Source organism: Lontra canadensis, unplaced genomic scaffold (genome assembly GCF_010015895.1).
Source record: "Lontra canadensis isolate GAN:19392208 unplaced genomic scaffold, GSC_riverotter_1.0 scaffold26, whole genome shotgun sequence".
Taxonomy (NCBI): Eukaryota; Metazoa; Chordata; class Mammalia; order Carnivora; family Mustelidae; genus Lontra; species Lontra canadensis.
Genome location: NW_022631020.1, coordinates 4104059 through 4176147, shown reverse-complemented (window position 1 = coordinate 4176147; position 72089 = coordinate 4104059). Strand labels below are relative to the sequence as shown.

Below are 72089 nucleotides of genomic sequence, written 5' to 3'. Positions count from 1 at the left end.
CTGATAAACTAAAAGTCCATTGGGGTAAACTGGGATTTTGAAGTATAGTAGCTTCTCATTGGCTGAGCAGTGACTGTCCCTCATGGGCTGAGCTTTTGGGAGGTGGGGGATGGGGGGATAGAGAAAACTTCCTTCCTCCTTCCTCCCACTGGGATAGGAAAGTAGAATGGATTAGCAAGGAACCCCTCTTCTTCTTGGATCTGCAACTGAAAACTAGTGCTGACATGAGAGCTCACCTGCCACTACATCTCCCCCCAGCTCCAACCTAAATGAGGTTTCCTTTTATTAATTTTCACAAAAGATATGTTTCTACAAGGAAGAACCAAAGTGGGAATTAAAGATCAGCCCTTCTAAACAACAACAGAACATAAGTGAAATCAGACTTGCAAAACTGGTTTGTCTCTTAATGTCTTGCAAAACTGGTTGGTCTCTTGACTCGTGCAGTTCAAGGAAAAAGTGAGTTTCAAGTGGTCCATGGTGTATGAAAAGAACAAGGGGCTCTGCCTGGAGTGAGGATGGAGAGAAGATGAAGGAGATTGGCTGGATGGAAAGAGAGGCAGAGAGAAACCGAGAGAGACAAAGAGACATGACAGACCCTGCTCCTTTATAACCCCACAGACAGATAGAGATGCTGCATGTCCAGGTTGTGGGATACAGGGATGATTACACTGCTGGAAGCATCAAGCCTGGTAGAACACACATACCCATAAATTCATGACCATTTGAATAAAAAGCGATGGTAATATACAGGATAGGACCTCAGCATCTGCAGGCAGATGGAACTTGGGGGAATAGATGACATTTCCATGGCCACATGTGATGGTGGCTCGATTGGAGCTGCCAGGAAGACAGGAGAGCCTGTGTGTCCAGCACCCCTTGGAGTCTGAAGCACTAACCATCAAGGACCCAGAGTATATTTTCTATACCAGGAAGTGGTTTGATTTCTAAAAATCCAAGTCCAGGAAAGTGTGAAGGAATGGTCTGAGTGGATAGGGTCTGGAAGGGAAACCAGCGGAGAAGGAATAGCACTAAGTGTAAGGCGGTGGTGGGGGAGCTTTAGAAGAGACGCCAATTTTCAGAGATGGTCAAGGAGGAATCAGCAGGATTTATTAACTACAGACATGGACAGTGAGACAAAGTCAGTGATGGCATCGGAGTTAGTGGCTTTGAATAGGGTGAATGGGGACAATCTTTTTTCAAGACCACGAACACAAGAGGCCGACTACTCCAGGACTGTGGAGGAGGGGAGTTCTCCAGTATTTCTGTGAGAGCTGAGAAGTTGATTCCATCTTCTGGAATCCAGATGGGGGGACCAGGATGCAATAGACACTCTGAGCCTAGAACCCAGGAAAAAAGGTAAGTGCTGGGAGAATGAAATGTGGGTATCATAATCACCACGAAGATGGGAGTTGAGGCAACAGAAATGAATGAGACCCCACCAGGGGAGCATGTGAGTGAGAGGCCCAAGGAAGGAATTCTGGGAACATCATCACTTGGGGCAGTGGTTCTCAACTAGAGATGATTTTGCTCACCAGGGGACAGTTGACAACACCTGAAGGCATTTTTGGTTCTCATAACTGCGGGAGGAATACAGGCCAGGGATGCTATTAAGTCTACAAAACACATGACAGCCCCTCACAACCAAGACTGATCCAGCCCAAAATGTCAATTTAGGGAATAGGAAGAAGAACGAGAAGAAGAAGAAGCCAGCAAGGAGAAGAGAGTGGAGAAATGGGGAGTGAGATGGGAGAGTGTTGTCTCCAAAGATCAAGGAAGAACAAGTTTTAACAAATGGGGCATAAGGAGGGCCACATGCTGTGGGGGAAAGAGGAAGAAGATTGGCCTTTGGCTTCCCATTTAGGAGGTTGACTGAAGATGGTGAAAACAGACTCAGAAAGTAATGGGGCAAAAGTCAGGGGATCGTGAGGTGAACACATGGGACACTGAGTGGGGAGGACACTCTCGAGTCTGTTGGTAAATAGAGGAGGGAGACCAAGACAGGAGGCAAGACAGGAAGCAAAGAAGCAGAGATTCCTGTTTTCTCTATTTTTTTTTCCTGTGAAGTAAAAATAAATACATTTTATTTATGTACTGGGCACTGCCCTAATGTTTTACATGCATTACCCCATTTAAAATTCACAGTAAAAGGGGGATATTGAGCCCCAGCTGAAGAAATGTGCTGAAGATCACAGAAGCAGGAAGTGGTAAACTGGACTTTGAACTGGAAGTGCTGGGGGCTTTCCTGAGCTTGGTGGTGTTTCAGGGTTGCAGCTGCTGACTTTCAGCTGCCTGTTTGGATGGCTCAAAGGCAGTGTTCAAATTCGAGAAACAGGTCAGGACAGCCTTACAACCAACGCTGGTGCTCACTTTGTTCACGCCCAGCAGGAGGCCAACAAAATGGTCCTAGGACACTGAAGTTCTCTATCCCAGGTTTGGACAGCTAGGTGTAGGCTTCCTCAAGACCTCGCCAGCTGTACAATGCTGTGTGACTGATCCCTTGCTTGGTCCCTCCAAGCAGGTGACAGTCCAGAAGGAAGTCTGCCTGGGCATGGTTGTCCTGGCACTTACCCTGGCTGATCCTCTTCCAAAATCTCCTGAATCATGGACTGGTGGAAGGAAATTCGTAGCGCCGATGGATCTGGGTGGCAAGGATTTTGTGAGCTTGAACACAGCTGCTTCAGGGTTACTCAAGAATGTTCAAAGGTGAGCACCAGTTTTCACATTTGCTCTGGTCTGGGAGACACAACTCTAGCACTTGTGACCGTTATATCATTTTGCCTTTTTCTACAATAGCAACCAAAGAATGGGCTGAGAATGAGTGAGATCCCAGCTGGGTCAGGAATGCAACATTGGATAAAAATCAAGAGCGCCTTCCCTGGGGCATATAGAAGGGAAGTAAGCAGGAACAGATGAAAGCATTGCTTACGGTTTTGAGGACCTGCTTATTTGGTTTGGGTACCCCCAACCTTTGGGGGTTGAGTACCCCCATACCTAAAACTTAGACATTTTCTTCAGCAATATCCTCTAGTATAGGGGTAGAATTAGGCAAGGAGAAAGGTTAGGTTCATTCAATGTTGGGCTAAGGAAAGATACTTGAAACACAGTAGGCGTTCAATAGTAGGGACTGAATGAATAAATAAATGAATGGACGGATGAATGAATGAAACATCGGAGCGCAGGCAGCGGAATGAAGAGAGCTGGGAACGCGTTTACACCACTGGAGACGACGGGGGTCCAGACTGACTAGGAAGAGCTCTGAAGCCACGTGGAACATGAAGAGACAGACCGCTGAGGCTGATGTGACTGGGGTCTGAGGTGGGAACAGGATTGGATGGTCCCCGAAGCTCATGTCCAGGGAGATGCCCTCCAAGGAGATGCTCCAATTAATGTTTATCATCATGTCACTAAAAACGATCTGCTTCCAACACACCAGCTGGAAAACCAACAACAACATAAACGGGCAGTTCAGAGAAAAAGGAACATAAGTGGCCCATAAACAGACACAGAGAGACTTGAACTAGCTAAAGGTTACAGAAGGGCAATGAAACAACAGAATGTATCTTCCGAATTGGCACAGATTAAAGGGTTTGTTAACATCTACAACGGGTGGTTTCATCCGTGCCTTTCCATGCCTCTGGACCCCAAACAGCAGTTCTCAGCATCCGTCCTTCCGAAATGCGGGCCCCTGTGTGGGGAGGCGTGTACGGGGGTGTTCAGCACAGCCCCATTTTCCATAGCTGTAACGGGTGTCACTCTAGACTTGGCTGCACCTTCCCGTTGGCAGTGGCAGAGTTTCTGCCCTCACGCCCCCCTGAGCCTTTTCAAAACTCCCACTTCTCTCCTCAGTTCTTCCCCCATTACTCTCAAGAAGATATTGAGGCCTTGGTGACGCCCTTCATGCTCCCTCCCTAACATCTCTGTATCCAAACTCTTCTCAACTCCTGCTTTCGCTGGTCCAGGAGGTTGAGATGGACACCACCGAACCCATTCCCCGCTCAAAGCTAATCCTTCCTCGTGGTACCCACTGACCCCAGTAATTACCCGCACCCCCAAGTCATCAATCTCTCCTCCTCTGCTGCCCAGCCTACAGTTTAGAGTAGTACAGAAGCCCCTTTAGTGCTAAAACCAAAATGGAGCAGCTTCCGAAAACCCTTCTGGAAGAAAAACTAGATTCCCTCCTCTACTCTATTATTATGACACTCACGCCTCCGGTCCCAACATGAGAGGGTTTTCCCCTCACCAAGCTGTTCTTCAGGTCTCTGTGGACACCCACTGGGTGTCCAAGAATGCAGCTCCATTGACGCTATCCAACTGGTGTTACCATCACTCCCGACTTCACTTCCCAAATTCACTCCCGACTAGGGGTCGGGCTCACCAGACTGCCTGACTTCAGACACCACTGGTAAGTCCCTCTGCTTCTGACCAGTTGGCTCGAAATTGCACATTCCCATGACACCTTGGCGGGGCTTGATAATGGGCTGGCATAGCTCACAGAGCTCAGGGCAACACGTGACTGACATTGACCAGTTTATCGTAAAGCGTACAACTCAGGCACTGCCCGATGGAAGAGATGGACAGGGCAAGATATGGGATAAGGAATGCAGAGCATCCCCAGCCCCTCGGTGCCTCCACGTTCTCGCCAGCCTGGAAGCTCAGCAAATCTCCCGTTTCAAGAGTCTTCTATAGGGCTTCATCTCCAGGCCCTGGGCAGCTTGTCTGGGTTGGTGCGCAGGGCTGGAGGATCCCATTCCCTAATTACTTGATTTTTCTGGTGACCAGCCCACCCTGAGGCTATCTTGGGGTCCCAACCCTAAGTCACTTCAATTAGTATGAACTCCCTTGTGATCTGAGCTGCTCATCAAGAATAACAAAGACACTCCTATCACTCAGGAAATTCCTAGGGGTTTATGAGCTGGGCCCAGAGCCTGGGACAAAGACCAAATATATTTTTAAAGCGCACCTTCCATGACCCCTGCATTGTCCGCAGGGCTGGCCATTTCTTGACTTTTCTCAATTCCTTGAAAAACTGGTTGAAATGTCATGTCTCCAATCTTTGATCCCTAATCACTACTCTATTTTTATTATCCAAATACTCTCCTTCCCCTCAGCACCCCATAAAATGACTAGAAAATTTGCCGGCACACGTTGCCAAAACAGAAACTGTTAAAAAGTCTTTGCTTTACTGAACTTCAGCTGGCCTGCTGCTTGTCCTTGAATGACCTTTTTAAAAAAGTCATTCCTTCCAAATATTCTCCTTGGTTCCTCTGCCTACACCTTAGACCTTGGTGTTTCTCCCCTTGGTCTGTGAATTAGCGTTGCTCACCTGGCCGTTCCGTGCACCCTTCTTGGGAAGATTTCATCCACTCTCAGGGTTTTAAGAGACATTTAACTCCTGAATATGTATCTGTAGATCTTAAACCCTGCCCACCAGCTTGAGCTCTAGATTCGTAGTTGGATAGTTAGGTATCTCTGCTTGGGTGTCCTGATGAAGTTTTAGCATGTAAGTGAGGTTTGGTAGGGTGAGGTCTGGAGCCAACCACCAAGAAGGAATTCTTGAGACATCTTTGGTGCAGAATGGTGGTTTATTAAAGCACAGGGACAGGACCCATGGGCAGAAAGAGCTGCTGTTCCGGGGTTGTGAGGGGCGGCTGATCATATACTATGGGGTTGGGGGAGGTCAAGAAAAGGGAGAGTTTGAAAGAACTTTCATGCATTGAAGAAGACATGCTGGATACTGGAGGCTTCGCTATTCATCTAGTTAAGGTTGTTTTTCCTTTTTTGTTTGTTTTGTTTTGTTTTGTTTTTGCTTTTCCTTTTAATAAGGCGTTAACAGTAAGATAGTTGGGAGCTTCCTGGGGGAATGTCACACTCCTGCTATCGCACGTTCTTATCAATGAGCTTTAGGTTTAGAAGAAATTTAACTTTATGTACATTTCCCTGTGCCTCAGCCTCCCTCAATTTTATGGAGGGCAAGATGATGTTAGGGCTTCAGAGACTGATTTATGGGTCTTTGGAAGTTAGGCTATTGATAAGAAAGCCTCTTCCTTGTAAATCACTAGGACATTTGTAAATGGAGGCAGACTCAGGTCTTGCGGGATTGTGGTCTCTATAAGTTAACTCTTTGTTTTTCCTTTAGGGCAGCCAGGAATGCCTGAGGGATGTCACACATGTCACAAGGGAGTGTGGTGCGTAGGGTGCCAGCTTCTGCTTTGTCCTCACCCAGCCTACTGTTTCCCTCATCAAGCCCATGGGTCTCTACAGGTCAACATCTCCCCCAAACGTAACTTACCATTCCCTTAACAATTCAACATCCAAAACCTTCGAATACTACCCACATCAAGAAAGTGCCCCTCCCTACATAATCAATCACATTTTTTTTATCTAAAGAGTTCTCCCGTCTGTCCCAACGCCACCTGTTCCCCGCGCTGTGCTTTCAGCCTTATCATCACCAGCCTGATTGATGGCAACAGCTTCATAACTCAGATCCCTGCAGGAGCTCAATCTTGCCAGATTCTCAAATTCATCTTCCAGAATGTTGCCAGAATAAGCTATCAAAAACGTAATTCCGCAGTCAATAAAAACAGCAAAAGATCTCATAACATGTAAAAACATTCATGATATATTGCTTAGTGGGGGAAAAAAAAAAAAAAGCAGACTCCAAAACAGTATGTCTCTATTATGATCCCATGTTGGTTTTAGTTTTTTGTCTTTCCAGATGTGTACATATGCTCCAAGAAACGAAGACTATACACCAAAATGTTAGATAACTAGGGGTTATCTCCCAGTGATAGATCAAGGGTGATTTTCTTTTTTTATTGATTTAGCTTTCCAAGCTTTCTGCAATGAACACGGATGATTTTTGAAATTGGGAAAAAGTTTAGTCCCACATATATAACAATGTCAATTTCTGCCTTAAAATCTCGAGTTATCCCTCTGTCAGCAGGATGAGGTCCAAGCACTGTTTCACGACACACAAGGGTTTCAAGGACCTGGCCCTGCCCCTTCCTTCCCCTCAAGCTTCACTTCCCCTCTCACATTAGAGAGCAGCGGGGCTCAGACATGGGGGGGCCCCAGCCAGAGTTTCAGATTCTGTAAGTCTGAGGTGGGGTCCAGGAGCTAGCATTTTTAACAAATGATAGAGATGTTGTTCTGGGGGACACATTAAAAAATTATAACTGTGGCGAAATAGACACAACATAAAATTTACCATTGTAACTACTTTTAAGCATACAGTTCAATGGCATGGGGTGCGTTCACAATGTGGGGTAGCAATGACTATTAGGCATTTTCAGAACATTTTCACCTTCCAAACAGAAGCTTTTAGGTATTAAACAATTCTACCCCCATCTCCCCTTCCCCTCCCTCCTTGTAAACTCTATTTTACTCCCTGTGTCTATGAATCTGTCTATTTGTAGGTACCTTGTATAAGTGGAATTCTACCACACCATCATTTGTGAATACCTCAACTTACTTATCCACTCATCTAGAGATGTACATTTCGGTTGTTTCCACCTTCTGGCTCCTGTGAATAACCCTGTGAATGTTGGTGTGCAAGGACCTGTTTGAGCCCCTACTTCCCGCTCTATCAGGCACATACCTAGAAGCGGAATTGCTGGGTCACATGGTAATTCCATGTCTGACTTTTGGAGGACTTGCTGTCCTGTTTTCCACAGCGGCTGACCCATTTTACATTCCCACCAGCAAGGATTCTCCACATCCTTGCCAACATTTATTTATTTATTTATTTATTTATTTATTTATTTATGTTTACTATTTACTTATTATTTTCTGCTTTTTTTTCAAATACCATCCTAAATGATATTCAGTGGTATCGCATCACAGTTTTGATGTCCCTGCTGGACTAGCGACATGTTGTGAGGATGTCCGTGCTAGAGGACGACGGAGGATCTCTGTTCCAGGAACACACAGTATCGTTCGTAGCTTGATGTTTCCACAGGGCCGGCCCTTCTGCCTGGGATCCTCCCCAGTTTCCTCTATGGATTGTGGTTCATCCTCTACAACACAGCACAACTCAAATTTCGTCTGCCGAAGGTTTTCTCAGAACCTCTAGGTTGGCATAGCAGACCTCACAAAAGGCTCCCAGAGCACGGGAGCCATGGAAGGTGAGCACAGGGGAGGGGGCAGTGGGTAAGGCACTGGCTTAAAAGCAAGTGGTTTGGTTGAAAGTCTGCAGGGAGCTGATAAGACCCAAGACCCCTTCCCCATGGCAAAGAGCCCAACAGCAGCTATGGAGGCCTCACCACTTGGATTTCCCTTCAAAATGGAGCTCACCATTCAGCGGCCAAGAGAGCAGTTAGCAGACATCCTCTGTCTGCAGAGTCATCAGGATCCACCTCAGTTCTTTCAGGGCAGCCACAAGCCCATGACTGAGCACAATGGGGCATGTGGCATTTCTGCCCGGTTGGAGACTTCTTTGCCAAACCATCTTTGCTCTGGAGCTCCCCAGTTGGCTGTCATTTGTTTGGGCAGATCCGCCTCACGGGCTGAGGCTCTCCCTGCCCACCCTTCCCCTCCCCTTCCTTTTCGCAGTTGTCTGACCTGCACTGCAGCCTGGGGATCCCTCCGGTCCAGATAAGATCCTCCCTTGCACATTTTTCACAAGAATTTCCCCTCCTCCCTATAAACTGCTTGCACCCCTACCTCTGTCTCAGTCCCCAGTCCCCAGAGGATCCAACTGACACAGATGGTCCCAACAATTGGTGCCACAAAGCAAGTGGTAAGTAAGGTTTGGGAACAGATCACTGTCTGCCTGACTGGTCATGAGAATGCCATCCTGAGTGGAGCATGAGGCACAAATCATCCCTCGCGCAAGGTGGCGACCCAAGTGCCAAAATTTGCAGTAATTAATTCGGACATTTGAAATGCTCAGGGAGCATGTCATATGAGGACAATGGAATTTTCTGCTTGTTATGGAGTCACATGGCTGCCCCATGGTGGGTGAAGAAAAGCTGAGGGCAGTTAACGATTACATGACATTTGAGGGTGGGGACCCTATTTCTTAAAATAGGAGAACAGAAAAAAACCCAAGACCAAACTCAGAATGTAATAGTTAAAAACCTTCAAAGAGTCAAAAATCTTTATGGGTATCCACCCAGATATTCCTATCCCAAGTGTCAGGGGCCCAGGTTTTCCCAAACATCCTGAACTCCTCCTCTGGTAGAGATAGTACATCAAAAACAAAATCGCAGGGCACCTGGATGGCTCAGGTGGTTGAGCATCCAACTCTTGATTTTGGCTCAGGGTCATGGGACAGAGCCCCACCTCAGGCTCTGCGCTTAGTTTGGAATCTGTCCCTCTCCCTCCACCCACTTGCACTCTCTCTGTCTCTCTCAAATAAATAAATAAATAAATAAATAAATAAATAAATAAATAAAATCTTTAAAAAAAAAATCACAACTTGGATCTGCCCATGAAGATGAGTACCACCCTGAAGGGTGGCAAGGACACAGGGCGGGTCCCCGTCAAGTCTCCATTTAATTCACCAGCCTGGCTGGATTCTGGAGAAAGGCACAGGCAGCTGCCCCCTCAATCAAGTAGTGGCTCCCATGGCAGTGGCCATGCCCCTGTGGCATCTCTTTTGCCAGAGCAGATTACAAGGTCCCTGGAACATGGTATCCAGCCATGGATCTGGTGAATGTGTTCTGAACTCGATCAAAAACAAACATCAGAAACCAGGTGCATTTATGGTTTCGCCCCAGGGCTATGTTTCTGGTTCTGCTCTCTGAAGAGACTCAGGTCTTCTGACCATCCCGCAGAATGTCACATTGATCTATTAAACTGATAGTCTCATGCCACTCAGGCAGAATTGGCAGAAGGGGTTAGCACACAGTTGGCTTTGGTAATTCACATGCAGTCTAGAAGGTGGAAGATAAACCCCATGAAGATCCAGGACTTGCCATTTCAGTAAGTTCTTGGGAGTCCAGTGGGGAAAATCAAATTGCCACATGTCGCATCCCCTTCTACAAAGAAGGAAGCACCGTGGCTGGCAGGACTCTGTGGATGCTGGAGGCAACACATTCCACACTTAGAGATAAGGCTCCAGCCCATAAACTGAGTGACACAGAGGCTGTCTGGGGCAGGGAAAGGACCCTGAAGCAGGGCCAAGCTGGTGGTGGTGGGGGGGGAGTTTCCCTGCCACTCAGGCCATATGCTCTGGTGGGCCCTATGGTAGTGGAGATGTCAGTCATAGACAGAGATGCAGCATAGATTTTATGGTGAGCCCCAGTGGGAGAATCACGATGCATGCACCTTGTTTTCTGGGGGGGGGGGGGGGGAAACTTTCCAATGACAGTGGAGAACTTTATGATTTTAGAAAACAGCTCCTGGCAGGTTACTGGGCCTTGGTAGAAACAAAATACTTGACTAGAGGACTTCAAGAGACCATGTTTCCAGAACTGTCCATCACATGCTGAGTTCTTTTGGACTCACTATTATGGACTGACTTGAGTCCCCACCCCGCCTCTTCAAATTCATGTGTTGTAATCTTAAGCTCTAATACTTCAGAATGTGACTGCATTTGGAAATAAGGTTTTTAAAGAGAAAATTAAATTAAAATGAGGTCAAGTGGAGGTTGGGACTAATCCAATCCAATCCTAAACACACTGGGGTGAGCAGTGTCCTTATAAGAATGAATTTAGACAGAGACATCAGCATGCACAGAGAGAAGACTGCATGAAGACAGGGAGAAGGAAGCTTTCCATAAGCCAAACAGAGAGGCTCCAGAAGAAACCGACCCTGCCAACGACTTGATCACAGACATCCAGCCTCCAGAAGTACAAGAAAATAAATTTCTGTTGTTTAAGCTACCTGGTCTGTGGTATTTTGTTACGGCAGCCTTGAGAAACTCATGCACCCAACTAGCCATAAAGTCAGGTGGGCCCAGTAGCAGTGCATGGTGAGACAAAAATGGCCCATTGGGATTGAGCCTGGGTAGAATCAGAGGGCACCAGGAAGCTGCAGGAGTATGTAGGCTAGACTCACATGTCATCAGCTTGGTCCTACCTCTCTCAGCTTCTACCTGTGGCCATGGAGGGCCACAACCTCCTGAAAAGAGAGAAAAAAACCCAATGTTATAGACCACTTGGCTTGTAATGTGTGTACAAGCCACAAACAGATGGTGGCTGCATTGAAGCCACATAGGGCTGGCTTTAAAAAATGTGCAAAGGAGCAATCTGTCAAAGGGCAGAGCTTTGAGCAGTGTCCCTGCTCCTGCGCTTTATTCGGAGGTGACTGGAAGTGAGAAATACATGAACGCATGGGCAGCGGTGAATGGCGTGGTTAGCCTGTCTGGTGACTTGGAAGGAAAAGACTAGAGAGGCAGAGATAAGGCAGGCTTGGAGGCATGTGAATGGCCACATAGGGGTGGCTGGGAGTGTGAAGATCCATGTGTCACATATTAATACCCCCTAGAAAGCAAACACCGTGGAAGGGACACTTAACAATCAGGTAGACAAAATGAGTAGGTTACTTAACTGTGGCTAGACTTCACCATCAACTACCCCAGAACGGCCGCAATGGGCACCTGAATGGACTCACCATACATGTGGAGATGGAACCTGCCCTTGGGCCCCCAACATGGACTCTAACTTACCAAGGCTAGTCTAGCTGCAGCCGCTGTTACACACGCAACCCACTGGCAGCAGATAAAGGCTGAGCCCCCAGTAGGACACTATTCCTTGAAGAACCAACCAGTTCCTTGGTGGCAAGTTAACTTCATTGAGTCCTTTCCAGCCTGAAAGGGCCAGTGGTCTATTCTCATGATCCTTTTTCCATACGGATTTGCCCTTTCTGCCTGCAGAGCCTTAGCCAGCACCATCACCCTACCCAATCTTGCTCCTTCTTTTATCGTTACAGGTGTTAACTTTGACCATCTGTTTCTGCATATTCCCTTCAGATTGGCTTCTTTCACTTAGTAACAGGCAGGTAAGCTTCCTCTGGGTCCTTTCGCAGCTTGACAGCTCATATAGTTTGGATACATCAGTTTATTTAACCATTCACCTGCTGAAGGACATGTTGGTGGCTTCCCAGTTTGGACAATGACAAATAAAGTGAATAGAAACATCTGCAGGTTTTTGTGTGAACCTAAGTTTCAAGTCCTCTGTGTAAATGCCAAGGGGTGTGATTGCTGGATCACACCCTAAGGGTGTTTAGTTTTGTCTTCCAAAGTGGTTGTGCCATTTTGCATTCCCACCAGCAATGTATGAGAGTTCCTGTGGCTCCAAATCCTTACCAGCATTCAGTGTTGTCAGTGTTCTAGATTTTGGCCATTCTAATAGGTATCTAATTTTTGTTTTAATCTGTACTTCTCTGATGATATATGACGTAGAACATTCATTTTTTACACTTTTTGCATAGAGTTTTTTTAACTGGCTTATTATCATGTGTTCCTAATGTTTGTCAAGGTCATCTCTTGAGACTAGATAAATGATAAAAGTGAAGCTATACTGAGTATATTGAAGTTGGAAATAAAAGTGTACACAAAAATATGTGCAAAAACAAATGACACAGAAAAAACGTTTTTTATTTTGTCATCTACCCTCAATGACCAAAGTTCACCAAAGACCACTTGCTTTCAGTTGGTCCCATTTTCTGCCTATAACTTCCTTGTCTCTCCACGCTCTCACCTCCACACCCTTGTGCCCATTCCCCTGCTCCATTTCCTCTAGCTACTGGCCACCCCCAGGAGGCACATTCTTTCCTACACAACTAGGAGCAGTGAGCATCACTTTGGTCACTCTCTCAGCCTTCTGCTCCGTCTGCCCCTCCTGACTCCAACTCTGCCCACCTCTGGATCAATCTATTTTGATACTTCTCAGAATTCTGGAATTACAAGGTTCAATTTCAGTTTGTGCTTCATTCTTGTTTGGCAAATCCTCTTACTAACTTTGGATCTCCTTATTCTTTTCTCAATCTCTACCTCCTCAAGGCCCTTCTCCACTCTTATCACCCTCCTTTAGCCACCTCCAAGTTACTGACCTTTTTACCCACTCCACAGAGGAAACAAGCCACCACTCATGCATGGAAGCCAGAAAGGCTGGGCACAATCTTGGACTCCTTTCCCTTTCTCAGTGCAATATCCAGTCAGTTGCTTTTTCAAGTCGTCTTAAAGTCTTTAGGAGACAGAGGAATTAAAAATATTTAATCAAGTAATATAACATTTTTTCTACAGCAAAATAAAAACATACCTCACTAAAAATAAAGCCACATTCTACATTAAATACATTAAAATATTGATATTTTATAAAGTCATTTTAAATGGTAAATACATAACATTTCTCTCATATGCAGTTACTTATATATAGTTCAACAACTGACTTTGAAAATATAAAAACTACTTCCTTCTTTTAAAAAACATTTAACTTAATTTTACAAAATTACTAAAGGTTAAAAAGTGCTAAATACGCTTCCATTGTTCCCATTTTAAAACAATTATAGCACATCAGATAGTTAAAAAAAGATGAATGAGGGCATATGCCTCATCCTATATTGCCTAAGAATGAAAACTTGAGACTTTCTGGGCAGTGGGAAAGGCTGGGAAGCTGAGTTCCGTCCAGCCAAGGCTGTCATCCGCACAGAGCTGTTCCCCGTCCTGGTTCTCAGAACCGTGAGATCCCACCTTCCTGGCCTCCCTCCTACAGAGAAGCCTTTCTAGGCCTCCTGGTTCCAAACTTTCAGGAGAAAAGGTTTCTGAGAGAATCTTGATATTTAAATCCTATGGCAATACTAAAACTATTCTGAAGATTGAGGCATTTTATGTTTGAATTTTATACAAACAGTCAAGAATCGGATTCTATATGAAGAAGACACTTCATCTGGTCACTTGATTTCTTATCACTTGTCGAGGTAGGATAATGTTCTTCTTTCTCTGAAAACTGTCCTTTCTATATAAACGGCGTTTGTACTGGAAAGGGTTCTAATGCCTTTTCTGCATTCTTCCAGTTGTGAAAATTCTCTCTGTACCAGTCAACTGATAGGAAAAACCAAAAGACAAAAATAAAAAATAAAACACCGAACACCAGTTAGCCAACATTTACTGGGCTCTTGCTATGTAAGAAAAAATCCTGCCCAACAGCTGTTCAGCTCATTTTACCTAGATTTTTAATTTAAGTAACAATCAGTCTTGCCAAAGGGGTGCCTCATGAAGAAAACAACTTGATTCTGAACTAATCAATGTCATTAATCACAAGATGTCTCAATACCTGAAAACTTAGATTTAACAATCAGTTATTGTTTTCTTTTTAACTTCAAAAGTCCTTCAATACTGCATCTGCTGGTGTTAAGAATTGAAGACATTCTGATTTTAAGAAAAACAGGGAGAGAGATAAGTCATTTGCCCTGGTTTTAAAGTTACAGAAAGAAATGTACTGTTTGTTCATGTAAATGCAGCAATACTGCATGACAAGTATGAGGAGATGTTGTTTTCTTCCTTCTGGTAATATGTAAAATTAGCTTATGTGGCTATACTATCGGTAAAGTTTTTTTGGGTTAAAAAGTGATCAATTATCTCTGAATTAGCTTTTAAAAATCCAACATAAGAACTCTGTGTCAAGCTCTAAACGAAGACTTTTCCTCTACATGTGAGTTTATCTTTTTTCATGAATACATTTTTAAACCGAACTTTAACATATATATACAGATTTTATATACACTCATCTTAATGGCTATTTCTGCACATACTAAATTTTGTTGGTTTCAACATAAAAAGACTTAAGACACTCAAAGACAGCAACTCGATTGCTCCTCAAATTGAAGATGCCACGGACCTTAAAATGGACTGTTATTTTACATATTCCAAAGAAAGAAAGGAAAGTGCAATAAGAAGAAAACACCGGCAACATTAAAATTCACACCTTTAAAGGATATGGAAAAAAGTGAAAAGTCTGCACCTGAGAACCAATGAACTAGGTATCTGACAAATGCTGATAAGACACAGGAAGGCTGAGTAGAAGTCAGTATGTGAAATACAACATGTGTAGGAGATGTTACTGTTGCTGCCGGAAATACATGAAATGTAATAGTTTGAAAAGTGAAAATGATTCATCACCACAGTCTACTGAATTTATAGTGTTCTAAAAGTAAATTACATTTCCTTTAAATTTTTCTGAATCTCACCCTCTCCCCAGAAAGTATCAATGCAGAACATACTTGTTTTCTTTATTCCCTCTTTCCAAGGCACTTTGGGTCTCCATCCTAAGCCATGTATTTTTTCTGACTTCATTGGATATCTCATGTCATTGGTAGGTCTCAAAAAAGAAAAAAAAAAAAAGATTTAAAATGACATTGTGGATACATATTTACAAATTTAAATACTAAGAGAACTAATGTGTGTTCATGAACCTTTACCATAATTCAAATTTTTTCTTAAAAAATTCTCCCTGATGACATACTGAGAGAAAATTTGTAAAATAAAGTACACGTTGAAAAAAATAATCTGGAATCCCAGATGCCTAACCCTCTCTATGGCTCATCCTTTTTTGCTTTCAGCCATGATCTGGGTATGAACGCAATGCCTCATACCTAAATGTTTGATGAATGAATAAATAAGTCCACATAAATATATTAGGGCTCTTATGTCCCATACCCTAGGTCAGGTACTTTATATATGTTATAATAAACCTTTAAATACTTCTGTTAACAAGACATTATTATCCATATTTCACACTCCAGAAGACCTCAGACTTGGAAAAGGTCAGTAACTTTCTTTAAGTCACACAGCTAGTAAGCAATAATGTTACACTTTATTCTTTTGATATGCAATTAGGAAAAAAATATTTTAGTGGAAAAATCAAAAGCGATAACACTAGTTTCTGGTTAAGTCCATATATTTTAGAATTATGTAAGTATCTAAGATTTCACAACCTTTCCCCAAGGCTTTAACTTGTTACTCACCTATCATTCACATAATCTACCCAGTTTTCCATTTCAGACTCTGAACTGGTCTCTTTGATCTGTCAAAATGGAAAAGGCTTTTGAGTCAAAATTATAAAGTGAGACCAGAGAATAACAAAGGTATTCAATAGCTGATTAAAGAGACCAGAAAAACAACCCCTTCGGAGTGCCTCAGTGATGCACTGGGTTAAGCGTCTAACTCCTGTTTCGGCTCAGGTCATGATCTCAGGGTCATGAGATTGAGCCCCACGGAGTCTGCGTGAAGATTCTCTCTTCCTTTCCCTCTACCCCTCCCCCCCATCTCTAGCTCTCTGTCTAAAATAAATAAATACATCTTTAAAAAAAAAATAACCCCTTCAAAGTGGGGGAGGGAGCTAAAATGAAGAACATTTTAGGAATACTTTCCATGCTTGATAACCCACATTCCATCTGAAGCTCATGAAGAATACACATTGCATAAACTAGGGGAGAATATTAATTTTTTGGGCTCTTGGTTATTATTCAGTGTGATACCGTAACTTATAATAAGTATATATTTGGTCTTTATCCAAGTTCCTAAAACCCTTGGAATTTCCTAAGTGACATGAGATAAAAGTGCCTTCTGCTATTCACAACAAGCTCCTTTCAAACACACCAAGGTTATGTTAATGAGTGAATTTTGGAAAGCCCCTAAAGGATGGGGGCTGGTGGCCAAGGGAACCAAGCCTGTGCTTAGAGGGCTGGAGCCTGAATTAATAGCCAGTGGTCAACGATTTAACCAATCATGCCTACTTAAGGAAGTCTCCATGAAAAACCAAAACAATGGGGTTTGGAGAACTTCTGAGCTGAAGAAAACATGGAGGTGCTGGGTCAGTGGTGGGCCGGGTCAGTGCATGGTCAGTCCATGCTCCGGCATCTCCTCCGTCTGGCTGTTCCTGAGTTCTATCCTTTGCAATGAGCCAATAATCTAGAAAATAAACTGTTGAGTCACTCCGGCTAAGCACCTCTGCTGATCAGTGGTCAGAAGCCCAGATGACAACCAGGTTTTGTGGTTGGCCCGTGAAGCAGGGGAGAGTCCTGGAGGTGTGAGCCTTTAGTCTATGGGATCTGGAGCCATCTCCAGGCAGATAATGTCAGAATTGAGTTAAATAATAGGCCACCCAGCTTGTCTCTGAGAATTTCTTGGTGTGGAAAACCCACATGTTTGGAGTACAGAGTATTCTGAGAGCCGAGCAAAGGAAAGTATTTCCACACACCAAGTCTCCCTTACTACTGAATCCTGAGACTGAGAATTGATGTTCACTAATACGTACATACACTCCTAACTATAATTACTTCCATATCATCAATCCTTAAGATTAGCACACACCGTTTTGTATTTCTGACATTGAGGTATTTATTATAATAAGTTTCTACATCCAATCTGTTAGGACTTTTACTTTCCCGAAAAGCTGTTATAAATGAGTGATATAACTTCCAATAATGATATATCTGCATGTTACTTTTCATTTTTTTACTCATTCACTTTCTAATTGAGTAAATTATAAACTGGTGATTTTGACTAAATGAGTGATGACTGCCACTGATTTAGTGACCATTTTGAAAACACTACCCTCTTAAAATATATGCATACCAGTTGTATTAGTTCTTTGGCAAGCTGGAGCACTGACATTTCAAAATTGGTTCCGATGTTATAAATTTCACCTGGTTTCCCTTTCTTGAGGACAGTGAGAAATGCTTCTACTACATCAGTTGCATAAAGGAAATTTCTTGTTTGAAGCCCTGATCCATGAATGCAGCTAAAAAGATTAAATGAAAGGGAATCATAAAGTGTAAAAAGCTCTCCCAAACCAGGGTAACACAACACCTGGATACAATTCCAGAGAAGCCAATTTCATTGGGGAGCCTAGAAAGCTTTTACTGAAAACACTTATTCTCATGACTTTTCTAAATTTTATCCATAATTTTTAAATGACCACCGAACCTCATGCAGCACTCAGTAAGGAAGTAACACACATATAAATGATCCCTCAGAAATAACTTATTCATCAATTTTCTACCTTAAGTTCATTTTGAAGAAATATGTATAGCTCAGTGAATTAAATAAATCCTTTGGAAAAGCAAAATTATATAAAGATGTTGGATCTTAATGAGATAATTCCAAGTTCTAGGCTACATTATTTAAGAACTGAAATTATTAAAGAAATTTCAAGTTATCTAAGTAAATCATAAAGATGAGTAACAGATTATAATTATTTAAAGAACCATCACATTGAGTGTAGAAGGAATACATACATCTGTTGAAACATTCAATTCTATGGTCTTCAACTCTTAAGACTTTATGATTTTCAAGACAGGCTGTCACCAAATATTTTCCACATACCAGAAAAACATATGGGTACAAAGGTAAAAAATAACATACCATTTCCTGTTGTGTTGTAGTAAAGATATAAATTTTGGAATAACCTAAAAGAATATTTAAATATCATTTCAGATATTGGAAATTCACTCATTAATATGAATCTAACTCATCATAAGATTAAAAGATTATGCTTATTAAGAAATATGCATATAGATAAATTCTAACTTTTTATCAGTTTCAAGAAAAAAGCTATTGTAATTTTGATAAGTGAAAGAATTCTACGATAGCCTCCTATTTCACAAAAACAAGACATCTGCTGGACAAATATAAAGACAAAATGATACAAATAGTGTAAAAAATCAGAAAAGGTCTTCCTGAACAGTTTGGTCTCATCACAAAAGTTCACCTTTGATTTCCTGAGGACAGGAATCATAGCCTACTTATTGCTTTGTGTACAGCACCTACCCAATCAGTGCTTGTGAAATGAATAAAAAGTAAATTCCAGTTCCACTGAATTTAAAGAAAGGTTATGTTAAATAGGGTGAGATATACTATTCACCTTATATAGCACCTCTGAAAGGTACTCCCCAAATCAAGCAAAGGAGACATTAAGACCAACAGATCATGACATGGCCCCTTTCCTTGGCCAAAGAGATCAATGCAACCAGCTGGAAAGTGAAAAATCCCATCTCCCAATTTTTAGGCACAGAAGGCAATGGTTCGTTCAAATTAGGTTTAATGATACAGAACCAGCTGAACAGTTGGTTCAGCCTTTTAAGTACATTTCTTTATTCACGACTCGTACTATTTTCTGGAAGACATTCAGGCCAGCAACTATAAAGAGGAGCTGGGGAAAACAGTGAGCCGGCTGACGGGAAGACAAATTTCTGTACCAGCTTCCCGCAGGACTCTCTAACTAGCTCTCAAATTCCTGGATGCAAGCCAGGAAGGAGTCTTCAGCAGCATGGCAGGGGCAAAGGGAATGCTCTGTAGAGCTTCAGAATCGTGAAGAGCACCAGGCATTTTCACATTGTGATCTCACTGAATCCTTCAAAATCCCTTCTGAGTATTTTCACTATCCCCCAGTTTAAAGATGATGCTCCAAGGGCCCAAGGTCACACCAGCCCGTGTCAGGTTGAGACCTCAACTGGGGTCTTGAGACTCTACACCTGATGAGATTTGCATGTGGCCCATACAGTGCTTCTAATTATGTATAATTACAGCAGAAATTATTTCAGACAAAGAACTGAAGAGGGATTATCTTCAATAACGAGAAGCTACAATCACTGAAACACAGTGTGGACTCACAAGTAAAATGTACCTTTTCGGGATACTGATGTGGTCCGTAAACATTACTGCTTCGCGTGATGACAGCTGGAAACTTAAAGAGTAGTCAACGTTAACGCAGTAAGAGGCCCAATTGTAATGATTCTCTAAAGAAGTCCTGAAAAATGGGCACTTGCAGCTAAGTGACTCCACACACATCAAGGACAGAAGTGAAGGGCTTTTTTTTTTTTTTTTTTTTTTTCTGATGTAAGGTTCCTGAAAATATGGGAGAGGATAGGACTCAGAGAAAGGCAGAGGCTCCTAAAAGAAAGAGGAATATTTTCTTTCCTGGGACAAGAGCAGGATGAATATAGATGGGGGCAGGTTGGTTAGGTTTGAGAGCAGAAAATCAAGGGAATTTCTACCAGATGATTTCAGAGACTGCGTCTCAGACCTTGGGTTTGGTTAGATGTGAAACTTCACGTTGTTTTTCTCTGATGCACCAACGCTTACAAAGAAAAAGAGCTACCATGAAAGGGCAAAGGGTCAACGCTATGGAACACAAAAGGCAAGAAAATGTCAACTCCCATCATGAGGAGCCAAGAGAGGTGAATCAGGCAGAGGGGAGCACGTGCAGGTCACGGAATCTGCCCTACTCTGTCTTCTTCCCCCTGGAGGATTCTGGGAATCAGGATATTCCAATAGGGCTTTTCCCTACAGCTGTAATACTTCATGTACCACTGAAGTGGGAAAACATATATAAAAATGATTCCTTTAAGTGGTGAACTAAACAAGAAGTAGGTCCTACTTTGTCCACATGATATAGGAAATAAATATTTTAAACTCCTTAATATATAAACTCCTGAATCTATGTCTTCAACTTTAAAAATGGAATGTAGCTAATGCTAACTTGGAGTTTTATCACCTAAGTCAAAAGAAAAATAATTCAAGAGTTTCTGAAATCAGCTCTTACTTTATATCGTTCCCAGTACGACTGTACAAAACACTCAGCAGCTGCTTTAGATGATGCATAAGGATTTGTAGGTTGTTTGGGTGAAGATTCATCAAATTCCTAATTTCAAAAAAATGCATTAAAAATACATATTATGCATAGTTTCTAAGTAGAAAAAATAAGAAAACATATAATAAACTTGAAATGTTAATTACTACATGTTAAAAGACATTATTGAACCCCAACTACATCCCTGGCATTTTTCTAAGCATTTTTTATATAGTAGCATTCACAGCAACCCTCTAAGAAAGGCAGAGAGAACAGCAGGTGCAAAGGTCCTGGGGCAGAATTGTGTTCAAAGGAACTGCAAGGAGGCTGATGTGAGAGAGAGAAATGGGAGATGAAGCCAGATAGCTGGAGGGCTGCCAGACCATGCAGAACCTTGAAGGCCAGTGTAACAATACGAACAGGTTTTGAGCAGAGTAATGTCATGATCTGACTTTTATTTTAAAAATCATTCTGGCTACTGTGTCAGATCTGATGTAGGGTGACAAAGGTACAAGAAGAAAAAAGTTCACCTCACAAAAATTGCAATGAGAACTGAGAATAATAGCTTCTCACAGGTGGGACTGGATACTGAGGAGAAGTGCTCAGGGTCTGCTTTTTCTCATTAGAAGTTGTTTCAAACTCCTTGATTTTTTTTTTCACCATGTATGTGTTTTGGTAAAAATATAAAACAGAATGAGGTCACTTGTTGAAAACAGTGATGATGAAAAATACAGATGAGAATGGAGACATCTTTTGCATAAAAAGTACAATATGTACAAACGATTGAAAAAGAACAGATGCCAGTTCCTACACTAATTTCACATTTACTCCTTAATGTTCCACTGCTTCCTGAGGGGAGGAGGAAGGTGAGCAGGTAGTATGCTGCAGTCTAGTTACCTACACCTGGCCCATGGGAAGGACATTTGTCATATATGTCTTGGGACAGAAAGGTGGGATGTTCTGCTCTCTTGCAAAATATTGTCAGTCAAATTACATATAAATTTGTACCAAGACTAGGTAGTTGTTGTCATTCGGGGTGACATTCTTTGGTCTGAACAGAAGACACAAAGGAATAACATTTTGGAGAGTCCCACAGTGTGTGTAATGAGGGGATGAAAGAAACCCAGAAGAGATTTTAAGAAGACAGATTTGCATCGTGGTCCATGGTAAGTAGGAGAAACATACCATTTCTTGAGCTTACCTTATCAAGACTGCCTCCGTACACTTCATCTGTGCTCACGTAAATGAACTTCTCCACTCTGGCTTCGTGAGCAGCACTCACCAAAACATGAGTGCCATAGACATTAACATACGTAAACTCAAAGGCACGTACAAATGAAAGATCTAAAAAAAAAGAGAGAGAGAGAGAAATCTATAATAATTCCACCCAAGGGACAAAACAAACACCCAACAGTAGACTCAGGTTTAAGGAAAGTTCTATTCACTTCTCTTCATTCACCACAACTGCAAAAGTTTAAAAAAAATAACAAAAACACATTGCTATTTATAATTGCTTTAAGCCTAAATTGTGAAGCATATGTAAATTCTTAGAACCTAGAAAACTATCAGTGCTAAATTTGCGGGAAACACTTTTTTTTTTATTCTAAAAAGAAAAAAAAAGGATACATCTAAATTTAAAATGTTCTTAAATTTAAAACTTGAAACTTCCAGTTTCATAGATGGCAAGGCTTTTCAGATCAATCTGTTATTGTTGAAAACACAACAAATGTTCGATAAATTATTTTTAAAATAAATTTACTTGAAGAATAGGTTCTCTATAATCTGGGAATGAGGGGAACTTTACTAAAAATGGCTCACAATCCAGAAGCAAAAGGGAAAAAAAAAAAAAAACAAAACCTGATCAGTTCAACTATGTTACAAGCTCTTGCACAGAAAAAACAACCAACCAGAAAAATCTATAAACAAAGTAAAAAGACAAATGACAGATGAACCATGAGAGACTATGGACTCTGAAAAACAATTTGAGGGTTTTGGAGGGGTGGGGGGGTGGAGAGATGGGTGAGCCTGGTGGTGGGTATTAAGGAGGGCACGTATTGCATAGAGCACTGGGTGTGGTACATGAACAATGAATTCTGGAACACTGAAAAGAAATTTGAAAAAAAAATTTTTTTTAAGACAAATGACAAACTGGGACAAATATTTGAACTTATCAGAAACAAAGGGCTAATATGTTCAATCTAAAAAGAAGTTCTATAAAATAAAAGGAAACAACCCTTTTGGATAGGAGATATAAACAAGTAGTTTAGACAAGAAATACAAAGGTCCTTAAGCTGAAGATGCTCAGCCTCAATTACAAGAAGAAAAATTCAAAATGAAATCTCAGAGATGCCACTTCTTACCTATCAGATTGACAAAAATTAAAAAATTTGACACCACCTTCTGTTGGTGAGGCTCTGGGGGAAAAGATACTTTATATATTACAAGTAAGAATGCAAAGTGTTTTCAACCCCTAAGGAAGGAAATTTCTCAATAGCCAGGTGAATTACATATGCCTTTACCCCTTTACCCTGGTTATCAGGCTGAATTGTGCTCCCCCCAAATTCATGATGGAACCCTAACCCCAAGTACTTCAGAATGTGCCTATATTTGGAGACAGGGCCTTTAAGAGGTAGTTAAATAAAAATAAGGCCATCCAGGTCCCTCGTCCACCATGACTGGTATGTTTCAGAGAAGACATTTTGACACAAAGAGAAACACTAGGGATGCTCGGGGGGGAAAACTGTGCGAGTACACAGAGAGGGAGTGGCCACTTGCAAGCCAAGGAGAGAAGCTTGAGGAGAAACTGGCCTGCTGGCGCTTGGACTTCCAGCCTCCAGAAAGGTAAGAACTAAATTTCCGTTGTTTAAGCCCCTAGTCTCTGGTATTTTGTTATGGCAGCCCTAACAAACTAATCCACCCTGAATTTGTCCTTCTAGGAATCCCTCCCAACATCAGTTGGCAAGTATACACAAGGACACAGGCATGAAGCCATCCACTGCGGTACTATTTAAATAGCAAAATGCAGGAAACGAACACAAATGGGGTACAGCTACATAATGGAGCATATGAAAATAAAAAGGAATGAGGAATATGTTATATTCTGCAACAGAATAATCTCCTAAATATACTATGGAGGAGACCAAGGGAAATTATAATTTTAAAATCAAGTAACAAGGCAGTAATATACCACGAATGAGGATTCAACAATATTCTATCTTCTGTTTAGGTGATGGCTATATGGGTATTCACATTATCATTACTCATTTAGCTTTACTTCTAAATTCTTCTGAATGTATGGTATATTGCACAATATAAAATGGTAGACAGAAGATATCGCAGATGCACAGACGACTACGGATAATATAATGTTCAACAGTGTATCCCCCATCCAGCTTAGAAAACACACACACACACACGCACATTAAAAATATAGGTGAAGGCCCATCTCCTCAGAAGTTATTACTATATTGCATTTAGTTAAACTCAATGTTTTAAGATAGCATTCAAGGTTATATTTCAACGTACATTAATAAAAGTGACTAGAAAAGCATGCAGTTTTCCTGGAAGAGCATGGTATATACTCCTTCAAAGACATATTAAGTCCCTACTTGCTTGATTTCAATACTGGACTTTGATTTAGGGTAATTAGCCACCAGGAAAAAAATTTGCCCATCGTAACTGTAACATAAAACAATGCTTACCTACATGTGTTTGTGCAGCAAAATGTAGTACTATATCTATTTTTTCTGTTTCAAAAAGCAGTTTCACAAAGTGAGAATTACATATGTCACCCTATACAAAAAAGAAAACAGGAAAAAGCCAAGTTTCACTCAGCACTGCCATTGGTAATAACCATTTTACTACATGAACCAAAACAATGATAAGAAAAAAATTAATCTCCCCCCACCACCCTGCTTTAATAGAGATTATCTTGAAAATCCAACCAAGGGGTCAAATAAGTATAGTAATGAGGTATTTCTCCAGCATCTGAGGATATAAGATAATCAATTCAAAATACTTATTTGCAAATATGTGTCCAAAACCATATTTTATTGAGCACCAATGACAACTAAGAAGCAAGCTAGCTTTTTCCCATAACATTTTTGCCAACCTCATGTTAACAGGAGATTTTTGTAAACATATTTTTAAAGTTTGAGGTAACCATTATTGCAATACATTTAAAGTAAGTGTAACCATTTACAACCACATTTTTAAAAATGTGTTTCACCACAACTGAGTGAACTAAGTGAACTCGTAAAAGGACTTTCGATGTTACATGTACATTTAACTCTTCTAGAAATATATATTCTCAACAATTCTTTGGTGACTGAAAGAAACGCTTTCATATAGAAGAGTGTGCTCAGTATATTCTTTATAATTTGTGGTGAAAAGGAGAGTTTTATAGATTATCTTTAAAAAAAAAACCCATAAATCATTAATAGTTTCATTTGACATTAAAATTTCCCTTTGCAAATTAATGACTTGGCTCTCTGGTTTATACTTTGGACTCTTCTAAGAGTACCTAGTAAATCAGCCCTCCAGAGCCAATCAATCCACATTGATTGAAGAACATTAGCCCACGGGCTGTTAGGATAGGCTCTTTGGCTGTTGACTGGCCTAAGTAACAGTCCCCTTTACACTAATCTCTTTAAAACCCAGCAAGACCTCGTTAAGAAGGCTATGGAGGACCTAAAAATCATAAACCATGTAAGGTCAGTCACCTATCCAGAGAGCTGCCAAGGCACCAACTATCACACGCAGCTTTATAGTGGTATTAATCTAAAAGTAGTAGTCTCTGTAGCACATGGTACTTCTGGAAATTAGAAGGTCTTCAATAAGCATGCTTTCCAAGCCCACACTACACAAGCTTGCCAAGTAGAAACAAGGTCTGAATGGCTACAGAGGCACAGCATAAAACTTATATAATTATAAGAAAAGTTTCATACCTGTATAAATTTGTAGTTTTGTTTGTTAGAAATGGTTTCAAGATTCTTCAAGCTTGCACAGTAATCCAGCTTAAAATAAGTAAGTGAGGGAGAGGGAGAGAAACAACACCAAAAGCGATAATAGTTTTTCCTATAAAATATCGATTTATTTTAAAAAACTGTAGCTATTCTGATCGTAATATGAAAACATGTTTTCTTAAAGGGTTTGCTCTTTGCTTTTAGAAGAAGTCTCTGGTATATTAGAAAGTAAAAAACAAAAACCATGTAATCTTGTTACTTTTTGAAAATACAAAAAATTATTTTTTAGAAACCCTTCCTTTAAAAAATTTTCCGGCCCAGATTTGCCCCCAGCCACCAGAAAAGCTTACCATTTCTCACTGCAAAAGAACTAGTACTTGAAAACAATTACACCTTTGTTATGCATATTATAACTCATTGCACTGTTTTCAGAGTTAATTGTTGGTAAATCCCTGTACAAAGGGGGAAAAAATTACTGTCTCTGATAGTAAGGCAGGCAAAAATTGGCAAGACCTACAGATAATTCTGTCTATAGATTTTTACTATTACGTCTTATGAAATTAAGGTAACTGCGTCTTGTGTTTCAAGTCAAAAATCCAGTGATTACCAATCATGGCTTTCGGACTCTTCAGGGAGACTTCAATTATTACAGAAAAATCCTCAAAACTAAATTAGTTTTAATCTAAGAAATAAGTATGTAATTTTCCAGAGGGTGGCAGTTATAATACCAAATAATAAAATAATAAATCAAATAATCAAAGTATCCCAATTCCAGAAAAATATTAATAATCACAAGATTACATTAAATATTGAATTTAGGGTTGAAGATATTCTTCTGGTAAAAATACTGCACTTAAAAGCTTTACTTTATGGGCTATCATAATGAAAAACTTCTAAAAGACTAAGATTAAATATAGCATGATCACATGACTATGTAGATCCCTAAGTTGCTAAAATGACCAAATAAAAACTAAAATATCAGCGGGATAAGATTCTAATACTTTTTAAAAAATGTATAAAGTATCAGTGCATGAAGCTCATTTTTATAAAACTCACCTTGTCTAGATTTATGATCATATAGTTTGGATAATCTTCTACTAAAGAAACAATCATATGTGATCCGCTTTAAAAAAAAAAAGTGTATTTTGTTAGTAGAAGATGTAACCTTTTCCCTAAATTCTTCACATTTCCTAAATGTTACCTTAACCTGTCGAGTATTAGAAACTATTCAGAGATATCTTTAAGTTTCTGCAAAATAACGGAATTAACATTAAGTACACTGAATACATTCCCTCCCCCAACCCCACCACTTTTCACTAACTTTCTCAACAGGATCAATAATCGGTATTGATATATCAATATCCTTTGGCACTGTGGAGAAAAAAGAGAATTTACTGGTCCTGGGTATAAGGGAAAAAAATTGTTTAACCAAACAATCTGTGTCCATGTGCTTTGAGTGTGGGAGTGAAGCAGGATGATAAAGTACAATGGGTGGTGGTCAGTACAGGTAGACTGAAACTATAACGTACCTTTTAAGAGACCGTGGGTATAACTGCAAAACTTCACTTAGTATGAGCACAGTTGTTGATGTTCACAGTAACCCTACTGCAATTACTATCTCCTGGTACAAGAATATGGTTGTGTAAACTAGAAAATTCAGGGAGGTTCTAGATTAAACCGAGGTTTCCAAGCTAATAATGGCTGAGGCCATCCTGAGTTGGGTAACCATATTGGCTCCTGGTTTTCCCAGGACCAGGAGTGGAACCAGAGGCATCTCTCAGTGAGATGGTCCACCAGATTTCCTCATAGACACCAAAACATTCGGCTCCCAGGAATAAGGGCAGCCCTTGACCAAATTATGAACTCAGAGTTTGTACCTGACAGCCCTTTCACAGCATTTTTCTAGAACCTGCCCTTCTGGGACCAGCACTCTCACACAAGTACCACCCTTTTATGGCCATGCCCCTCTTCTTATTAGATAAATCCTGCCAGCCTGATACCCTCCTCCAAGTTATTGTCAGATTTAAAGAGGTGACTTAATATGCCAATGGGGGACGTGATTCCCATGTTCCCATGTTCTCTTCCACTAGACATTGGGAGTTTCCTGTTGGTAACTGTGCATTCATCCATTCAATAACTACCGAAGACCTTTGTAGAATAAGCCAGGCATTCTTACAGATTCTGAGGGGAACAGTAGTCTCTGCCCTCATCCAGTTTACATTCTAGAGCAGGGATGCAGGCAAGAAGCCAGTAAACACTAATACACAAAATAACTTCAGACTTCAGATAGTGATTAGTGTGTTAGTTGGGAAAGGGCGCTTTTAGATAGGATGGCTAGGTAATGCCTGTCCCAGGAAATGATGTCTACGCAACCATCGGAAATGAGTGATGCAAGCGCTCTAACCAAAGGGGAAGCAAGTGCAAAGGCCTCGACAGGAGGAATGGGCCTCGTGCGTTCCAGAAATTCCAAAAAGGTTAAGTGCGGCAGGTACAGAAAAACAAAGAGGCAGAATGGCAGATCAGGTTGGAAGATCAGGCCCTGGGGCACTTGAGTCTTCTAGATATGCAAAAGAGTTTTGTTTTAATTTTATTCTAAGTTTGACAGGCTGGGGTAAAATTTTGTGGGTAAAACTTTGTGCACTTATCTACTTAATAAAAACTGACTTCTGTGTGCAGAACAGACTTTTAGCCAACAGGGGGGGAAGCAGTAGGACCAATCAGAAAGCTACAGTAGCAATCTAGGCAGAAGCCAGTAACGTGAACTACGATGGGAGGGGGAAGGGGCGAGAAGTGGTCGCTTGGGAAGCAGCGAACGAGGACTCACTGATTGCACGTTTGTGTGGGAGGGCAAGAGGCATCGCTCAACTCATCCAGCTCAAAGCACCAAGAGAGGGTGTGGTGTTGTTGTCGTTGTTGTTTTATAGCCCGCTGAATAAATGAATGTCCTGCTATAATCCAAAAATCGTTTCTTGGCTCTTACATGCACAAGGCCTGTCTGCGTACGGACAGGGCGGGCTGGAGGCTGGGCAGATGGTGAGGAGTTTACTGCCATGTGGGGGCACTCGGACGAGTGTCAGGTGCATCCCGGGCCAGGTAAGAAGGCAGAGAGCACCACACCGCTTCAGCTTTGGTGGGGAGGCGCCTTAAAGAAGTCGCGGTTTCAAAGGAACCAAGACTTCGCAAGCGGGGTGAGGGGGGGAGAAGGTAGGCTGATGCTGTTCGTGCGTTAAGACCCTCCCATATCAGACCCCCCAAGCTGGTTCCAAGTTGCCAAGAGCAAGCAGAGGCGCAGGAAAAGGTTGGGGTTTCTGGGGAGCCACTCCTCGTCCAGCGGCGCCGTTACCTACATGAAACCAGCACCCCCGGTCACCAGGAGCCGCTTCGCAAAGCCGCTGGGAGGACCCAAGGGCTCCGTCCGGCCCGCAGCCGACATCTCCCAGCTCAGCAGTGCCCGGCAGCGTCAAGCGCCAGATCTGTACACCGCAGCGAAGTTCCACCGCGACTTTGTGCGACGCGTCTCGCGGCCCCGACACGTCAGTGGGGAAGGCGGCAGCAGCTTCCGGAGACGGGCCCGCTTATCCCCGCCCCCTTGCACGCTGGGCGGGGCCCTGGGGTGCGAGGGCCGCGCCACGCTACTGCGCAGGCGCAGCTCTTCTCTTTCCCAAACAGGGCCCGTTAGGCGTAATTGGGGTGGCTGGGAAGTGGGGTCTGGAATGTTTTGTGTCAAGTGACACCAGAATGGATCAGGCTTTACCTGGGTACGCAGATGGTCGGAGTTATGAACGATTACCTTCTTTTCATTCCTGTACTGCTGGACAATTTCCACAGATGACTCTCTGGTTGAGCCGAGAACTTCAGAAGTTCTCTGCTTGCAAAGTGTGGAAATGGGAGTTCGCAACTGCAAAATGCGTTTTGCTTTGTTGTTAATATCATTACCGACAAATCAGGCTGCTGGCAGTCCTGGTAGAGGTTCCCTAGATCCTACCCCTACTCTTCTTGCTCACCCTGCCTGCCCTCCTTGTTTCTCCTTGAATTTGTCAAGCATGCGACTTCCCTTAGGCCTGGATGCCCTCTCCCCAGATGCCTGCCTAGTTTTTACCTTTACTTCTTCAGTTCTCAGGTTGAAGGTCACCCTTGTAGAGAGTCCTTCCTTGACCACCCCAATTAAAATAGCAAGCTCTACCGCAGTCCTGCTGAACCATTTTATGCTCCTTTCTTTTTTCTCCATAGCAGTCATCAACATTTATGTTGAACTGATCGTTGGTACTGGCCAGAGAGGGCAGGGTCTTTGTTTTGTTTCCTGCTATAATCCCAAGGCCGGGGCACCAGGCCTGGCACAGAATAAATGATAAATTAATGTTGAATGGATAAATAAATATCCTGATTTTTTTTCTTTTTTCATATAATGTGTTGGCAAAGTAGAAAAAGAATGAGAATACCCAGTATATATGGAAACGTCATTTGTTACAACCTTTTGGGGGGGACAAAGTGGTAACATATAGGAAAAGGTCAAATGCGCATAACTTGTGATTCCCAAATTCCATGATATATAATATAGATAATTGCAGAAAAACACAAATATGTTCACCGATATATTGTCTATATGTAATAGCGAAAACGTGCACACAATCTAATAATACTATCTCACTTCTTAAATACAACGGATCTCGAGCGCTACAGGCTCAGACAGGAGAACTTGGGGTGTTCAGCGACCTGACAGTGGCTCGGTAAGGATGGAGACCAAAAGTCGAGTTGGAAATTGGAGAGACTCGAAAGCTATAGTCTGGAGTCTGGCTTGTGTACTACAGGTGATCAAAACCTTTGAAGGAAGTGATGCAAATTTTGTTTCCCAAAGCTTTCTGTGGCTCTAGGGTAGAGATGGCTGTGTGTGGCCAACTGGAGAAAATTAAGACTGTGCCACAGGACAAGTAAGATGAGACCAGGATGGCCTGGATACCAAGAGTGGCAGCTGCTTCCTACCATCGCCTCCCAGAAGAGGGGCTAATAGACATGTTTCATTGAGATAATTGGATGTACGGGTGTACACTGTACTTCGCAGCTGTCTGACGATATAATTCAAGAAGACAGGTAACCAAAGAAGTTAAATTCGGTTAGATGTGCCAAGAGAATTCTTGCATTAAACTTGGACATTGAGTTACAGCCACGTGTCTTTCGGACACTAAAACGGAAACGTCCAGTAGTTTGCATAGGCACCTTGGCCTTTGCGGGAGCTTTCTTTTCCTCACCAGAACCGGTGCCACCGTGCGCTTCTTCTCAGTTCTTCCAGAACCCTACAAACTCCCTGGAAAGTCCTCGGAAGACTGGCGCATGCGCAGTAGTACCACGCACGGAGACGGCGGAGGGCTAGGCTTTTTCCGTAACCCGAGGCAGCATCCTTCCGAGTCTCCATAAAAAAGGCGGGAACTAGCCGGCAGGCGGGGAGTGATGGGACGCGCGCCTCCACACGTCCCGCCCATCTCGGGCTCTGATTGGTGGGTGTACTTGGCTCGTGGCGGAGGGGCCTGCCACATAGGTTGTCAGTCTCCCGGGGGCGGGTCCGGGACGCCGGTCCTGCTCCCTCCTCCCGCGGCCCAGGCTGCCGACGTGGGGAAGGCGGCCGCAGGCGGTTGGAGCCCAGGTGTAGGTGCCGCTAGGGAGAGGGGGGGATGGGAGCCCTGCGGCTGCTGGCGGTATCTCTCGCCTGCTGCTGGTGGCCGCCGGGCAGCCAGGGTAAGACCCTGCGGGGCAGCTTCAGCAGCGCCGCGGCCCGAGACGCTCAGGGCCAGAGCATCGGCCACTTCGAGTTCCACGGTAGGTGCGGGGGCGGGGAGCGGGATGCAGGCGCGTGGGCCCATCCCGCGGGCAGCGCCTCCCTGCCTCGCTGGGGGAGGCCTGGAGCCGGTGGCCGCGACGCGGGGGACTGCCCCGGCTGCACCTGGACTTCCCGCATAGCCGCCAGCCCGCCCGCGACCGCAGCTGCCGGGATCCGGGGATGCGTTAACGCCCGCCGTGCTGTCGCTGCTCCCCACTCCCTGGTCTGCACCCTCCCCCGACTAGTGACTGTGGTCTGCACTTGAAACGCCGTTTCCCCCTCCCTCCCCACACGTTCGAAAGTACCGAGGACTTCCTCTGCTGCATCTTTCGAGATCCTTCCCTCAAGGAAGCATCCTTTGCTCGGTCCTGTCTCAGCCTGGTTATATACACTAAGACACTGTACTTATGGGTGCATTTAAGCTCCAGAACTTAGATTTACTGGGTTTAATTTTTGTTTTTAAGATAATTTGCTAAAACCTACTCGAAGCAGAGAGGTTTGGAAACCAAATAAAATACTTGCTAATCTAGTGGTCCCAAGGGGGGACAGTTTGGTTACCCCACTACTAAAGGAGTGGATTTACCATGGATCAGGAGGCCTAGAATTCACTTGACAGAAATGCATGTAAGTGTGTTCTGGAAGCTTCATAAATGTATCCTTTTTGGCCTTTCTGAGACGAGAACTGCATTTGATTCTGACTTCCCGGTCTCCCTCAAAAATCAATGTCTTAAATGAATGAATTTGCAATTCGTTCTAATTTTTGCTTTACCTGCACACTCGAAATTTTAAGTGATTTTCTTGGTTCGTACTTTTGGTACTCTATTTGACTGGTATTTGTATTCCAAATAATTATTTGCCCTGATGAGGATGGTATCCTTGATTAATACAGTTTTTAGCGTTAAAAGATGCAATGTCAGACTGTTGTCCCAGAGAAGGTAATAGAGACAAGAAGCTATTTTGGTGTCGGAAAGGAATTTAAAGTATTGCAGAATTACAGAATTGGTGTAAATGGAGGGGAACCTGAAAAAAATTTTTTTTTAAATCAAAGTGTTTAGCTGAGAAAATGAATACAAACCAGTTTTCCAATATCCTATGTGGCACAGACGTTGGGTGAAGAAGAAACTCTAGAAACACTTTATTATTTTTTTTTAGGTCACATTTTTAGGTTTTTTTTTTTTTTTTTTTAATCAGTTGGCTGTAACTGTACTTTGAATATTGACAGGGATAGCAAAGACACTACAATAAATAACACAACCTGGACAGTGCTAGAACATCTGGGATATATGGAAGCTATGATGTGGGTTATCAGTAGCAGAGGGACTTAGAAAACCCGGATATTTCATGATTACTTGGTAAACATGGAGGGGAAACTTAGGTAGATAATCCAGATATCTCACGGAAGATTGAGGACCTGAGTGTTCCAAGTACGTTAACACACATACACGCTCTTTCTGTGTATGTGTGTGTGTGTGTATGTATGTATATAAATTTTTTTATTATTTCCAGTCTTCAGTGAATTTGAATTCAGTAAAATAATAGTACTAAGTTATACTGAAATCATTAACTAATTCAGAATGCGATTTAAGATGTTAAGATTCAAGTCACTTCTAAAATTTTGGACAGTTTATAATGTGATCAATTTATGTAGGAGACTTAGACATTCCTTGATACATACTAACATGAATTTATTTAAAATGTTTAGTCAAAGTGATAATTATAACAAACATGACAACAGCACAGGAGAAGAGATCTTAAAATGAAAACTGAAAACCGTCTCCTGCTTTACTTCTCACCCAGAGTCCCTTTCCCTAGAGGCAACTACTTTCTGCCATTTCTGTTTGGGGCCTTCAGCGTACTCTGTGTGTACAACCAGGCTTATTTTAAAATGTCTCACAACATCCATTGTTCTGTAAGTTCCTTTGTAAAAGTCAAAGATGTCAAGTGTACACATTTACACTTTTATCAAGTGTAAAATGTCTACCTCCAAACTCCTTTGTTCAAACTTTCTTGCTATTAGCTATGTGTATTTTTTACATTAAAAGCATATTAACTCACATGTTATATTAGAAAACAAGAGGAACTTTGGTGGGAAATTTCTGTAGATAGTTTATGAACAAATAGTAAAGATGTGGAGTGGTTGTAGAATGAGGCAGAAATTCTCTTATGGTTCATGTCCAAATAAGCAGATTTTGCTGTTTATTCAGTGAAATGACATCACCTTTCATTGGAAGTGTAAGGAGATACCACACATTAATTTGGATAATTAATATGAATAGTCTTTTGATTTGCACCTGAATGGGATACTCATTCCAATGTGATCTACCTAGTTAAGTGAGATTTAAGAAAAACTGTGTTCTTGGATATGCTATAAGACTGATGAATCACTGAACTCTTCCTCCAAATCTAATCATATACCATATGTTAATTAATTGAATTTAAATTTAAAAAATTTTAAAAAGCAAAAGGAAATATTCTGCTTTTTAAATTCCTGTTTTGATGAATAAAGGTGTTGCATTGTCTTGTCATGTGAGTTCCATACAAGACCAAACAATTTAATAATTTTTGTCTTAATGTCAAGGTGACCATGCTCTTCTGTGTGTCAGAATCAACAACATAGCAGTAGCTGTTGGAAAAGAAGCTAAACTTTACCTGTTCCAAGCCCAGGAATGGCTAAAGCTACAGGAGAGCAGTCATGGTTATAGTTGTGGTGAAAAATTATCCAAAGCTCAGTTGACAAGTGAGTATATCCTCTTTTCTTTGATCATTAGATCGGGTTTCTTTTTTTTCCCTCTTGAATGTTAAAATCTTTGTTTTCATACCAGCATGTTTCATGACACATCACACTGTGATGACATTTTGTCTAGAACATTTTAAGCTGAAGTTCTCCTTGATCAAAGGATAGAATGACTTTCCCCTCCCCTTGTTAAAATTTTGTGAAAAATATCCAGGTAATGTAAAAGGCATACTCTCCTTCATTCAGACTTCTTACAAGTCAGTCACATAATTCACACCAATATGGCAAATGTATTTTGGCCTAGGGGCAGCATAGAATGAGTAATAGCATTTGTTGAATGTTTATTATCTGCTAGCACTGAGCTAAGCACTAAATATGTATTATCTCACTTAATTGTATGATTTAGCCCAAGTGATGCCGTTTATTTGTTTTAAGATTTTATTTATTTATTTGAGAGAGAGAGAGAGATCATGAGAGGGGAGAGGTCACAAGGAGAAGCAGACTCCCCACCGAGCAGGGAGCCCATTGCAGGACTTGATCCCAGGACTCCAGGATCATGACCTGAGCCAAAAGCAGTTGCTTTTAACCAACTGACCCATCCAGGCATGTTCAAGTGATGCTGTTTTGCAACATGTTATTGGAACGTGGGATCTAGTCATAGGGTGACACAGTGTCATTTTAGGATGTATCGGCACCGCATCATTTGTAAACTTCTAGATTTGCTTCTGGAAAAGCTCTTTTATTATCTTAGTTGCCTCTATCTTTGAACCCCTCCATTCTCATCAGCACTATCCTAAGTATTAGCATGTATTATCCAGAATTAGTGAAACTCTTTCTAATTTCTATGGAAATGAAGGGCATATACCATGCTACCCATTGTACCTCTTGGAAGGTAATTGGTTGTAGGAATGTGAAGCACCCATGGAAAAAAAATAGGAATTATTCCTCTCCTCTCTTTCCCCCCTTTTTCCCCTACCATGTTCTGCATATCAGTGAGTCTGAATCTTCTTTTAATCTAGTCAAGTGAAACATTGCCATTTTCTGAACTTTCAGTCTTAGTCTCAGCAGCTCTCTGGGTCCCTCATAAGGCATCTAGCAGGAATAGGGATAAAAGGAGAAGCCCCCGGGGACCCTGGGTGTTCAGTTGGTTGAACATCTGACTCTTGTTTTCGACTGAGGTCATGATCTCAGGGTTGCAAGAGCGAGCCCCACACTGGGCTCTGTGCTCAGCATGGAGTCTGCTTGAGATTTTCTCTCTCCTTCTCCCTACTTCCCTCACCTCATGTACACTCTCTCTCTCTCAAGTAAATAAATCTTTTTTACAAAAAGGGTAGAAGCCACCTCTTGTGGGGATCTCTTATGTAGATTAATGAGACGACAATGACAGGATGCTGAATAAATCTTAAATGACTAGATTTAGGCATCAAGAGATGGTTTCATAAACTTATTTTCCCTCCCCTGATTTTCAGAACTTACCTGGGAAATTTGTCAAATGCTCATTATCAGTTGTCTTTTCCTTTCTATACCAATTTGGTCATCTAAATGTTCCACAGATGGGTAAAAAGTTGTGAACTTCCATTTCCACTTATGTCCGAAACCAGTTCATCATCTTGCCCTTCCAGACCTGGTCATCTCCCTCTTCTGGTGTTCCCTGTTTCAAGATGTCCGGTAAACAAGCTAGCGGAGTCTTCAACACTCCCTCTTTGACCTCTCTGTCCCCTTCTCATCTGTCAGTAAGTGACCTCTGAATATCTCTGGAATTCATCTGTTTTTCTGTGTCTCTGCCCCTACCATGTTATTCCAGGCTGTCGTAATCTTTTGCCTGTTGCAGTAGTCTCTTTCCTGGCCACGGCTGCCATGCCGGTGCCCCCCTTAACCAGAGCGATCTTTCTGAATAGCAGATTTGATCATGTCACATTCACTTCCTCACCACACCCAGAAATACTCCAGTCACTTTCTTTTGCACTTAGGACAAAGACAGATCTCCTTGACCTGATCAGCAAAGCTGTCATGGTGTAGCCGTTATTTACCCCCCAGTTCCATCCCATAGCAGTGTCCCCTCCTGGCTCATTTTCCCTGTAGGCTTGTTTTATTTCAGTGCTATCCAGGGCCTTTGCACAGACTTTTCCTCTGTTTGTTCTTCCTTCCCTCTTTGGCCCCTCTCTACACTAAGTTGACACTTGAGTTTTTATAGCTAGTTTTCTTCCATAGCACATATTATAGTTACCACTTTATAGCTTATGTATTTGTTATAAAATCAGTCAGAGCAGCAGGGCTCTTTCGGTCCACTCATTCACTTCCATTGCTTCGTGTACTAGACAAGGCCCTTGTGATGAATCGGGGACCAAAATATACTCTTTTGGCCCTTAAGGTTAGTGGGGGTGACAGAAATGAATCTGACCGATGTGAATAAATGCGAAATTACAATTGTGATTAAGTACTATGCATGTTAGTTACATGGTAGTATGAGAATGAAAATTTATAATACCCTAGTGCTTAGTTAAGCCTTTACTAAATGTTTGTAGGATGAATTGTCATAGAGCTTAGGGCTTGAAGGGTGTTTTTGTTTTTGTTTTATTTTAATTTCAGTATAGTTAATATGGTGTTATATTAGTTTCAGGTGTATAATATAGTTATTAAACAACTCTGTACATTGCTCAGTGCTCATCATGATAAATGTTCTCTTAATCCCCTTCAGCTTTTCCACCCATCCCTCCACCCATCTACCCTCTGGTAACCATCAGTTTGTTCTCTCTAGTTAAGAGTATGGTGTTTGTCTTTCCCTGACTGACTTTTTTCACTTGGTATAATCCCTAGATCCATCCATGTTTTTGCAAATGGAAGATTTCGTATGTATCACCTCTTCTTTATCCACTCATCTGTCAATGGACACTTGGGCCACTTCCATCTTTTGGCTATTGTAAATAATGCTGCAGTAAACATAGGGGTTTGTATATCTTTTCAGATTAATGTTTTTGTATTCTTTGGGTAAATACACAGTAGCGAAATCACTGGCTCATATGGTATTTCTATTTTTAATTTTTTGAGCAGCCTCCATATTGTTTTCCACAGTGGCTGGATCAGTGTGCATTCCCAGCAACTGCACTGAGGGCTCCTTTTTCTCCACATCCTCGCCAACCGTTGTTACTTCTTGTGTTTTTTATTTTAACCATTCTGACAGATGTGAGGTGATATCTCAGTGTGGTTTTGATTTGCATTTCCCTGATGATGAGTGATGTTAAACATCTTTTGATTTGTCTGTTGGCCTTCTGTATGTCTTCTTTGGAGAAATGTCAGTTTATGTCTTCTACCCATTTTTTAATGTATTATTTGTGGTTTTTTTGGTGTTGAGTTGTATAAGTTCTTTATATGTTTTGGATATTAACCTTTTATCAGATATGTCATTTGCAACTATCTTCTCCCCTGTTGTCTTCCTGTTTTATTGATTGTTTCCTTCACTGTGCAGAAGCTTTTTATTTTGATGTAGTCTCAATAATCTATTTTTGCTTTTATTTTCCTTGCCTCAGGAGACATATCTAGAAAAGGTATACAGCTGAGGTCAGAAAAATTACTGTCTGTGCTCTCTTCAAGGATTTTTATGGTTTCAGTTCTCACATTTAGGTCTTTAATCCATTTTGAGTTGTTTTTTTGTGTATGTGTATGGTATAAGAGAGTGGTCCAGTTTCATTTTTTTTGGATGTAGCTGTCCAGTTTTTCTAACACCATTCATGGAAGAGATTGAGGGGGTTTTTTTGGTTGCTAGTTTGATTGCTTTATATTTGGTCTTTTTCTTCCAGTAAAAACTTAGCAGGCAATTTAAAGCTTTGAGCTGTAGGAACTGATTTAGTTTTTTTGTTACCTGGTTAATGTTATACACTATACACTTGCAAAAACATAATTTTTGTATCAGTCATATACCTTCAGTCACAGACTTTAGGTGTACGGGGAGAGCACGGTGCAGTGGAAAGACGTCTAAACTGAGAATCACTGCTTGTTTTCTTCGAGCCTCACCTTACCTATTCATACAGCAAGAAGGTTGGATAAGTTTTCATTAAGGTTCCTAAAAGTCATAAACTGCTGTGATTCTAATTACAACTTTTTAGGATGTTGCATATTTATAAAGCTACAACTTCCAAAACTTCTTGCAGTTGTTTCTTAAACTATTTTCCCTCTTCTCTATTCTTCTTCTGTTGAGTGCAAGGATATTCTTTGGAATTACTGGAATGGAAGATCTCAGGAAATAGGCGTTTGTGCAGAATGAAGATTGTTTTGTTAAATTTGGGGACCTGAACTAAATTAAGTACTGGTGAGATATATATATATATATAGCTTTCTGCAAATATCATCAACTCTTTTCCCAGCAATAGAAGCCAAGTCTTAAGAAATATCCTCCAACTTTTACATATTAGTTGTCATATTTATACTATGTTATTATACAGGTGCATTGAAACAGAAAGCATATCCCTAAATTCATGACAGTGTAGTGGTACCACATATTTTTAAATAATTTCTTATAGAAATAATTCTCATTTCCTGGCCATTAATGTGGCAGAATTAAGAGCCTTTCACCTACTTGGTAATGAGTTCATTAATTATGCCAAATTCCTATGTAAAATCTTACTGCTGCTATGAAACTATGAGAAGACTAAGACAGATATGAAAAGACAAAGACAGATTTGAAAAATTCTGTGGTGTCAAATGTTGCTTGTGAGTATACATTCCCTCAAATTAGTGTTTGAGAAATTATTTTTCAGTCTTCCTTTTCCTCTTTCAGTAAAGCTATACTACACCAGATTTTTTTAAAAATGATAACTGTTTTATAGGTTTTTAAAGCAAGCAAATGAGACAGTTAAAAACACTGAAAATTATGACATTATATAAAAAAATTTAACAAGGAAATTCAGGTTACAAAAGCTAAATATTTTGCTTATAAAACATTTTTAGTATTGTCTTTGTATACCATATGCAGAATAATTCCTTTTGTACGTTTAATGTATTTTATAAATCATTTAAAGGTGTTAGCATTTTATTATTCTGTGTATTTTCTTTTATAACACCATTCTTTGTAATTCAAGTTTTGTTAATATGTGAGATACTAATTACATCAGCATGGAATATGCATGCTTTGTGCTAATCTTTTGTCTCAAAAACAATGAACGTACAGTTTTGTCAAGATGCTTGTTTCCTAGGCTTCCTAAAAAAGGCCACAAGGCCAAAAAACCGAAGGCCAATATCATTTTTTGAAGCACACTTTTGTTTTTATTTTATATAAATCTGCATAATTGAAAATGAGACATTCAAAAGTATATTGGTGAAAAATACAATGGTTAATTTTTGTGTTGTTTTATCTAAGAAAAAAATGCAAGTGATAATGATAAAATGGAATGTTTCAGACCCTTTATGTTATAAGGTCCAGATTATGTAATTGGGAGCTGCACATTTCAAAAGCCTAATTTCTGAGCCACTATTGGTCATATATTAAATTCTTATTAAATGTCTTCAAATATTTAACAGAAACTAGAGTCTTTGCTACATTTTTCAAGAAGCTATACAATAAATAAATAAACCAAAAACAAAAGTATAAATGTCAGCTAAATTAAAATAGCCCAAAAGACAATGCTGAGGCATTGTTAATAAAAATCATCTTGTCCGCTTTAACTATTGTTAATGAAATTCTCAGTTGTAAAGTCTAAGTCCTCAAAATGTGAATCCTGACTAGATAAATGTGTATCTCATTTATAAAGATAACTTAAAAATAGCATTTTTTAAAATTTTACCCGCAAAGTCTCCAATCATACAGATGAGTTGGAAGTGTCGTACAACTAACATGAGTGTATCCTTTGCTTAGGTTCAGTAATTGTTAATATTTTGTTACATTTGTTTTATATTCGTATGTGTGTGATTTTTGGTTTTAATCAAGGCATAGTAAAATAGGCCGTGGGTGTCATGAGCACTTCTTTATAACAACAATTCCATCATGACACCTAAGAAAATGAGTAACTTCATAATGTTCCCATACAAATCCCCATGTTTATCTCAGGAAGTGTCTTTTGTTTATTAAAAAGCATTTTTTTTCTTTATTGAGAAAAAGATCAAGACTAGCTGACATGCTGTGGGGAGTTGGGAACTGGGCGCATCGTAATCTTATATTTTAAGAATATTCTACTTTGGGGGAAAAAGAAGAATACTTTGTAGAGAATCAGATTCTTTATTTGGATTTTCATATACTGTCTCATTTGCTTCTCACAAGATCTCTGAGTTAAGTCAGGTATCTGAATTTTACTGCTGAAGAAACACATCTCGAGAGGGTAAGCAATTTCTTTGCTGAGTTACAAGGTTATTAAGTAACATCACCAAGATGTCTTCTAACTCTTCTCTTCTTTTTATTATACATAGCGCTTAAGACACTACTATCCTACAGCTTCATGGTGGTGTTCGTGAATGCCTCTTAAGTCAGAATCATAGTTTCAGATTTGGGCGGCATCTTAGACATCATTAAGTGTTTCTCAAAGGGGGTGCTCTTGGCATTTTGGGCAGAACAAGTTTTTATTGTATGAAACTTTACCTTGGATTGCATGAGGCTTAGCACAGCCTCCCTCCAAGGACCTTCTCAACTATTTTGACTACAGAACTGTCCCTGTACATTTTCAAATGTATTGGAGGGCAGCAGGACTACCCTGGTTTAAGAGCCATTTATTAGTATAACTACCTTGTTTTAAAGAAAGAAAAAGGAGAATCAATCTTTATTCAGCAATTACCGTAGGACAGGTATCGTGGTAAGTGACTCATATAACTTAGTCCTTCCATCAGCTCTTTGCTCTAAGGATTCATTCTACAGATGAAAAAGTATCATAACGTATAACTTAAGTTTACACCAAAGGTAAGTATTGGAGCCAGGATTCAAACACAGATCTGTGTGATGCCAACATTCATGAGCATCCCCCTCCCCCCACTGTATAGACCTGACCCAGTAGAACAACTCTGATATTCTGGTCATTTCTACTCTTCTCCTTTCAGTACCTTTTTAAAGAATAATCAATGAGAAAAAGATTTTGGAAAATCTTTTGAAGGTATTTGTGGGTCATTGTTTTTAGATCTAATGATTCTCTGAATTGAATGTTCCATTTTAATTTTAACTCAAATATAATTTTCAAAAATGTCACTGCAGTTGTTACACAGCATTGTGAAGTTACTTAATGCCTCAGAATTGTATACTTCAACGTGGTTAAAATGGTAACTTTTGTGTTTATGTATATTTCCTCACAATAAAAAATTCTTAATGTTACTAATCCACTTGGAAACTTTAAAATTTAAAATTCATATTCAAAATTTCATTGAAACCATTCTGCTCATTTGTGGTGTTTCACAGTACCTCTGTAGTGATTCCTTTGGTTAAGATACATTATTCTTACCTGCCTTAAGGTTTACAGGCCTTATTTCAGTACTACACCGGGGCTTCGGTTTTCAAGGTAGTAGGAACAAAACAAAAGAATTCTAATTTGATGGCTGAAACAATGAGTACGTTTGAGAATTTTGCTTTCAAAGTGCTATTTTCTTTCTTTTTTAAAGTGACCATGAATCAGACTGAACATAATCTGACCGTGTCCCAGATTCCATATCCACAAACATGGCACGTGTTTTATGCAGACAAGTATACGTGCAAAGATGACAGTGAGAATTCTCAGGCGGAAGATATCCCATTTGAAATGATGTTACTAAACCCGGATGCCGAAGGGAATCCATTTGATCATTTTAGTGCTGGAGAATCTGGTAAGAATATATACTTAAGGGTATATCCTAAATATAGAAAAAAGCCTGTGCACTAATATCTCCATTTTATGTTTTTTGAGTATTAAAAATTAAAAACAAGTGTCCCAACAGTAGGCAGATGGTAAGTGAATCCTCTTATAGCATTTTATTTTATTTATTTTTAAAATTCTGTTTATTTATTTGACAGACAGAGATCACAAGTAGGCAGAGAGGCAGGTAGAGAGAGACGGGGGAAGCAGGCTCCCTGCTGAGCAGAGAGCCCAATGTGGGACTCGAACCCAGGACCCTGAGATCATGACCTGAGCTGAAGGCAGAGGCTTAACCCACTGAGCCAACCAGCTGTCCCCTCTTATAGCATTTTAATAGCCATACTATTAAGTTAGAAAAGCAGAACACTAAGTATTATATTTTATGATTTCAACTATGTTAAAAAATGCAGAGAATTGAGAAAGAAGTGTAAAAATACTAATAGATTATTTCTGTATTTTGGGTAGTAGAATTACGGATTTTTAGGTTTTTTTTCCCCCATGCATTTTAAACCTTTTTGTTATTTTTATGATAACCTAGTTATCATAAAACAGAAAAATGCCAATAAATTGAGCAACCTGAATTGGTAAATGAATTTTTAAGTGAGGTGGAAACCACTATTTTGTATGGCTGTCCTTTCACCAAGTTGTTTAAAGAGATTAGGGATTGCCTGCATGGGAGCTTGCAACCATTTTAGGAATGATCAGAGTTTTATAATGTTTTCCAAAATCTGATTTACTCCTATAAAATATTTCATCAAATTTTTGGTTGACTGCCTGTTGCCCTACAGAAGTAAGTTTCCTAGCCTGAAGAGAAATAAATGACTTCTTGTGATTAATGAAAAACATGCTATACAGTATTATAGCAGATATGTAAATTTACATGTCAGAATAAAGACTAAGATTGTAGGACAGCTATCAAAAGGATAAGGAGTTTACTTCTTAATGATTACCCATTTGGAAGAATCAATCTGCTTAGAGAAAAATTCAATCCCATTAAATCTCATTGGCCATCAAGGTGAGTGGGTGCAGGTAGAAGAAATTGAGGCTATATTAGATGAAACCGATTGTTTAGTTCAAAGTGTAAATTGCCACAGCTAGAAATGTAACTCAAGGAACATGTCTTATGGACAGTAGGTTACCAGTAACTTATGAAGAGATAAATTTATTTTTATGTCTTATAGTCTGAAAAAATACTTACATAGTGACAGACTGGAGAGACCAACATTTTTAAATAGTTAAGTTTAAAAGTTCTTTCTGTGAAGAAAATGACAGAAGAGTAAGCTACTTAAATTATTTTTGAATGCAAACGAACTTAAGGGTAAAATTTTACGGGGCGCCTGGGTGGCTCAGTGGGTTAAGCCTCTGCCTTCGGCTCAGGTCATGATTTCAGGGTCCTGGGATTGAGCCCCACATCAGGCTCTCTGCTCAGCAGGGAGCCTGCTTCCTCCCCCACGCCCCACCTGCCTCTCTGCCTACTTGTGATCTCTGTCAAATAAATAAATAAAATATTTTTTTAAAAAAAGGGTTGAATTTTACTTAATAGTATTTTGGATCAGTATGGTTCATTATTGGATGTCAATTCAGTCATACCATTTCTTTTATCATCATCATTATTATTATTATTTTAGAGCAGGGAGGGCGGGAGGAAGAGGCAGAGGGAGAATCCCAAGCAGGCTCCAAGCCACCAGCACAGAGCCCAACTCAGGGCTTGATCTTGTGACCCTGAGATCATGACCTGACCTAAATCAAGAGTCAGATGCTTAACCAACTGAGCCACCGAGGGGCCCCATTTTTTTTAAATTTTTATAAAAGATGTTGACATTTATTTTCTGTAGTTTAGAAAGGCATCAGTGAAACTCAGGTCTACTGACAGCACTGGATGACAGGTGAACTAAATTGCTTATAAGGTCCCTTTTAACCCTAACTCTCTATTATTTCATGTGACAGTTATTTCTAGGACTGGTAAAGGCTCAGCAGAAAGTACTACTCTGCTGCATTCACTGTGTGTGCAAACACCACGGCCTGTAGTGTAGTCAGTCCAAAAGCCCTTTCCCCTCTTGCCATCCTGGCAATTTGCATAGAGCTCAAGAGGTTGTTCTATTTATTGTGTGGATCCACAAGACTCTACTAGATCCTGATATACTTCTTTTTGCTTCCTTATCCAGGCTCCCATTTTTGGTCTCTTTCCTCATTCCCAATTAGACATCTGAACGTTGACTGTAGGCTATACAGTGATCACGTTTGTGGCCTGGGCCACTGAATGTCAGCCATACTTGCCCAGGCTCACCCTGAACCTTCCCCACATCTTCCGGTGTTTTTCCAGCATCCTGAATTATGGCTAGCTTTTTGTTTAGGGTTCCCGTGATCCATTCTAATTCAGCTCTTAGTCCGGACTCTTTTTGACCTTCCTTCTCCAAGACTGATTTTGATTTGATGCTCATGTTCATGTTTAAAATCTGTCTTTTTTTTTTTTTTTTTAAGATTTTTATTTATTTGAGAGAAAGAGAGAGCGCATGAGAGGAGAGAAGGTCAGAGGGGGAAGCAGACTCCCTGTGGAGCTGGGAGCCTGATGTGGGACTGGATCCTGATGCGGGACTCGATCCTGGGATTCCAGGATCATGACCTGAGCCAAAGGCAGTGGCTTAAGCAACTGAGCCACCCAGGTGCCCTAAAATCTGTTTTATACTAGAACGGAGAAATTTACATCGGTCATGTCACCAACAATATTTCAATGAGGGGCAAAACCTCTCTGCAGTATGTATGTTCATTAATCATGATTCTGTGCAAGGCTCATCTGTGGGAATGGATTATTAACAAGTACCAGCCATACTCAGAAGTCTTCATAGTTGTTAGGTGGCTGGCTTAATTCCTAGGCATCACATCATTTTCTTGATTAAGGTGCCTAAAACCCTTAAAATACGATTAATTTTACATTGCCATGACATATGATTAATTCTACATCAAAGTCTAAATCAGTGGTCCTCAGCCCATCACTCTGCATCTGGAGACCTTTAAAAACAAGACAGATGTGCACCTTCTGAGACTCAGATAGATTTGATTTTGGAGTGAAAGCCAGGCAACTGTGGTTTGTCGAAGCTCCTAGTTGATTCTAATGTGCAGAACCAGTGATCTAAAAGTCCATATGCCAGGCGCCTGGGTGGCTCAGTTGGTTTAGCATTTGCCCTTGGGTCAGGTCATAATCCCAGGGTTCTGGGATCTGAGTCCTGCATCGGGCTCCCTGCTCAGTGGGGAGTCTGCTCTCTCACTCTCTCTCAGATAAATGAATAAAATCATAAAAAAAAAAAGTCCATATCCCACATTGTTTTGGTATCGTACGAGTTTTACAGTAGAGCCTTGAGAGGGATTCCTCCTATTCTGTAGCCTCAGGTGTGGAATTTCTTTCCAGGGAATAATCCCCAGTTAGTTCATTTTAGAAACTTCTGCTCATTTGTTTAATTTTCTACCCTGAGTAAGGAAAATTGATTTGCTATGGTTTTTGCTGAGAATTGACGAGTAAGCTGTCTGTCTAAGGAACTTGAATTAAAATAACCTGGTGCATATAGCTGCAATTAATATTAAATGTTATTCTGGTTAGATTTTATAATTTGTTTTCTTTCAAACAAATTATGTATTTTGTATCTATCAAACTTTGGTTCATCTCATATTTTATAGATTGGTTTAGGTTTTAGAAAAACACCAAGGCAAGAATGTTGCCACTCGGCAAAATACTACATAGGAATATTGTGCTTTACGGTAGAAGATGTAAAACTGCTTCTTAATAAAATTAGAATCTTCATTGACTACATTTGTGCTCTTGTTAGAGACCAAAAGAAGTACTCAGAATCCCGAGAGTTAAAGCATTATCATCTAAAGTAGGCTGGTTTTCATCAGAATAATATTATAATACTATTCTCTGTAACATCTGCTATCTCACTTGTTTTTAAGATTCCAGATACTAGCTCTTGTAACATGTTAGAATGCTTTTGGCTTAAAGTAATGGAAAATTCTCATGCAAGCAGTATAGACAATAAGGAAATTACCTTACATAACAAGAATTCCCGGTTTACTCAGCGTCTTTCTACCCTCCTATCTTCTGACCATCAACTTTGTCCTTAGGCTAGCTCCCTCATGTTCAAGGGTAACCGCAGTTCACTCTTTGGGCATCACACCTAGATAATGACGAGATTCAGTATCTCTTTTTTGAGAGCAAGGAAACCTTTCTCAGAAACTCCGTCATTACATTTCACTGGCCAGAGCTGGGTCATATGCCCTTACTCTATGCCATCATAAGAGAAATGTAAGTGGAAGGGCTCCGAAGGAGGATAAGGATAGACTAATGTGTCAGAGTGAAGGGTTAGGCTTACCTCTTATTGGCAGGGCTGTTGGAATTTCTGTGATCAGTCGAGGCTAATGAGGATGTATCTTGAAACACTTGGAGGTGTTGTGGACTTTGGGGTAGGCAGGAGTGTTCCGGTGCTACTCCCCTGACCCAGCGACTCTCCTCTTTTCTTACCCTTTTTTCTCCTGTCATGTAGCTGGAGCTGAGTTTTTTGAAGCTATCCCGTAAGTTTTCTTCCTGCTGAGTTTTGCCAGTGCTGCTTCCTTTAAGCTCGCCTTAAAATCTGCGTACATGTTCCCTCATAACATACATGTGGGCCACCTCCTGCATGCTCATTCGACAGTATTTTTCTTCCTTGTGTACAGGTGAGAGTTAATACTTACCACCCACCTGTCTTAAAAGTAGAATCTAATTTCACAGTGAACAAATAGAGTTAGCTTTCTTGTGAATGGTGTGACAGAATGAGAAAGTTGATCACTGAAGAGAAAAGAACAGACTTCTTTTTTCTAGAGGGGATTTAGTTAAGAGAACAGTGCGTGCAGAATCAGCATTTTACCTTTAGACTGTCTCGTGGACAGAAACAAGGTAAGAGTAACGACGAATGAAGTACAGAACCCAGATGTCCTGAGCTAGTTCAAGTTACCTAACGTGTTATCTGAATGAAATGATTTGTTGCTTATAATGTTGGCTTTTCTGGAGGGAGCATTTAATATTGAATAATCCTGTTTTGTGCTGCTGACATATGTCTTCTTTTCACAAGTACTTTCTACATTATTCTGAATACTCAGTAAATAGTCTGCAGATTTTCTTTTTGTCGTGGATTTGTAACCTGATGGAGTCTGAAACTTGATCTTGTAATAGATACTCTGTAAAGTATTTTAAGTAAATAAAACAAAAGAATGCCATATTTAATTCTTTATACTAAGAAGGGAAAATAAAAACTAAGATTCAAAAGACAGGACCTCATAAAGAATTTTTACTGTAGTGATAACACATTTAGCGTGTTTTCTGTCCTGTTCCATTACTATCGTAATCCCAGGCTTATTGTCCCATTATTTCTAAAGCTGGAATACCCTTGATGTAAGGAGTTTAAAAAGAAATTATGCCTTTTCAGTTATTTGATCTTCTCTTCCTGAAGTCCAAACATGCTTTTTCACCTGCATGAGAGAGGAACTAGCGACATTTATATACGCAGAGCAGGAGAGACACCCAGTGGCTGAAACACTACTTCTCTCTTTCTCTCTTATTCCTACTCATTCTAAAAACGTGACTGAGATGGAAACGTCTATTGACTGTTTTTCCTACTATTTGCATCTTCTGGATTGCTTTTTTCAAAATGGATACTCCCTTCTCTGCCTGTTGATTGGAGTTTACCTCGGGTAGGAAACCGGAGCAGATTCTGAGCCCACGATCGGATGGGAGTGATCACAGTTCTGACTGTTTGTCCCCAGAATCAGCAGACACAGCTCCCCTCACAGCCACCCGCACTGCACTCCGGTGTGTTTACGTACAATATCCGGTGTATTTAGATACAATATAAAATCTTCATATTAGGAACTAGCAGTAGATGTAACCAAGTCAATGTACAGAAGCTATTGAACTCAAAGCTAGCCCTCTAGTTCATGATAAAAATTTTCTGAAATTTCTGAAAAATGAAGACACAGTCAAGAGATTCCAGGTAATGCAGAAAAAGGGGGTGTTTATCTTGTGGTTGCATGAACACTGTACCGGAAAACTGTAAGTAGGAACTAGAGGCTGCTTAACGACTGGCACCGTTTCTAACATAAAGTCTGCTCATTTGCTTTGCTTTGTTCTTGTCTTTACCAACCAGCTCTCTTTGCTTATTTGAAATTCCTGTTTACTCAACATATTTATTTCACTGTGGCCTGATCTGACATCTTTGGCCTGTCCCAGTGTCCGCTCCTTTCAACTTCAGTTTCTATTGCCTGATTCTTTCCGTGTTTTGTGGTTTCATTTCCTGAGAGAATGTGATTAGCCTGACTTATCTTTGAGAACCAAATTAGTCTGGTGGCCTTTGGCTCGTCTTCGGGTTGGTGGACGTTTGATTAGGTATTACAGTTTCAGTCCGCTGGGAATGGAGTCTCATGGTCTCCGTAGGATTTCCTCTTTGACAGGAGCTGACAGTTTTCTTCAGGAGGGGACTCTGGTTGTAACAGGTATTTTGAAGCTTTGTCCAACTGGAAATGTAAGGTCATGGTACATTCCAGAGCTGTTTTTGCATCAGAATCACCTGATGGGCTTATTAAAACACAGCTTGCTACTCCCCTCTCCCAGAATTTCTGATAAAGTAGATCAGGGATAAGGCCCAAGAATGTGCATTTCTATTTCCAACAAGTTCCTTGCTGCTGGCGCAGGGATTGCACTTTGAGAACCGTTGTCAGGGTGTAAACTATTGTTGACCAAATCTGTTCCTAAATTTCACACTAAAGTAATCCCCTTTGGGGGTAAAAAGTATGTCTAACTGCTAAAATCCTGGTTTTAATTTACTGTTTTCTAACGAATCTGTGCTCTTGTGGTTAGTCTTCAGGCTTATCCCCCGACCACGATGATTTTTTCTAGATTGACTTTACCTTCTTTAGTTTAATCCGTCTTCTTAGATTTAAATCTTTATCCCAAAGTAAAAAATTGTTTACATTTTAACAGTTTCCCTTTTTTTTCCATACACAAGTGAATGCAATGACTTCAATTAAAATGCCAAGTTCTAGAAATATATTGAGGGAAGATTTGAAAACAGCCCCACACTGTCACTGGCTCTGTTGTACTGAAGCAAACTCCTTTCTTCTCTTCACAGGGTTACATGAGTTCTTTTTCCTCCTAGTCCTGGTGTACTTTGTGCTTGCTTGCATTTACGCTCAGTCGTTGTGGCAGGCTATCAGGAAAGGAGGGCCCATGCACGTGATCCTCAAGGTTCTGACAACCGCGCTGCTACTGCAAGCCGCCTCGGCTTTAGCTAATTATATTCATTTCTCCAGGTAACTCGAAACCACTAAAGCTGTGTTCACCATTACATCTAATTAATCCTAATTAGTTCGCCAAAATTATGCTTGCTTTGATTATGAACCATCTTTGCGCATTTGTAATTTACACTAATACTCTTCTCTTCAATTCCTCAGTTACTCCAAAGATGGAATAGGGATACCTTTTATGGGAACTTTGGCAGAATGTGAGTATCTTTCTGAGATGTGTTTTTGAAACCTAAACTTGCTATCTGCTTCTGGCTTGTTTTGCTGTTTTTGTAAATTATGTTCATCCCGATACAGTTTTTCTATCCAGGGTTGGGTACAGTTCAGCCCAGATGAAAAGATTCTGTTCCCATCTGTCCCGTTTAGTTTCTTCTTGATAATACGTAACGAGTGTCATTCTTCATTGTTTCGGGAGCATATTTATATGCTTCTCTCAGTTTACCTCAATAAAAACTCAGTGAAGTAGAGACATTTATCCCTAGTTTGCACGTAAAGAATCTGGGGTCATTGACACGAAGCACATTTCCCAATGTCAGCAGCTGTTACGTGGGAGAGACCAAACTCCGAGCCAAGTGTTCTGAGCCCAAAGCTGAAGGTGGTTTTCCTACTTTCATCCCTTTTTTGACTCTTCCTATTTCTGACACAGAAATAAAAGCCAGAGAGTATATGATACCTATCATTGAATTGACCTCACAGCTTCGTTCTTTTATTTATATGAAGAACTTTGATGATGTAATTTTCCAACTAAGCATGATGGGGAAAATATTTAAAAGTTCCCATAATCTATATAATGCCATTCTTAGTCCCCGAAAAATAGTCAAGATTTGCTCTAAAAAAGGAGATTCTGATTATGAAAACCATTCTATGATTTACTTTTTGAAATATTTCCATAATTCTCTTCTAGTCTCATCTCTCTTTATTTAATAGAGTAGCTCATGGTCATCTCTGTAATGATCTCAGATCCATTTATCATCTTGCTGCCTATTTTAAGATTTTAAACCTCTTAGAACCTTTGTTTTCCTACTGCAAAGGATGTGTACTAGTCACCTCTTCGACGCGAATAAGAGTTGCTTCTCCTTTTTAAACAGTATTGAGAGCTCTGGTGTCTCCTGCTCTTGTCTCTTTGGTCACTCAGGATGTTTAAGAGAACCATAGAATTTTATTTTATTTTTTTTTTTTTTTAAGATTTTTTTTTTTTTTTTTGACAGACAGATCACAAGTAGGCAGAGAGGCAGGCAGAGAGAGAGAGGAAGGAGGAGGCAGGTTCCCTGCTGAGCAGAGAGCCCGATGCGGGACTCGATCCCAGGACCCTGAGATCATGACCTGAGCCGAATGCAGAGGCTTTAACCACTGAGCCACCCAGGCGCCCCGAATTTTATTTTATTTTTTAAGATTTTATTTATTTATTTGAGAGAGAGAGAGAGCTTGAGAGGGGAGAAGGTCAGAGGGAGAAGCAGATGCCCCATGGACCTGGGAGCCCAATGTGGGACTTGATCCCAGGACTCCAGGATCATGACCTGAGCCAAAGGCAGCCGCTTAACCAACTGAGCCACCCAGGCACCTGAGAACCATAGAATTTTAAAGCTGAACAGAACCTGAGAAATAATCTAGCTTATGCATTTTGAAAGGCAAAGGACACAAAAGCCCATCAGTGGAAGCCAGTACTAAAATCAAGGTCTTTTGCATTTTTGTCAGTGCTGCTGCGTACAGAATAGTGTTTGAGGCTGTCTGGCATCTTCACTGCAGGTTAAAAGTTAAAAGGTTTCTTTTCATTAAACTAACAATAAATGTTGATTAATTTTGGTGTTCCAACAACAGTTTTGATTATTAAATGATTAAAAGTTCGAGATTGTTAATAAAATAACAAAGGATGGGATTTTTGTGTGATGTGTATATTTTATCTACAACTGGGTATTTTTCAGTGACAGATAAGCAGATAGATAAGCAGATAGATAACTATACTTACAGTTACGGTATTCTGTAAGTGTGTGTCTTAGTATACAAAGGAAAGAGCCAGAACATCAGGGTTTTTCCCTCCAGGTATTTGTTTTTGCTAATTAGCAACTTATGCAGGACTATTGCTTTGAGTGAGTTCTTTAAGTAACTGAATATGTATTTGTGAGATGTTTAATAAAATAATTGGCATCACAGTCATTTACACCCTGTGATGAAAGAAAATTGTGCTTGATCTGAAAGGCCATGACATTTTGTACCATTCAAACGTAGTAACAATTCGTTATCAGAATTCACTGTTACAAATATATGAGCATAAATGTCGAGTATCCAGTTTTAATTTGGATGGCAGAGAAGAGGGAAAATGGTAAAAATATATGTGAAAAGGTGCATCATTAAAAGGCTTTAAGCTTGTAGCTTTTTAGTATATTATAGTACAGCTACTTTTACCTGTTTCTGCAAAAATAGCTTTATATAAAAGAAGTGAAAGTCGTAGATGTCCAAGGTACTGCTGACAATTTGAAGAAAGTTTCACTTTGTTAAATTTTAATCACGTTTATTCCAAAATCCACATCAGAATACCCTATGAGAAAGTTATCATCTTTTTTAAATCAATAAATACTAGCTTCCAAAATAAAAATGCGTGGAACTTAGAGTATTTATAGAGTGTTGTCTTTTCCAAATGGGGAACTGGATGGGTGGTCTTGTTGCCTCATTTTTTAAAGTGGCAGCCTTCCCTGCAGTGTCAGTGATGGCCACGTGGTGGCGCATCACACTAACGCACGGAGCGTTTCATTCATCTCCGGGACTCTTTTAACACTAAAGCCAACAAATTTGAATGTTACAGCAGCCATGTGTTTTATAGTCATGCTATTTCTTATTAATAATTTTAGAAAATAAGTCACATTATAGAGTTCAACCATCAAAAAATAATTAACGACCTGGAAATGAAGGCACTAGTATTCTCCACATTGCAGAAATTACTTTTAAAATGTGTTTATTTTAATGAGCAGTCAGTTATAGAGAACAGTATTATATAGTAAGAAAAGCTAAGAAAATGGGAAACACAAGGAGATTTAAAGTTGGTCTTAATAAAGATATACATATAGAGAGAGAGGGAATATTGCCATTGTTCTATTTTCAGAAATGTTTACAAACTTAGTGGCAAAATTTTAATTTTTAGAGTTCTACTTGAATATTTCTTATTATTGAATTTTATCAACTTTTCTTTGAAAATGCCTAACTTTTTGTGTTTAAAAAGATAATTATATTCTCAATGCTAAAAGGACCTAATCCTTTGTATTATGAAAACTTGGTTGACTTTGGTTTTCATTTCCCATTAGTTTTTGACATTGCATCCCAAATTCAAATGTTATACCTGCTTCTGAGTCTGTGCATGGGTTGGACGATAGTCAGAATGAAGAAGTCTCAAAGCAGGCCTCTCCAGTGGGATTCAACTCCCGCATCCACAGGCATTGCAGTATTCATTGTCGTGACACAGGTGAGTGTCGATGCTCAGTGTTTGTACTTTGAATATACAGAAATGTAACCTTGAACATAACCTCATTTGAAAAGTGAAATGGGATCCATGAGGAATTTTGTCATTTTAAAGCACGAATTTAAAGAGTGATAGATCAAATAACGTACAATATTGAGTGCTAGTATATGTCGATTGCAGAATTTAGTTATAATTTACTTGACTTTGAGCTTTCAATCAGCTTATTTTAAATGTGCAGAATGCTTAATATTAAGATAGATTCTCATTTCCTACTTAATAGCTTTCTTTCATAATTTCTAACACATAGTAAGAACTTAACATTTTAAATGAGTGCATCAGTGAATTTGAGATTCATCTATGGGCAAGGATTTTTAGGTCCAGTTCTGTTACTTTATACATGAAAGAATTCAAAGGAAATCTGAGGTTAATGAAAAAGCAAAAAACAGAATAAGAATGAATGGGATCTAGTTTTTGAAAACAAGTCCAAGATCGAATTTAGTCTTTTAGAAAATTTAGTCCTCTTAGCCCTTTTTTTGTTTGTTTTCTTCTATTCTAGGCTCTCCATATGCCTATGGGCAATGGATTTTATAAAAATTATTAAGGAAAATGCAACCAAAAATTTATACTGAGTTTGTGACCATCATTAGCTGTAGATGAAAATGAAATCTGTACCTGGGCTCTACAAAGGACATTATAATCTAAATCTTAATACATTAAATAAAGTGAAAAATTCATTAACTAAGGATAAGTCCTGTGCTTTGCTCATCTTTATATTCATAGTATGTATTTAGTATAGTAGGTGCCAAGTGAAATAGGTGTATTGAATTTCATGACTGAGTTAAAAAGAGACCATGTCACAAGTGATGATATTTAGATAGGAAATAATGCCTTTCTAAGGCACTGTGTTAGAAGTGATTAAAATAAGGGCAAGATTAGAAACTTACTGTTTCTAATCTAGGGCTTATGGAGAGTAGTGTTAATAACATCGAATTCTCATTTCTCAATAAAGAGCTTTCTTAAGAAATGAACTTTCATTATTTCATTATAATTTTAATCCATTATCATAGACAAATATGAATTGAGAACTGACAAAATGACACTGCTCTAGAGCTTATGTAAGCTCTGGTTCTCAGCAACCACCCAGATGAGGTACACATGACTACGTAAATACATGCATATTTTCCACAGGTCACATGTTAGTATACACATCTGAAAATGTAGAGTTTGAATATATAAAAATGTGAATCATGGCAACTGATGGGGTTTTGTTGGCTTTATTGAGGTATAATTAACAAAAAGAAATTTTACATGTTAAGATACACAACTTGATGTTTTGATATATGTATACATTGTGAAATGATCCCCCAAATCAGACTAGTTAACATATCCATCACCTCACATAGATACCAGGAGATAGTAGTTGTACAATAGCACTTCTTCATTGCAAAAGATAAGTTTAGAAATAGAGGTTAAGGAATTGTATGGATATAGTAACTCGGGGAAGTGAAGAACTAACACTTGAGTAATGGAGAGCAAATATTCAGCCTAAGAAGGAAATGCGTGTGTGCAGCATGGCCGAGGAGCCCAGCAGTCCAGCATGGTAGTAGGTCTAAGACCAGGATAGATGATCTGAGAGTAAGAAGAGGAAGGGGTTGCTGACAAACCTTGTAAAGTCTAAGAATTGGATTTAATGACTGAGTTTCGATCTGAATTCTTCGGAAGCCACTGAAAACCATTCTGAGAGTTGAGTTGGCAAATGAAGGAAACACAGGGCTACTGATACTTGTGATGGCAAAAACATCATAGTAATTTGTGATTGACGTTTGGAAAAGATGGAAGGAAAGTGTTTCTACTGAATAGCAATAAATAGGAGAGCTAATGAGGAATTGCTGAGCTTTCTACTGTAATGGTAACGATATGGGGGGGTCAGCAAACAAAAGGATGAGTAACTGCCGGTTATGCATGAATAGCCTGGGTACCTACAGTGAATGTTAAAGCTATACTCTCCTTTAGGGCACCTGGCTGGTTCGGTCAGTTGAAGATCCGACTCTTGAGTTTGGCTCAGGTCATGATGTCAGGGTCCTCGGTTTGAGCCCCCTGTTGGGCTCCACACTGGATGTGGAACCTGCTCGGGGTTTCTCTCTCCCTCTCCCTCTGCCCCTTTCCACTGCTTGTATATGTGCATGTACTCATTCTCTCTCTCAACTCAAAAAAAAAAAAAAAACAAAACATAGTCTCTCCCTCTCTCTCTCCCCTTTATACTGGGGAGTGACATCTAAAATCAACAATTCTGACTTACTCACTTCTGGATTACAGAAGATACCAAGATAATTTCAAAGTTATCCTGAGATGATGGGCTTGAATACATTTTTGTATTCAAATTTCAAACTTTTATATTCAAAATTCAAAATGAATTTTGATTCCTAATATGGTGCTGAAGGAAGAGAGATTTAGAAGAAAGTTTAGGTTTATTCTCTTAATGTTTTAACTTCTTTTCTTTTTTTTTTTTTTTAAGATTTTATTTATTTATTTGACACAGAGAAAGAGAGATCACAAGTAGGCGGAGAAGCAGGCAGAGAGAGAGAGAGGAGGAAGCAGGTTCCCCAGTGAGCAGAGAGCCAGATGTGAGGCTCGATCCCAGGACCTCGGGATCATGACCTGAGCAGATACTTAACCCACTGAGCCACCCAGGCACCCCAGCTTATTTTCATCTTTAGAGATGTTTTACTTGAATTGTGGTCACAATTGCATTTTTTATCTTTTGTATGTGATCTTTGATAAAAATCCCTGTTCTCTAGCTTAGGGGATCAGGGAGGATAAGTCTCTGCCTAATACCTGTGCTTTGTTAGTCAGCAACATTTATAGTCTGGTAAATCTTAGAACCTCTTAGGAATGTTTATATACTCTTTAAGGGAATGTTTGAAAAGAGTCGATCGACAAAGTACATATGAGTAGACAAGATTTTTTTTTCTCTAAATGTAATATTGTATTTTGCAGAGTATTTTGCTGCTATGGGAACAGTTCGAAGATACCAGTCCTCACAGCTACCATTCACATCACAACTTAGCAGGGATCTTGCTAATCATTTTAAGGATTTGCCTAGCGTTGTCATTAGGCTGTGGACTCTACCAGATCATCACAGTGGAGAGAAGCACGCTCAAAAGGGAGTTTTACATCACGTTTGCCAAAGTATGGGTTTGGGTAGAAAATGGCTTCTTCTGATTATCAACTTTGTTCTGCTGTTTTGGGAAGGTTAAGCAACCCCATGCTGATGTTGGTTAAGCTCTTCTGACACATTAGAGCACTAAGATATGCCCTTCATGTTCTTTAACTCATTTAATCTTTACAGCCTATGAGATGTAGATATTATTATCCCATTTTACAATACCTATGAAATAGTAGTTTCCGTGTAATCTTAGGTCAGTTTTGCCTGGGTCATACATAATTTCTTTATCAATAGGAATTTCACATTTTTTTCCTGTAGTATCAGAGTTTTTAAAAACATAAGTTAGAAAACAGTTTACATTTCTCAAAAAGCACTTATTAATTGAACTGTTACCATCAGAGTTAGGCAGTGTTTTCTAACCACGAGGAGCTCTCTGCAGCATAAGCAGATGAAGCGGGAGACTGAGGACATACTATGTTTCAGCCATTTCACCACCTCCGTGTGAGGTCACGTTGACTTTATTCCTCCTTTCTATGTCCTTCTTTTACAGGTGGGAATCTCAAAGCAAATTGAATTTTTTTTTTTCTCTACCCATTTAACAAAGGAAAAGATGAGAGAAGTCGGGGCAGTAATGTTGCAGGAGCCTCCCTCCCTAGAAGGTTCTGGTTCTCTGTCAGGTTGAGGGAATCTGTGTACCTTCATCCTGGTGCCTCAGAACAGCATTCAGATAAGCTGTTCCGTCAGCGGCCCCTTCCCTCCCCCACGAGAGTGCCCAGGGCTCTGCCTTCCAAGGTGGCTGTTTCAGAGCGCCGGGGTCCTGTCCCAGCCATCAGCATTTTAAAGCTGCTCGGGCAGCCCCAGGAACCCACGTCCGCTTTCTGTGTACCAGACAGGCAAGAAAATGCCGTTTCGCTTTTGAATTTTGCACAGCGACGGGAGTGCTTTTTGTTCGGAAAGATAACGTATATTTATGGTGTTTTAAAACTAAATTTCCTCTTTTGTTCTGAACTTTTTCTTGAACTTAAAAAAATTATTTTTATATGTGTTAATCTAACTTTTTAAATGGGTTCAAACATCTGAAAATATTTAAAAAGAAACATTTTTTACATCTCTCCCATCTACTCAGATATTATCTCCTTATATAATCACTGCTATTAATTCCTAACTTACCTTCCTAGAGAATTTTTAAAGATTCCTGTGTATTTCCTCCCTTATCTACACAAACAATAGCATGCTAAACACGTTTTTTGTTTTTTTTTTTAAGATTTATTTATTTATTTATTTATTTGACAGAAGTCACAAGTAGGCAGAGAGGCAGGCAGAGAGAGAGGAAGAGGAAGCAGGGTCCCTGTGGAGCAGAGAGCCCGATTTGGGCTCGATCCCAGGACCCTGGGATCATGACCCGAGCCAAAGGCAGAGGCTTAACTCACTGAGCCACCCAGATGCCCCTAAACACATTTTTTTTTAACATCTTATTTTTTTCCGTATCTTCAACATACTGAGCATCTCAACAGCTACTATTTTATTAACTTATTCTTTTACTTCAAATTTAATTTTGAAAAAGAAAATACATGGCTGCTCTTGGAAAAATAGAAAAGAGATGCTTGAAGAGTATAATGTTAAAAAGTATCCCATCCTTACTTGCCCAGTTCTGCTCTCATATGTTAACCCACAAACGGGCCACTCCTATTAGTCAGTGTTCTGGGTATTCTTACAGAATTTCTTTGTGTATCTCTACATGCAAATACGAATGTACATTCGTATTTTTTTCTTTTTATGGGAATATTATACATTTGTACCTTGCTTTTCTCAATTTTTAATGTTATATTAATGCATTTTCATGTTTAAATATTTAATATAATATATACAATGTAATATATTAAAATGTGTATATATAAGAGATTTATAAAATTTAAAGTCTGCGTTTGGTTAGAAATGAAACATTATCATAGCAATAGCAAATTTATTTTTACATTTTATTAGATAGAACTTTTAAAGACCAGTTGAGGTCAATCAGGACCTCCTAAAGAGGTTAGTAATGTTTTTTTATCTGGCACATTCTGGAAATAAACACACAGCTGTATTCATTTTACTTATTTGTCATTTGTTTCAGGGCTGTATCTTATGGTTTTTATGCCATCCAGGTCTTGCATGTATTTCTGTCATTTTTAGTGACTACCAAAGAGATAAGGTAAGTAATACACCTGATCCCAATAGTTTTTTATTGTCGTTATTAACAAATTATTAAAGTAGAAAAGCCCTATTTATCCACTTATCAGGTTTTCTGAGTTCTTTGAAACAAGATAATTGAACTGGTGAGTATATAAATAAAAACTTTGAAAGAAAAACATTCAATTTTAGTTAATTAAAAAATAATGAGAATCATTTTTATTATCTCAGCTTATTTTGTAACATTATTTTATAAATTTGTTCATGATCCATCTTTGTTAAGAACAATTGATTAAAATTTTTTACAACACAGTGGTTAAAGCCAGGATAGATTTGTGAAAAGTCAGCCCAATGGCTGCACCAGACGCAGACCAGAGTGCCATGCACAAGGGTGCCACACCTGATTGTGTAGCTGCCGCCGCCTTAGGTCAACGGCTCCGCCATCTCATCGTGCTCTGCCAGCCACCGCTCACAAGCAGTGCAGTGTGGCCTTGAACGCACAGATGGCTCTCGGGCCTGAGGTGTTCACAAAGGGTAAACAGGTAGGAAGGTAGTCTACAGAAATGAAGAAGCCACTTGAGAATTTTTGAGAGAGCTTTTAGAATACTCTTCAGGGTTCAGGTGAGACCTGCCGTACTCCTTCTACCAAATTAGCCCCGAACCTGGTTTTTCTTACCACCTTCTGTAGTGTGTGCACCCTGAGGGGAGAATGCTTTAGCAAACTGAATGTGTCTTATTTTGGAGTCTGTAAATAACTGTTCAATAAATTTTGCCTTTGAACGATGATAGTTCTGAATGTTAGTCGTATTTTCTTACTGAAAGTTTCTTTGATAAAACATGCCCATGTTAAAGACAGAGGACAGAGCGGGGTATGTATATATATGTTCCGTATGTAAGTGGGACGGATATAGGTTCATGATAAATTGAATGTAATTTGTCTATTTCCGCACGCAGTCAAAGCATTCCCTTTCTTTTCTTTCCAGGTTATTACAATAGGTGTTATCCTTTGCCAGTCTGTTTCCATGGTTATTCTCTACAGACTCTTTCTGTCCCACAGTCTATACTGGGAAGTTTCTTCACTTTCTTCAGTAACACTACCACTGACCATATCATCTGGACACAAAAGTCGGCCTCACTTCTGATACTTGATTTTCTTTAAAGGAAAAGTGAATTGATTTCAGAGTGCAATAAGGATCCAAATACAGTGACTTTTTTTTTTTTTCATACTTTTGCTATGAAAAACTGAACCCAGAAGGCAGAGCATGGTATTTATACAGCTGCATTTAAGCAGTAGCAAACTTCTTAAAAGGTAAAAAGGTAATAAATGAAATGCTTTGAAATACATAAACTTTCAAGAAAGTGTGTTGTTCTAAGGTGACTTATGCAATTTCTCTGTGGAAATTAAGATGAAAAAGAATTACATGATGTTTTGGTAAAAGATTCACCACTTGTAATGCTTCATCATCTTATATCAATAGTTAACTCAGGTTTGATAGTCTTATGCAAAGTAATCAGTTAAATGATTACTTGCTTGTACATATCTAAACTAACTTCAGTGACAAAATCAGTGTAATGCACTGGTTAAAAACTGCTTCTTTTTATGCTTTAAGGAAAATGCATTTCATATTGGAGTTTAAAGGAATTAAAAATGAAATTACTTCAGAATGTGAATATAAAATGTATTTATAGCTAAATGAGTAAGTTTTTCTTTATTTGTGTGTAGGGTTCTTCTCTATCTTCTTCTATCACTTTTTGGCTGTAGTTCAGGTTCTGGCTTGATTAGCAAAGGGTTTTTGACATATAATTTATGAAAAATAAAGCTTAGATACATTACTATTGGCTGTTCCTTATAAAGAGTTTTAATATCTGAGCACTTAGGTGAAGGGACAAGCAGGGTTACGTGTTTAAAAAGAAAGAAGAAAAACGTACTATGTGATATGGTACTAAAATTCTAATCCTGATATAATTCATTTCTCTTACATTGAATCCCCAATCATAATTAAGCCGTATACACAGATTAAATTAACAGAAGCATTTCACATAAATGTTGGTTTCAGTCATCAACTACCCATGAATTCCTGCCCAAGGATACTTAATCAGGATTAAATTTTCTATGAATAATTGAAAAACAAAATACTCACTGGATTTGTTATAATCCGTGTTGGCACTGGATTCTAAGTAGTTGCCATCTTGAATCCTTTGTAATAAAGCCATATTTTTTTGTGTATGTGATGCCCCAGTATTGAGTATGCTAGCGACAAAATACTCTATCAAGTGCCTGTTTAAAGAATTGCTAAACGGTTGTCAGTACCCGCTGTATAGAATGAGTATTCCCGTTGGTAGTCACTGACTGGAAACTACTCTGCCTGTCATGCTGTTCAGGCCTTTTCATCTTTACATCTGGCTTTTTTTTTTTTTTTTTTTTTATCTACTTCCAAAGGTATTACATTTTTAAGCAAGGAATGGTGCACTGACCTGGTAATTAAAGTCTTTAATGAAATAGTTAAAATAACACAGTATAACTTTTAAGTACTTATGGCTTCATCTTTGTTCTTACCTTACACCTAGTCTCAGTGGAAATGAAGAGTATTCTGTCTCATTTTAAAGGCAAAATATATATGTTCATGAGTAGCAAACTGACAGAGTGACAGAGGTCAGCCTGCTCATGAAATCATCCTTCTAACGGGTCTTTGTAAATTATTTAATAAAGGAGGGCTACAGGTTATCTCTAGGAAGTCTGAGGTATATTTTAGGTTTACATGATCTGCTGTGTGATCATGACCTTTCCTTTTCCCACATCTCACTCATAACCCCAGGTACTGCCTGTGTGTTCAGCGAGGTGCAGTGAGTTAAGCAGAACAAAGATGGGGAAACCTTTTCATAAATTTTGTGAACTTGGCACCAGTAGAAATAGGGAACAATTTTTCTGTTACCTTACACAAAGAACATAGAAACTGTAATGCAAATATAGGAGATGTGTTGTTGGTCTTGCATATATGAAACTCTGTGAGGTCTTTTTTTTTTTTACTTTATTATTTTTTAATTTATGGTTGAATTTGTTGATAATTTATTTTGTTATTCAAGAGCCATTGTTAAATGAAGGAAAACGATTGTTAATGATGAACATATAAGATAGAAAACATTGTTAATAAATATAGTAATCAGAGCTGAAAATTTATAGTCCGTAAGTCGTGGCACAGCGTGCGCTCTTCTCTTGCTGAACGTTTACATGGAGCTCTGTCGGCACGGAGCGTGGGGGATAAGCATATACTGCAAACTCTCATTAAAGATCGAAACTTTCCTACTTTTTGTTCTGTCAGATCATGCTTTTTTAAAATACATTTTTATATTTTTTCTTAAAAAAGATGAATGGTTGTGTCCAGAGCTCTTTTTCTTTTCTTTTTTTCAGAAACACTTTGTTTCTTCTCTTAGGAAGGTATAGAAAATATTTACCTTTATTGACACATGTAATAATATTAGCTCCAACTTAACTGAATATCTACTGTGCGTCGAGCACTTCCTCTTGTCACTGAGCCCTGCTGTGCTAGCAGAGCTCGCCTTTACCTGAATGTAAGAAAAAATGATTTTTCTAAAGCACCAGACTTCTCTTTCACTTTTCTTCTTTTTACCCTCATGACTTAATGAGCACCTATTAGGTGTGCATGTTTTTAGTGAAAATGCATGGTCATCTGTAGTTAATCTTAGCTGTTGACTTTAAGGAATTGTACTAAAGTCAAAAAGGAGCTTGCATATCTATCTGTAAGTGTGGACCTCAGCACATTTCAATATTTGAATCTTGGATTTCAGCTAGAGGGAGAGAATCTAGACAGAAGAGTTTGTTTTAGGAAGGTTTTCTGTGGTCTGAACTTGTAAGCCAAGTCTGTTGAAACAACAAGATCTGTAAGCGTAAGGCCAACTGTAATGTAGAGACTGGAACGTATACAGTAACATGAACGGTGGCCCTTCTGCCTCTTTCCCTTAGGAGACTCTGCCTAGTCTCTGGAATTATTTGAATAACATTCTCTTTGAATAGCTTCACTGGTATCAAATCTTTGAGGTTTTCTGTTTGGTTTTGAGAAGTAATGCAGTAACCAATCAATCTGACACTAGATCTAAGAGGTAATACTGGTTTTTGGGCCAACATGAATTCGAGAATTGAGACAAGTAACAAGATCGGTTTTCCTGTGAAATCTGAAAACTACTGTGGAAGCACAGTAGCCTGAACTCCTTGCAGAAGTTCTCGAAGGAATATTCCTGTTTCCGCCCTTGGGCAGCCTTTTCCACACAATCCCCATGGCATCATGCCTGTTGTCCTCTGGGAGTGTTGTCCGCATAGGACACCAGGAGATGGAGGAGTCCTAGGGAGGAGTGGCCCTGCCCACCAAAGTCCATTCTCTGCAAAGGAAAGGGAAATTAGTTGGATAATGGAATTCTTAATGCCGGTCTTATGCCTCTTTAGAAGTTTGAAATTATTTTAAAATAAAGTTTTTAAAAAATATAAGTCAGATCGAACTGGCTTGTTAAAAACTCTCCATTTGCTTTCCATTGCACTTAGAAAAAAGTCATCCATGCTCGTTTCCGTGTTCTCCAAGGCCCCAGGTGATCTGTTCCCTACCCCTATCTCTGATCTCATTTCATACCACTCTCCCTCTCACCATACTCCAGCCTCATCATTAAAAAATACCTTATTTATATCACTGCCTCAGGGCTTTGCAGTAGCTGTTTCTTCTGCCTAAAATACTCTCTTCCAAATCTTGGCGTAGTTGTGCGACTGAATCCTCCTCACCCCAGGTTCTCAGCTCAAATACCTTTCAGAGACCTCTGACCATCTGTAGTGGCTTTACCTAGTGCCACTGTGGCTAAGCTGGAGATACGTTCCTCTTAATTCTCCCTGCATAATTCTAGGATAGTGTGGGTCACAAGAGATGTGCGGTATGACCTTTAGAAAGCAGAAGTTAAGTAGCCAGATCCAGATTCTTTTTATAATCGAAAGGTCCAAGCAGACCATGCATTGTTGCTGCTCACCCACATCATTGCTTATCAGCTGGCTTATCTTTTCGGTCTGTGGGCCAACAACCAGGCACACAGGAACAGCAGCTCCTACTGGATCACCTCCTTTATTTTCTCCTCAGCCAGGTGTGTTTCACTCTGTGACTGAGGGTGCCAGGTTGTGCCGCACAGCCCCCTCATTGAGTTGGAGGCTTGGTGGCAGTGAGAGACTGGCATGAATCCCCACGGGTTCTCTCATCTTGGCAGGTTATTTGCAGACAGAGATCACAAGTAGGCAGAGAGGCAGGCGGGTGGGGGGAAGCAGGCTCCCCGCTGAGCAGAGAGCCCGATGCGGGGCTCGATCCCAGGATCCTGGGATCATGACCTGAGCCGAAGGCAGAGGCTTTAACCCACTGAGCCTCCCAGGCGCCCCAGGTCCCAGTATGTTTTCGCTTCCCCCATCTCACACCCATCTTCCTTTCCCACCTGCCTGACACAAAAGAACAGCCTCCTATAGTCCCTTATTTTATGTATTATTTTATATATTAAAATGGCATGTGTGCACATATGTGTGTGTGTGTGTGTCTGAGTGATACCCTAGTGTTCTCTGATCAGGTGCTGACTGATAGGTATCCTGTCTATGCTGCTGCCCTGTCCTAACTGCTCCGTCACATTTCCCCTTTTCTTGTTACACTACTTACCACTTGATCTCTACCTGCTGCCTGTCTGTCCAGTTAGAGTGTAAATTCTGAGGTACTTTGGCCATTGTCTTTGTTGTTCATTGCTGTTCCCTAGTACCTCAAACGTTCCCTGGTGCACACTAGATGCTCAAAAATATTTTTTGAATTAATGAATGAGAGCAATTTTGAAAAAATTTCAGATATGTACTTAATAATATAGAGTTAATTAAATCATAGGACCTCCCATAATGACTTAAAATAATGCCTTGTCTGTTTTTATTCAGTTACATGGAACCAAGAATGTGTAAAAATCTTGAGTAGTCAAGTAGTTATTATGAAGTTTAATCTCTAAAACTCACCAATTATGAGAGGTTTCCTCAAGCTGTCAAAGAGGAGGTTTTCCTCTATACAGTATTAGCATCGTGTGCCTTGTTTCTTAGCCCACAACAACTAAAACAACCATTTAAAAGAAGTTTGAGTCAACCAGAGGAAGAAGGTTGATGGTAGTGAGAAGTAGCTGGGAAAAGTCAAAAAAATTAAAAACGACACTAACTCATATCACAGGAGCGAGCCTGGGATCATTTAGTGTGGATGAAAACAACCCTGTGTGCCAAGTAGACTCTTAGAGCTTTATTGTTCAATATAACTTATGACAATTGCTCTTAGTAGTCAAAGATTAAATTATACATTATGTTCAGTATCCTCAGAGAAATGTGCAAATACATTGTAATGTTTTATTCTTAAACAGGTAATGTATGCATGTTGTACAAAAAACAGAAGGTCGAAAAGGGTAAAAAAATTTTCTTTCAACCATTCATTTCCCTTCCTTGCATCCAACCTCTGCTATCAGTTTCTTATTTATTCTTCTGGATGGCCTGCTATATATGAAACACAGATTATAGTATATCATATACAATGTTATGCACATTCAGCAGTTTATTCTGTTTCCCTGTCTACAGAATTGCCCCCATTTTTTTCTTTGGTTGCATAGAACCTCATTAAATGGGTATATTTTAATTTTTTTAAATCAGTTCTCTGTCACTGGACAATGTTGGTTTCCACTCTTTGGTTATTACAGGTAGCTTCTAAATACCTGGAATAAAATAAAATGAATAAAAATTTGCCTGGCCCTCTTCCTCTCTTCCCAGCACTACAACCCACTCCCCTTCCCAGGATGTATGTTCTCGAAGTTTCCTGAGTTTAAGAAGAGTTTTGTTATTCATGGTGGAACATGGAAGTTTATGCTAATGAGATGACTCTGGATGAAGACTGACCACACCAGAAACACCAACCATGTGATTAGGAGTTGGGGCTTTGAGTCACAGTGATAGCGGCCTGACCTCTGGGGAGAGAAGAGGGACTCAAAGAGATTAAGTTCAATCTTGTGGCCAATGATTCAGTTGGTCTTTTATATGTTTAAAGTTTTGATGTACCTGGAATTCCTTTTACTATAAAAATATGAACTAGGGATCCAACTTATTTTTTTTCAGATAGTTGCCCACCTCTACAGTGTCACAGATTGTGTATTCTACCTTTTCCTTATTGATTTGTTGCTAGTTTATTTCTGGACTTAAGGCTGTTCCAGTGAACTGTCTGATTCATGATCTAGAACCACACCGTTTCAGTTAATGTAGCTTTAAAATATGTCGTACTGTCTGGTGGAGAGAGTTCACTCTTAGTACTCTTGCTCTTCTTCTTTTATAATTTTTATGATTATACCTACCAGGTTTTTTATATGAACTTTAGAATCAACTTTTCTGATTTTCAAAAGAAAAGTCTTGTTTACTATTTTTAGTTTGATGAATTAAATTTCTACATCAGTTTAGGGAGATTTGACTTCCTTAACATGTTAGATATTAAGTCCATAGATGGTTGCTCATCTTTTTGGCTCCTTAGCAGGGCATTTCATTAACTGTGAACCTGTGGTTGCTGTCAGTGATCTAAGAAACTGGTATGAAATACCTTTCTATTTCTTTAATGTGAACATGTGTTTGTCAGTCACTTTTTAAGGACTTCTTTATATAGACTTTGTACATTTCATGATATCCCCTGGATATTTTATTTTTTTAAAGATTTTATTTATTTATTTGACAGAGATCACAAGTAGGCAGAGAGGCAGGCAGAGAGAGAGAAAGAGAAGCAGGCTCCCCACAGAGCAGAGAACCCAATGTGGGGCTCGATTCCAGGACTCTGGAATCATGACCTGAGCAGAAGGCAGAGGCTTTAACCCACTGAGCCACCCAGGTGCCCCTCCTCTGGATATTTTAGTGTTTTCTTTCATTCTATCTTGCAAATGGCTGTTATTTTACATGTGGTGCCTGTTGATTTTTGTATTTTAATTTTGCTCCCAATCTTAACTGAATTCTCCTAACAGTTGTAATAATTTTCTAGCTGGTTCTCATATATATAGTGATCATATTTATCCTCTCCTTTCTCTTTTTTACCTCTCATTTTTACCCTCTTATTCCTAGTATCCTCAAAACCATGTTAATTACTTTTGGTAACACGGCAGTAAGAATTCTACATTCCTCATTGATGTGATTCCAAGTAGACTTGGAAAAAAAAAAAAAATATATATATATATATAGTGATCCCTAGAGCAACAGCTACACACACACACACACACACACACACACACACCAATCTTTTGTCAAAATTCCAATATGAAAATTAAAATGGAATGCTAAAAAAAATGTTCAAATGACCCAGAAGAAGAGAGGACATGGGAAACAGAGGAATTAAAACAAAAATAAGCAGAAAACAATAATAAAATGGTAGACACAAATCTAAACATTAATAATCACACTAAATGTAAGTGTTCTAAATTTATCAATTAAAAGATTACAGCATAGATATTTTAATATCCCAATTGCATGCTATCTACAAGAAACTCACTTAAATGTAAATATTGTGTTAAAGTAAAATGACAGGAAAGATACACCCATGCAAATAATAATCAAATGAAAGCTAGAATGATTATATGAATACCAAAGTACACTTCAGGGAAATGAAAATTACCAGGGATAAACAAAGGATGGAAAGATTAAAAAGTTAATTCACTAAGAAGACCTCACAATCTTAAATGTATACATCAAACAGCAGATCTTCAAAATACATACAGCAAAAACTGACAAAACTGAAAAGAGAAATAAACCATATTTGTAGTTGGAGACTTAAATACTCATCTCTCAATCATCAATAGAACTAGTAGAAAATCAGCTAGAGTATAGAACTGAAAAAGACTATCAATGTGATTTACTTGACATTTATAGAGCACTCAACCCAACAGCAGCAGAATATAGTCTTTTCAGGTACACATGGACGACTCATCAAGATAGACCATAACCTGGGTCATAAATCATAACAAATCTAAAAAAAACTGAAATTATGCCAATATGCTCTCTGATCATAATCCATAACAAAAAGATAACTGGAAAATCTACAAATAGTTAAAAAAATACTTTTAAATTAACTGTGGCTTACTAAATATATTTTGTAAGATGTAGAGATTACTTAAAAATAAAATCTTTGGGGTACCTGGGTGGTTCAGTCAGTTAAGCATCTGATTTTGGCTCAGGTCATGATCTCAGGGTCCTGGTATTAAGCCCTGCATCAGGATCCCCATTTAGCAGGTAGTCTGTTTGTCCCTCTCCCTCTGCCCTTACTCTCACTTGTGCTCTCTCTCTCTCTCTCAAATAAATAAAATCTTTAAAAGATAAAAAATAAAAAAAAATTTAAAAAGCAACCAAAAATGCTTATGGAGAAAAAAAAACTCTTGAATCAATAATCTAAGCTTTTTTTTTTTTAATTTCTTTTCAGTGTACTAGAATTCATTGTTTATGTACCACGCCCAGTGTTCCATGCAAAACGTGCCCTCCGTAATACCCACCACCAGGCTCACCCAACCTCCCATCCCCCGCCCCTGCAAAACCCTCAGATTGTTTTTCAGAGTCCATAGTCTCATGGTTTATTTCCCCCTCCAATTTCCTCCAACTCCCTTCTCCTCTCCATCCCCCCATGTCCTCTGTGTCAATAATCTAAGCTTTTAACTTAAAAAGGAAATGAAAAATAAACCTAAAGCAGCAGGAGGAAGAAAATAATAGAGTAGTTATCAATGAACTTGATCACAGAAATCCATGGAGAAAGTCAACGACTGGTTCTTGGAAAAGATCAATAAAATTAACAAACCTCTAGCAAAACTGACAAAGGAAAAAAGGGGTAACATGAATTACTAATATAAGTTGTGAAAGAGGAGCTCTCAGACTCAGCAGACATTAACAGGACAATAAGGAAATACTGCAAAAAAAAAAAAAAATCCTCTATGTAAATATGACAATTTAGATTGAATACCAATTCTCTGGAATGTGTATGTCAAGAACTATGTACAGTCCAATATTTTACTTTACTTACAAGCTAACTGGTTAACCTGTTACTGCTTCATAAAGGCTGCAGAGCACAGGAGACTCCTAAGTCAGAGATGAAGGACTTCATTACTCCTCGTATAGCAAATATCATGAGCTTCCTATTGGTTGGCATGAGGTACACATAACTCTAAATCCATCAGGCCAATAGGTATATTCTGCGGTGGGATTAGATAGATGTTACATGTGCAGTGAGATTCAGATAGCCCCCAAAGAACACCACAGTTGGGAGATTTATCTCCTTTATAACTGGCACTGTGGGGATGCCTTGGTGGCTCCGTGGGCTGAATGTCTGACTCTTGATTTCAGCTCAGATCATGATCTCAGGGTCATGAGATCAAGCCTCACATTAGGCTCAGATTCTCTCTCTCCCTGTCCCTCGCCCCGCCCCACTCTCTCTAAAAAACAAACCAAACAAACAAAACCCTGGCACTGTGTTGAGAGGAAAATGTCCCCTAATCCTGCTCTTTGCAGACATAACCCTGAGAAAGGGCCCAGAGAAGGAGTGTTAGAGCTTTGCATTATTAGAGCAGAGGTTAGAGCTTTGCATTATTAGCATACCCAGCAAGGCCATGCAGGGAGGCCTGAGACCCAAGCATACTACTACAAACACCAAAGTAGCAAAACTTACTCAAGATGAACTAAATGTCCAAAATAGTCCTGTAACAACTAAGGAATTAAAGCCTTTGGAAACAGAAATCTCCAGGCCCAGATGGTTTCACTGGTGAATTCTCTGAAACATTTAAAAAAGAAATAGCACCAATTCTACACAATCTCTTCCAAAAAGTATAAGCTAAGGGAGAGAAAAAGTAAAGGTGATTCAGTGGAAAAGGGAATGCCTTTTCAACAAACAGTGTTGGAACTATTGGACATCCATATGCAAAATAAATGAAACTCAACTGCAACCTCCCATCTTATACAAAAATTCACTCAGAATTAACGTTTAAATGTAAAGCATAACACTATAAAACTTTTAGAATATATAGGATGAAGTCTTTATGAGTTAAGGTTAGGCAAAGAGTTCTTAGACAGCAAGAGCCCAAACCCTAAGAGAAAATATTGATAAATTCAACTTCATTAGAATTAAAAACTTAGGCTCACAAAAGACACTGTTAAGAGGATGAACAGGCAAACTACAGTCTGGGAGAAAATATTTGGAAAAAATACTTGGAAATCACATATCCAATAAAGAACTCACATAAAGAATGTATAGAGAACTCTTAAAATCTTACAATGAGAAGATAACCCAGTTTTTTAAAAAAAATGGACCAAAGTCTTCACCAGGCACTCATCAAAGAGAATACACAGATGACAAATTAGCACTGAAGAGGTGTTCAATGTAATTAGCCATTGGAAACTGTAAATTAGAATCCCAGTGAGATGGCCACTGTCTACCTGTTAGAATGACCAAAATAAAAATGCCAAAAATACCAAGTCCCGCCAAGGATGTAGAGGAACTAGAACTCTCCTACATTGCTGGTAGGAATGCAAAATGGCACAGCCACTTTGGAAAACAGTTTTGCAGTTGCTTATAAAGTTAAATAAATTAATATATGACCCAGCAGTCCCACTTCTGAGTATTAATCCTAGAAAAGTGAAAAATTATATTCCCACAAAAATCTGTATGCAAATGTTTATGGCAGCTGTACTCACAATCATAAAAAACTGGAAACCCAAATGTCCTGAATTGACAAGGTATAATATATCCATACAAAGGAATACTATCAGTAGTAAAGAAAACAAAAATAAAAACAAAACAAAAAAGAAACAAGCTATTGGTTTACACAACTTGAATGAATAAACAAAGACATTATGCTGAGTAAAAACACCAGTCTTGGGGCCCCTGGGTGGCTCGGTTGGTTAAGTATCTGACTCTTGGTTTCCACTCAGGTCATGACCTCATGGATTGTGAGATCAATCCCCACATCAGTCTCTGTGCTCAGTGGGGAGTCTGCTTGAGATTCTCTCTCTCTCTTTCCCTCTCCGTCTGCCCCTCCCCCAATAAATAAATATATAAATCTTTTTTTAAGCCTTAAAAAGTCATATATTGTATGATTCCATTTAGATGGCATTTTCAAATAAAACTAGTGATGGAAAAGATCAGTAGTTACCAAGAGTTACAGGTGGGAGGAAGGTAAGACAACAAAGTGGTAACAGCAAGGAGTTCTGGAAAGGTAATGGGAATTTTCCCTATATTGATGGTGGTTTGGTTTCATTGAATCTACCCATGTATTAACATTCAAAGAACTACACATCAAAAAAGTCCATTTTGCTGTGTCATAATTTAAAGAATAAAATAAAATTTTAAAAATGGATGTTGGAGGGGCGCCTGGCTGGCTCAGTGGGTTAAGCCTCTGCCTTCAGCTCAGGTCATGATCCCAGGGTCCTAGGATCAAGCCCTGCATCAGGCTCTCTGCTCAGTGGGGAGCCTGCTTCCCCCTCTCTCTCTGCCTGCCTCTCTGCCTATTTGTGATCTCTGTCTGTCAAATAAATAAATAAATAAAATCTTTAAAAAAAAATCGATGTTGGACGTGTTATCTATTCCTTTCCACATCCAAAAATATGATAGTACAATTTTTCTTTTGTTCTATTAATATGGTGAGTAGTGTTAGCAAATATCCTGATCTAGAATCACCATTTAATATATTTTGGGAAGTTTTACCACCCCAGTGTGATAAGATTTTTAAAAACCTGGAATCTCAGGGTACCTAGGTGACTCAGGCGGTGAGGCCTCTCCAGCTCAGGTCATGATCCCGGGGTCCTAGGCTCAAGCCCCACATCGGGCTCCCTGCTTGGCAAGGAATCTGTTTCTCCCTCTCCTTCTGCCTCTCCCCCTGCTTATGCTCTCTCTCTCTCTCTCTGTCAAATAAATAAAATCTTTTAAAAAATAAAAATGAAAAAATGAAAATCTGGGATCTCTAAAAGGGTAGAAACTTTGGGCAGTTTGGAGAATGAAAATATTCAGATCTTTCATTTCTTTAGGCTGTCCTGGAAAAACAAGACTCGTGTTTGTTCTGAAAAGTACATTTAAAGTCAGTTGTATTATTTAGAATATTTGCTTTATGCATCACTTATATTTCAGGTTTATTGCCAGTAGGTGTTTGAGAGTATAGCTCGTGCTGAATTCTTTGATATTTAGGAGGTATTATGACCTACTGGAAAGACTGGGAACTTTCTGGCACAATAGACTGATTTCAAATCCTGACTCTGCCATGTTTCGATGATTTTCTCATTCATAATCTGGTTTTGGAGCATATAGTGCTTCTTTTAGCACAGAGAAGGGGTCCTCCAGAATAGAGTGAGGAATGGCCAGATGTGAGGGATGGGTTTTAATATTACTAACTCATGGGATTGTTGTAAAGATCATGTATGGTGCTCATGCCTACTCAGTACAATGTCTTTATTTACAGACCCGAAGGTTGTGTGCAAAACTTTCAGTGAACTTGAGGTTCTTCCTAATCTATTCATTCATGGAGATAATATTTAAATGTCCATGAGATGAAAGTGTTTGCTTTAAATAATCATACATATGTGGTTAGAACAGAAAGTAGGCGTGACTGGAAAACGTTCAAGATTCTATCTAATTTACACACGACTACATTCCAACTTACACCCACACAAAATAAACTTTTAAATCTCTTGCCTAGCCTGTGAGCTTTATAGATCTTTCAGAAGATAAGTTTTTAAGACTTACCCAGAAGTTAGAGTGTCTGTAAAAGGTTTATGGGGCGGGCGGGAGGTGAATTTTTTAAGTGAAAAGTGGTTTTTCCTCAGATCAGCAATTGCTAGGACTGAAGTTCCTCATGAAATTAGTAAATAATCTTTATTTCCTTTTGTAAAGACATCAGGTTTTGTGGAAGCAAGTGATACTCAATAGTTGTTAATGTTTAATAATTCCAAACTAACAATACTTTTAAAACCCTGGACAGTCTACCTTGGATTGTTCCTCAAAGTTTATAAAATGGTTCATAAACTTAACCTAAGAGCTTGAAGAGAAAGCTACCTGACATAGGTGGGATTTTAAACATAAGAGTAAAAATTGCAAATTAAGGCTCCTATGTGGAT

At 39.6% G+C, this 72089-nt stretch overlaps 2 protein-coding genes across 4 annotated transcripts; one reads left to right on the top strand and one right to left on the bottom strand.

The window, feature by feature from the left end:
• Positions 1-13282: 13282 nt before the first annotated feature.
• TGDS (TDP-glucose 4,6-dehydratase) lies at positions 13283-29034 on the bottom strand. 2 transcript variants are annotated; one of them, XM_032864155.1, is made up of 12 exons: positions 28828-29034; positions 26537-26603; positions 25463-25531; positions 24218-24308; positions 21718-21860; positions 20490-20588; positions 19572-19631; positions 18311-18354; positions 17522-17687; positions 15910-15968; positions 15166-15263; positions 13283-13987 (listed from the first exon to the last, which is right to left on the bottom strand). In XM_032864155.1, exons 1-12 carry the CDS (start codon positions 28911-28913, stop codon positions 13902-13904), a joined length of 1068 nt encoding a protein of 355 aa, XP_032720046.1. In that variant the 5' UTR covers positions 28914-29034; the 3' UTR covers positions 13283-13901. The 2 variants fall into 2 exon arrangements, with proteins under 2 accessions (XP_032720046.1, XP_032720047.1); XM_032864156.1 differs by lacking the exon at positions 28828-29034 and adding an exon at positions 28305-28320.
• Positions 29035-31102: 2068 nt separating this feature from the next.
• Positions 31103-59234, top strand: GPR180 (G protein-coupled receptor 180). 2 transcript variants are annotated; one of them, XM_032864153.1, is made up of 9 exons: positions 31104-31291; positions 33871-34029; positions 41596-41796; positions 48977-49157; positions 49299-49348; positions 52445-52602; positions 55597-55788; positions 57879-57956; positions 58918-59234. In XM_032864153.1, the coding sequence occupies exons 1-9, from the start codon at positions 31147-31149 to the stop codon at positions 59074-59076; spliced, it is 1323 nt and encodes a 440-aa protein (XP_032720044.1). In that variant the 5' UTR covers positions 31104-31146; the 3' UTR covers positions 59077-59234. The 2 variants fall into 2 exon arrangements, with proteins under 2 accessions (XP_032720045.1, XP_032720044.1); XM_032864154.1 differs by lacking the exons at positions 48977-49157; positions 49299-49348 and having other exon boundaries at positions 31103-31291.
• The last annotated feature ends 12855 nt before the right edge of the window (positions 59235-72089 follow it).

What these genes read in the sequence shown, in the direction of transcription:
- TGDS (XM_032864155.1), bottom strand. Translation starts at nt 28,913, where the DNA reads ATGTCGGCTGCGGGCCGGACGGAGCCCTTGGGTCCTCCCAGCGGCTTT. An exon ending in TGATCATAAATCTAGACAAG is followed by an intron (nt 25,532 to 26,536) that starts GTGAGTTTTATA and finishes ACTTATTTTAAG; the next exon opens with CTGGATTACTGTGCAAGCTT. An exon ending in CCAAAGAACTAATACAACTG is followed by an intron (nt 15,969 to 17,521) that starts GTATGCATATAT and finishes CCATTTTGACAG; the next exon opens with ATCAAAGAGACCAGTTCAGA.
- GPR180 (XM_032864153.1), top strand. Translation starts at nt 31,147, where the DNA reads ATGGGAGCCCTGCGGCTGCTGGCGGTATCTCTCGCCTGCTGCTGGTGG. An exon ending in ATCCAAAGCTCAGTTGACAA is followed by an intron (nt 34,030 to 41,595) that starts GTGAGTATATCC and finishes TCTTTTTTAAAG; the next exon opens with TGACCATGAATCAGACTGAA. An exon ending in TATGGGAACTTTGGCAGAAT is followed by an intron (nt 49,349 to 52,444) that starts GTGAGTATCTTT and finishes ATTTCCCATTAG; the next exon opens with TTTTTGACATTGCATCCCAA.